The sequence below is a fragment of the Ruditapes philippinarum genome, unplaced genomic scaffold, assembly GCF_026571515.1.
Source record: "Ruditapes philippinarum isolate M1 unplaced genomic scaffold, ASM2657151v2 ctg1631_1_1_1_1, whole genome shotgun sequence".
Classification (NCBI taxonomy): domain Eukaryota; kingdom Metazoa; phylum Mollusca; class Bivalvia; order Venerida; family Veneridae; genus Ruditapes; species Ruditapes philippinarum.
Window position 1 is genome coordinate 526,488 of NW_026860481.1, and position 72,089 is coordinate 598,576.

The 72,089-nt window shown below is 30.0% G+C and overlaps 1 protein-coding gene across 7 annotated transcripts; it reads right to left on the reverse strand.

Moving 5' to 3' along the window:
• Positions 1–19,023: 19,023 nt before the first annotated feature.
• Positions 19,024–52,713, reverse strand: LOC132760260 (collagen alpha-1(IV) chain-like). Of its 7 annotated transcripts, XM_060752204.1 has the most exons (13): positions 52,573–52,713; positions 51,903–52,380; positions 30,358–30,415; positions 28,016–28,120; positions 25,844–25,939; positions 24,900–25,015; positions 24,521–24,584; positions 23,528–23,596; positions 22,674–22,700; positions 22,313–22,393; positions 21,927–22,001; positions 21,603–21,692; positions 19,024–20,679 (listed from the first exon to the last, which is right to left on the reverse strand). In XM_060752204.1, exons 2-13 carry the CDS (start codon positions 52,305–52,307, stop codon positions 19,907–19,909), a joined length of 1,959 nt encoding a protein of 652 aa, XP_060608187.1. In that variant the 5' UTR covers positions 52,308–52,380; positions 52,573–52,713; the 3' UTR covers positions 19,024–19,906. The 7 variants fall into 7 exon arrangements, with proteins under 7 accessions (XP_060608187.1, XP_060608186.1, XP_060608190.1 ...); XM_060752203.1 differs by having other exon boundaries at positions 51,903–52,645; XM_060752207.1 differs by having other exon boundaries at positions 25,859–25,939; positions 51,903–52,644.
• Positions 52,714–72,089: the final 19,376 nt, after the last annotated feature.

The window sequence follows — 72,089 nt, forward strand, 5'->3', positions numbered from 1 at the left end:
GACTTCTCAAAAAAAATAAAAAAGGACATGACAATGTTTCAAACGATAATATTGTAAAATTTCTTTACAAGATTTTAATATTATGCCATAATTTGTAGCATTAAGATGAGCCCCTCCTTGTGAGCATGTTAAACCGGTACAATCTAACTTTTTTAAGTTATACGTTTCAATCTACTATTCGTTAAAAACAACGTATTTTTATAACCTTGTTAAAATATATATTTTGAATTGATATTTAAAGGACTTCTCTAATATTTATGGATATGCAATGTGCCTCACATGTTTGAAATAATACAATTGTATTAAAGTGACATTATGACCAAGTGTCAATGGTGAGTGCACAGTCATGTAAAAGTCATAATAACTTTGTTTAATTATATATTTATACGTTACTATTCAAAAATAATAATCTACAAGACCGACTAAAATTCCTATATTTTTTATATCGTTCAAAATGCCTCGATAGCAGTCAGTTATTTAAAAAATAGTATCATTTAGGCAGTTTGTATATTTCATCCAAAACATTTTTCATTATCAATTGTACGGCAGTCACTATTTTCAAAGTCAATCTTTTGAAGTATAGTACAAATTAAATCCAACTTGAATTTATTTGGAAAACCTATTAACAGAAACGGCATGATGTGTCTACAAAGTATTATACTATCAGCATGCACTAATTAATTTACAGAATATCTAGATTATATAATAGTTTAACATTTTACTTGATTTGCTTTAAAATTACATATTGATTTTAAGGACATCAATAAACGTTGCATAATTGAGATTATTAGATCAGTTCAAGTGTTATGCACTGACAATATCAGTTGGTATCATATTTACTGTCATAAATTGATTATAATATCAAAAAAACATGTTTACGTTTAAACTTGACAATTGTAGGCACTACAAACAACCACTTAATTCTCAAAATCAAAACAAAACGTATACATTTATAAACTTGGTAAAATTTCATCAGCTTTTGACATAAATTTCACCCTTCAAAATGATATGTTTAAAAGTTTCCATTTAATGACAACTTCAACAAGTGATACAATTTACAATATTACAGGTGTGTAAATATGTCTTATCAATGATCCCTGCTGGCTCTATGTCACAAAAACTAGTTTTTTTGCATTTTGTTTTACCATAGATTGTCATAGGGCTCCGGAGGACTAACGGCCGGAGCATCTATCATAATAGTACAAAAAGAGCAAGTCTTAGAGTTAAAACGTTCAAATATTATCAGTGAATATATTTTACAAATATCATAGCCTTATTTTCAAACCAAAAATAACAATAACTCAACTTACAATTCAAATTTTAAGAAATAATTGTGCCCAACTTTGATTCGGTAACTTCTTAAGCATTAGTGCTGATTTATCGTTTACTGTAAATAGTTTGAAATTTATGAAGAAAGAAGTATCAGATTCATTTCTATTGAAAATAATCATCAGATAATATTAAATTGTTTTCCGCAAATCATCAACAGATGAAAAGAGTTTATGTATACGAATAGAAATTAAATGCCCAAAAAATGCCAGACAGTGTAGTGAGAGATCTGTCAGATCTGACAATAAAATAGCACAAGTAATATATTATCTCATTTGATGATTTCACGCAACAGTTCTGATACAGTTCTAACAATTAAGATCAGAAGTAAGTTTCAAATACATTGTTTATGCAGAACTTCTAAAGTGCTTAGAATGAAATGATTGTTTTTGCTTCATATCGTTTTTCGTGTATTGATGAATTGCATTTTTAGACACCATTTTCAATTACATCTACTACTCTGATAATCACTGCAAATAGAAATTACTGTGCCTGTGGTACCCAGGTTTCATAACTTCAGATCCCAGTTCAATGTTACATTGTGATTATTGTTGTCACGAGTTTTATTAAAATATATATGAAACACGATTTTATTGCTATTCCTGGCTGTTTCACATGTTTCTGTATAAGTTTTAATGAAACTCCCTATATATTTCTTTATTGGTACTGTTGTGGGAACATCTGTATTGTGACAAATTAATGGTCACACTAGACACGTTATAAACATTTAATCCAACGTAACATCAATTTTATATTCTTTCCTATGTCTGTCATCACACATTCAATGCTAATTATCACGTTCTTTAGTCATATGTTTCCCAGAAATATTGTTTTAACTGCAATAAGGAACAAAATTCAGACAATTTTCTAGGGAAAGTAGTTTTGCATTATTCAAAATAATCAACGCATATTGAAAATTATAGCTGGATTCATCGTACGTTATCATGGCACATTGGTGATATTTACTGATATAATTGTATTAACCTTATAGAACCATTGTTATTTTTTATAATATTTAACTCTGTAGCTACCGAACAGCGATCATAGCCAATTGCTAAACAAATTTTTATCAATTTAAACAAACTTCAGGGTAAGATCTTTTTTTATTTATTTGACAATAACTTTTTGCTGAGTTTAAACAACGTCTCCCCAAAAGAGATATGCGCATTAACAATCTCTTTTTATTGCTAGGAGATCATAATATTAATATTTATTATATGACAATGATATGACAAGAAATATAAATAATGGTTAACTTTGAAAAAGCATTTGGAAAAAAAATAAAAGTATTGCGATAACGCATATCGCTAAGACTTTTTGATTCCGATTCAAAACGCTGTTTAAATAATTCAGTTCTAGATGTTTTTAAACTGACTTATGTTCAAATTATCCCAAAGTACAATCTTATATTAAGTGTTTCTTAATGTATATGAATTGAATAATTCACAATGACGTAAACTAATGTGAAGTGAAAACGTAGTTAAGATTGCCTGTAATATTCAAGTTAAAGAAACAACGTCCAGAGAAATCATAAAGAATAAACTGGCCATTCACTTAACTTTTTACCGTGTGTACGAGTATGCCTTGTTTTGCTTGGTTTTAATGGCGACACTGTCACATTTCTTGTCATACCGCGACGAACACTGTCTACTAATTAAATTAGTAGACCTGCAATAAATTGGTATACGTGAGTAGGTTACATCTTAGAATAAACGTTACTTTATTAGCAACCGAAAAGTTAATTTAACTGCAAAGGAATAATTAAGGACAACCAACACAACCGTACTTATAATGTATCTTAATATTTCAAAATGATAAAACGCTTGAAAAAGGAAGTAATTCGGTTTTGACTTAAACATTAAAATTTTAAGTAACAATGTAAAGGTCAATAAAATCAAATTTTATTGGTAAGAGGCATTTATTTTGAGCTCATTTGTTTTTCTAGTGTTATTATTTCTCGCCTTTCTTTCAACAAATTAGGTTCACCTCACGCTTGCAGCATTTGGTTTTATTATAGGGGAATGTTACATTTAAATTTATTACTATAAAAGTGGTATCAACCATGCTATAACTGAATACTAAAAGGGATAAAAACGTTTAAATGTTTTACACAAATGAACTATATGATTAGTACTGTGTTGTTTGAAAATCTAACGATTCCATAAAATGCTACTGTCATGTATTTGAATAACATTTTTCATCTGTGTTAGTTTTTGATTTTTTTCTCCAAAATATCTATATTCCCGAAATGAAATATTTTTGATATAGTACAAAACTCGACTATTGATTATAAAATTCAGTAAAAAGGAGAAGAATTTTATAAGACTTAGTCTTCCGTTCTAATCCTGTACTTGAATATAAAATGTTTGATTTGTATTGTAAATGTAGATATCTATATATTTGGGAAATAAGTATATTTACTTAAACGTTTGTTTAAAATAAGAAAAGTGATTCCACGTTCAGTCTTTAATCAAGATATATCGTAAAACAATATTCTTAATTTTCTTTAAGAAAGAAATATTGATATTGTGACAATAAAACCGCGAATCTTTCAAAGATTGTATTAATTATAATGTGCAATCATTTTGTTGAGAATATTGCAGCTATATTAAATTAACAGAAAAGTCAAAATTAAATCAATCTATATTGTATTAAATAAATTTGTCTATGAAAGTTTGTCTGTGCTAGCAAATTCATTTTACGTTTTAAAAGTCGGATTCTAACTATCACCTTTAATATCATTTTACTAATCGGTTATACTTTGCTATGTCATAATATTTCCAGACGCTAATTAATACTCTTTTAACCCTTTAGACGTTGTTTGGTTCCGAAAAAGCTATGTGTGTCATATTGAGACGTACCGTTCTTGTGCAAGAACAATCAAGGGGGACTGTTATTACAACAAAAGTAAAACAAATAATGTCTTAAGTTATGCTATCATAAAAGTCATCATGTGAAACAAATGCAAAGAGGAGAGTTTTATTACTGTTTTATTATTTGAATATCAATGTTTAATCAGTTGGCTGCATTTGCCTTTGATCGGTGTACCTTATGTATTGAAACCTTCAACAACTAATAATTAACATTAGACAAAATCAATCATTCGTTTTTACAGTCAGTCATTTACGCCACTCATACAAGTTCAAACAATTACAAAATGTAGTTTTATTGCGAATTCGTGCATGTTCTCATACAGTTTGCCGCTTATAAAACTTGATGAAACAAGTAAATATCTGATATTGAATACAAAACTTTTCCAGGAACCTATTATTAAGACTCTTTGCTTACACGAAAACGTTCTCTGTAATAAATAATGGTTTTGAATATGTAAGTTTCATGACGTTTAAGGGAAAATAGGGAAAATAGAAATCCACTGTCTAAATATTTTACAAACTCTTTACTTTAAATTCTAGTAAAATATGCATTATAATAATAATTATGCTGACTATGCATTCTTTACATTTCCAGGTTCAGAAAATGATATTTTTAGATTTATACTATTTTTAATTCAATTTTTGAGAGGCAAACCACACAAAACGTTTTAAGAAGAAAACACCGGAAAGTGCTTATGATTATTAAAAGATGTATTGGTAATATAAGTTGGAGCCAAATGAAAGTCAACAAGCTTTAAACTTTGACAGCACCAACTACGCAATGGTCACATGGCGGCTTTCCGGCTTCATTGGTGAAGAAAGACCTCCATGTATTATTTCAGGCACAAACTGGTACTTGATTACAATCACCGACGTTCCGTGAGCGAGTTGGATAGCTACCTCACACGAATGAATCCCGCCCAGTTCTGGGTTACCATTTACAGAGACGCAACATATCATCTCACACCATATATTGGTATAACACTTTCAGAAACATTATAAACTATTTCCCTTGGACGTAATTTTTATAACACTTTATTAGTTAAATTAAAGCCTCGCATCACTATATTGTTATTCATTGTTATGCAAATCTAAATTTTGTGTTAAGTATTAAAACGTTTTTAAGTACTTTAAAATAACATAATAATATGATAAACAATATCAACAAGGAAAGGCGGCGTTCAATGATCCAGCAACAAGAGCCAGCGGCAAGGAGTCCAGGAGGACCCCAAAGATTCAGGTTTGAAATATTCAGTTTCACAGCAGCAACAGCAAACGTGGTATTTGTACTTTAATTTGTATGTTTAACGTTATTAAAGGTCATGGAAAAATGTTTAAAAAAATGTAAAATAAAAAAAACAAATAAAGACACAATATGTGTGTATAAAGGACAGCATAGAACTTTTTAGTACCAAAATAGCAAATTTATTACATGTTTAGAACAATTTCAGAAATTGACTTTATGATGTTGACATGGCTTCTGTTTCCATATGCAATATGGATTGAAACATACTGTTTGGGACAATAATATAACCAAACACTTTAATTGGTTTAATACATTTTGTTTCACTGAAACTAAGTTATAATAAGTATATTTTGCATTACATACGATTTACTTAAAATTTGATTATGTTACTTATTGTGAAATATCATTTTATTATAAACACATATTTCATAAATATTTTGTTTGTCTTCATAACAACTTGTGCGCAATTAATATAAATAACGATTTGTTATTTTTAACAAAGAAGGCAATAAATTGTTTCCATTGCGATAGGCGACAAATTGCATTTCACTCAGAATGTCAATAAACAAACAAAGCGGAACGTTGATAGTGACAATTAATCGATTATATATTCTTGTTATTAAAGAAGTCAACCTAAAGTAGGCTTCAAATACCACTTATATGAAAACAATGTGAGAATTTGTTGCTTGATATTGTAACTTGGTGTTACGACTGTTTGATAAACACGGATACATTAATCGAAATTCAATGTATATTGTTCTAATTAAAGAAGTCGTAAGTTTGGTTTCAAATAGCACTTGTATGAGTTATGAATTTTTATTGACTTGTCATTTGATACAACGACTGTTGGATACTTGTTGAAATATATCATCAAATCATTCATATTAATCACTGATTCATTTACCCTAGATTATAGTCTCGTCAAGAGATGCCGTGACATTGCTCGTGTCATTGTATACATCCCCGCTGTGGATTTGAATCCCGACAGAGACCGTCATGTGAGGAAGTTATCCAGCTAGCTTACGGACGTCGATGGTTCTGCTCAGGTGTCCGTTTGAGCCTTAAAAAAGGCACGGTAGGGTACCTGAGGTCATCCTCCATCAGTAAATCTGGGCAATCGTCATATGACGTTTTGCTGTGTTTGTAGGACGTAGAATCCAACCATAAAAATGAATACCTCTAAATATTTATAATACAGTTAGATATATGTTTTTATTTGTTTTGTACTTTCTTTCAATTTCGTTATTTTTTGTTAATTAATTAGCAACAGCAAAAAAAAAATTTCGGAGATTGGGTAATCGTGACATAAGAATGTCCAACAAAAAACATTAACAAGTGCAAAAGCAGTGTCGGAATTAGAATTCCTTTATCATATTATACAACAGCATCTTTGGAACCCGTCAAACAAAACATGATTTGTTAATTTAAATAGATTGAGCAAGATTGACAGCGTTTTCTTGCATATCAGACTGGCGTTTCCGTTAGTTTTACCCATGCCGGAAATTTCATCTGGCATGGGGGTTCCAGATGAGTCGCGTGCTGGACAATGGCACGATGAAGATGACGTCATTTTACCGTTATGAATGATTTTGTAATTCATACGCTGTTGAATGAAAGTAGTTACGGTTGTAATGATATAAATTTTCATTGAACGTGAAGATAAAGAATTTAAAATATAATGGAATATGGTAGAATATGCAAGAAAAAATATATGACATATGTTTGCGGTTCGGATCGGAATATCCGTCCCTCGGTCACCCGCCCATGGGCGGTAACTCGGCAAGCCTCGTAACCGCCCAACGGGCGGGTCACCTTGGGACGGATATTCCGATCCGAACCACAAAATATGACAGATATTATTAGTCTTTTACCGGTTGTCAGCATTTAAGCAAAATTTGATCATTGTTGTTTTTGCAACGTTGCACATTTAATTCTAAAATATAAACAAATATTATAAAAGCATACTATTTGCTTTTTTCGATGGCTTCGAAATTACACTCTACTTCGGCTTATTGCATCTTGTTTGAATAAAAATCAACAATCAGTACCATTTTTGTAAATCTGTTCACAATCTGTGCCTTTTTTCACAATGTATGAGACATTCCAACGTTTTCCATATTTGACGCTTCTTTCAGATATTCAGAAGATGTTTTGTCTGCGTTCGCTTAAAATGAAATATAAATCACAAAATGAGTGAAACCTTGTGACAGACATACATATCGATATCAAGTTATATTGCTCTATTTTTCTAAACATATTTCATTAACTGGATATGAATGTTTAACAACTGGCCTAAGTTTATATCAATCGATTAACTGATATCTGTCTCGGAACTAAGGACTTTTCATTGGTCACTGTTATCCGTTCTGCTTTCTTATCAATTAAATACCTGAGATTAAGGTACTATTTAAACAAGTAAGAGCATCGAACCACGAGGCTATCTGATTTTTACGAGGGGGCATAGCCCCCGAGTATTAATCAGATTGCCGAGTGTTTTAATGTTCTTTCTCTTTTGTATCATATTCAAACATAAAAACACGTTCCCTGTTGTCACAATTTGAAACCCCAGAAAAAAAAAACGAACCAATGAACGAGCATCTGAATATACTATTTCAACCGCTTTCCCTTTCTCTGCCGTCACAATAAGTAAACCCTAGCAAAAATGAGCCAATCAATGGGCATGCTTTGGAGTGCGGCACCAGTTAACGCACTGTGCATGTATATATATATATACTATTAACTCGGACACATTTTCAGCAAAAAGGTTCCCAAATTATGATACAATATATCTATTACCTTGACCCTGGATTGGAAATTGTGCTTTGGTAATTAGTTAACAGTTTGTTTACGTTTTCAATAGAGTACTATGTCTTGTTTGTTCAGTTAAGAAACATGAATGCATATACATAAGACGGCCATTTTAGACAATATGTTTACTTATTATTTCCAATGTGATATAAACTATATATAAAACGAGAACACACATCTACACGTACCAACTTTACCTAATAAACTGGGCCACTTAAGTATTTGTTTCCAGCGAAGGGAAAAATAAAGTATGATGCATTATATCAAACAATTCGGAAATAAACAACAAACTCTGATTTGAAAAACAAACATGACTGTATTTCAAACTTTAATAACGATTTTAAAATTCTGACAGAGACAGTAAGACTAGTCTTTTCATTTACACGAGAATACGCTGGAATTTAATCTGATGTATAGAATTTCTTTAAAAGGGTAATTAAAGTTTTGTAATTTATATGCTACCGTAATTTGTAAAATTTAGAAGAGCCCTCATAGTGTGTATTTGTTATTTATAAAATTTCGTTTTCGTTAAAGAAACTTATACGTCTTGATCCAGTATTCGTTAATCTAATGAGTATATTTAATTGCAGAAATACGGTTTTTAGTTTGATGTTTTATAATCATTAAATGTGCATATTAAAGTAATATTGGATGTCTTGGGAAATAAGGATTTATGACCTCATTTATTATGTTCAAATATATAGAGATAATAGGAGATTAAGCAGAACTAATTCTCAAACACATTTAATGTTTGTGTTAAATTATATACAGGTTTTAGATAGATTCTTCGTGTAGGTTCTTTTTGCATTAAATTTTAAATATAAAAATGTTTGATTTGTATTGTATATATATATGTATATATTTTTGGGAAATAAGTATGTTTAAACAAACGTTTGTTTGTAATAAGTATATGTGATTCCTCGTTCAGTCTTTAATCAAGATATATCGTATAACAATATTCTTTATTTTATTTAAGAAAAAAATCACTTTGTGACAATAAAGGCTCGAATCTTGCAAAGATTTTTAATTAAAATGTGCATTCATTTTGTTGAGAATATTGCTATGTTAAAATTACGGGTAAGTCAAAATTAAGCCAATATTATATATTGCGTTAAATGAATTTGACTAGCTAAGGATTTTTTTCTGCTAGCAAATTCATTTTACGTTTAAAAGTCGTATTCTAACAGTCACCTTCATTAGCATCTAACCAGTATGTTATGCCGTGGTATGTTATTGTACTTCCAGATTATTATAATATTATTCTTCCCTAGTTAATATCCTTTTAACCCTTTAGAAGTTGTTTGTGTCCGGAAAAGTTATATATGGCATATTCTGACATATATTTATTGTTAAGGGGGTGTTATCGCATTAAAAGAGAAACAAACGATGTCATCATGTTATGTTATCATAAAAGTCATCTTGTGAAACAAATGCAAAGTAAAGAACTCTTTATTACTGTATTATTCTTTGAATATCAATAATGTTTGATCATTTGGCTGCATTTGCCTTTTGATCGATGTTCCATATGTATTGAAACCTTCAACAACTAATAAATAACATCAGACAAAATCAATTATTTGTTTTTACAGTCAGTAATTTACGCTGCTCAGACAATTTCAGACAATAGTTTTATTATGAAATAGTGCATGTTCTCATACAGCTTGCCGCTTATAAACCTTGATTAAACAAGTAAATATGTGATACTAAAAAACAAAACTTTCTCCAAGGAACCTATCATTACGGCTCTTTGCTTACACCTAAACGCTCTCTGTAATACAAAATGGCTCCGAATTAAAAGCCTCATGACGTTTAGCGGAGAAATGGAAATCCACTGTCTAAATATTTTAAAAATTATGAATTTAAATTCTAGTAAAATATGCATTATAATAATAATTATGCTGACTATGAATTCTTTACATTTCCAGGTTCAGAAAATGATATTTTTAGATTTATACTATTTTTCAATTCAATTTTTAAGAGGCAAACAACACAAAACGTTTTGAGAAGAAAGCACCGGAAAGTGCTTATGATTATTAAAAGATATATCGGTCTTATGTTTGAGCCAAATGAAAGTCAACGTTGTTTAAAGCATTAAACTTTGACAGCAACAACTATGCAATGGTCACATTTTTAGAGCAATTTCAGAAATTGACTTTATGGTGTTGACATGATTTGTTTTCATATGCAGTATGGATTGAACCAGAAAGTAATAACATAATTCTCCGGTAAATTTATCTTAGATTTATTGTTTTTGATTGTTTTGGGGTTTAACGTCACATTGACACAAAATCGGCTATACTGAACAGAACACAATAATTGTAAGCGTAAGATTATTAAACCTAAAATGGTTATAAAATGAGTTTTTTAAATTTTAGAATACAGGTTTATTTGTTTTTAAATAGTCGATCAATGTTTTAGAATGCGAAAGTTAAATGATATTTATTTTCTCATTAAAGTGATATAAGATAATCTCTTGAAAATCTCTTGAGAACGACATTTTGGAAGTAAGTACGCAACTATAGAAAAGTCATTACCACTAGCAGCATGTGACGCTTATATAAAGCTGATGAAACAAGTAAACTTTAATCCTACATAATTTCAGTATGCATATTAAGCCTAATAATATCCACATTTGTACAAAAAATAACAATGTGCAATTAGCTTTTAACTCCCTGGTATTTCAATATAATCCGCATTTGCATTTGCACATTCTTATTGCATAGATTCTATAGCCATTTTATTATCCCGAAGTTTTGAGATTATCTTAAGTATTTTTATTGATTGAAGTGTTGCAGGTAACACAAATTTGAATTGGACATAAATAAATACAAGATATTTACAATAATGTTCTAGATTTAGAAATTTAAAGTTATGTAAGGAATCTCGTCTATAGTATATATTTGAAAAGAATACTAGTAATATGTCAAATTTTAGGAGCATAACTTAGAACCCTTCAATTGTTTCATCCTCTTAAAGATCAAATTGTTAAATATCATGCTATCACAGCAGTTAAACATAATGATGAACTATGTTTTCCACATTTATCCAATTCAACGTGTATCATATCTGGTGTTTACAGGCACCTGTATCTTCCGATAGTTGTTACTTTCTTTGAAGTCTATATATATATTGCAGGTACCTTTCTCGTGCTAACAGGAAGTAGATCCGATTATTTAACTGCTGCTTTAAAGGTTGAACAGTATAATAATGTCTTGTGATAAAGTTATTCAAATTCATTAAACAAGTACTAAATGATTTATCTTTGATGAAAACTAACACGTGTTGTCTGCAACTGTTGGTTTCGGACGTATTTCTGTTGTTGTTGTTTTTTTTCCCCATTCGTAAATTTGCTATAATCATTACCACAATGTAAACAAATCTATTAAAATATGAAAGAATGTATTCCTTCTCGCAAGAATGTGTGAAGAGAAACGGGAAAAGAACAACTATTAGTATTACTTGAAAATGTGAACATTTATTTGCGTTTTGTACAGGTTTTTCTGAGTCGTTTCGAGCAATAATATAACCAAACACTTATTTTAATTGGTGCAGTACATTTTTTTCACTGAATTTAAATTATAAAGAATTTACATTATATATGATTTACTTAAAACTTAATTATGTTTCTTATTGTGAAATTTTATTATAAACACATATTTCATAAATATTTGGTTTGTTTTCATAACAACTTGTGCGTAATTAATATCTTTAACATTTTTTTTTATTTTAACAAAGAAGGCAATAAATTGTTTCCATTGCGATAGGCGACAAATTGCATTTCAATCTGAATGTCAATAAACCAACAAAGCAGAACGTTGATAGTGACAATTCAAACACTGATGAATTAATCGGTTATATATTGTTGTTATTGAAGAAGTCAACGTAAAGTAGGCTTCAAATACCACCAATATGATATAATACAAGACATTTTTATTTGACATTGTTACTTGATGTTACAATTTTAGGATAAACACGAATGTATATTGTTGTAATTTAAGAAGTAAACGTAAAGTAGGTTTCGAATCACTTGTAAAAAATGAGTTGAGATGAATTGTTATTTGATCTTGCTATTTAATGTAACGACAATATGATAATTGTAGAAATATATCATCAAATCATTCATATTAATCACTGAGTCATTTTACAATGCAGTTATAGTGTCGTCAAAAATGCAGTGACATTACTCATGTCATTGTATACCTCTAAATATGTATGTTTATGTTTTTATTTGTTCTGTACTTTCCTTGTTTAATTTGTCAACAACAAAACCAAATTACCGGTAATTGAGCAATCATGACATTAGTATGTCCAACAAAACATTTACAAGTGCAAAAGTAGTGTCGAAATAATAACAGAAACTGCGAATCAAAATACTTTTATCATATTATACAACAAAAATTTCTCAAACTCGTTAAACAAAATATTATTTGTTCGTTTAAATAGATTTAACAGGATTGGCAGCATTGTCTAATACTGGTGTGTCAACAGTGTCAATTTTCGTTTTTTCAACGTTGCACAATTTATGCTAAAATATAAAAACAGATATTACAAAAGCACTTTTTCCATTGAATTTGAAATTACACTGTACTCCGACTTATTCATTCAATCTTGTTTAAATAACAACATCAATCAGTACCGTTTTTGTAAATCTGTTCAGAATCTGTGATTTTTATGGTGCGCATTTCACCGTTGTCCGTATTTGACGCTTCTTTCAAAAATTCAAAAGGTGTAATGTCTAAGCTCATTTAAAATGAGCGATCAATCAAAATTTGTTTAAATTTAGCAACTGAAAAAGAATATTAATTTATTTCCCTTATTTGCTCACTTTACATATTTCATTAACTCAATCAGAGTGTTTAACAACTGGCATAGAGTTAATATTTATCGATTAACTGATATCTGTCTCAGATCTAAAGAATTTCTTCGGTCACTGTGCAAACTGTGCCTCCTATTAACAATTTAATATCTGAGTTGAGGGTATGACTTAAACAATTTTTGTATAACAATGACTCTGAGTGGGAAATTGTACTTAAGTAATCAGTAAATAGTTTTTTTACATTTTCCAACTGATAAATTTTGTTTGTTCAGTTAAAAACATAAATGCATGACCATTTTAGACAATACGATTATTTCCGATGTGGAAAAACTATATATAAAACGAGAAACACAGCTTTTTGGTACTTACTTTACCTAATAAAATCGGCCACTTAAGTAGTTGTTTCCAGCAAAGGGAAAGATAAAATATGATGCATTATATTAAATGATTCAGAAATAAACAACAAACTTTGATTTGATAAACAGACATGACTGTATTTCAAACTGTAATTTCGACTTTAAAATTCTGATAGAGATATTAAGGCTAGACGTTTCATTTACACGAGAATACGCTGGAATTTAATCTGATGTATAGAACTTCTTTAAAAGGGTAATTAAAGTTTTGTAATTTAGATGCTGCCGTAATTTGTAAAATTTAGAAGAGCCCCCATAGTGTGTATTTGTAATTTATGAAATTTTGTTTTTATTAAAGAAACTAATACGTCTTTATCTGGTTTTCGTTCCAAACTCTAATTAGTATATTCAATTGCAGGAATACAGTTTAAGTTGTATGTTTTTATATCATTAAATGTGCATACTATAGTGATATTTGGGTGTCTCGGAAAATATGGAGTTATGACCTCATTCATTATGCTCAAATATATAGAGATTAAAAGGAGACTAAGCAGAATTAATTCTCAAATACGTTTTATTTTTACTTTTTGTTTTTGTTTAAAGTTATTTATACGAAAAACCTAATAAATTATTATTTAATCGATTCAACATTTTGAGTTCGACACAAAAACATAATAATGTTGTTTTTGTTTTGTTTTGTTTTTACTACAAAACGTCCAGTTTAACACAAACTTGAATTTTCGTTAAACATGTAATTGATTTTTAATTATTCTTGCGTTTATTCATAATATTTATTATAACATTATGCATAAGTAATGCAGTTAATCTGAAGTTGCGCATCCTCTAAAATTTTAGAATTGTACATAAATAAGAAATAAACAATTTACGTTAAAACAGAAATAAACAACGCGTCTTAGAGCACCTATCAGCGCTTAAGTCACAAGAGCGACAAAAATGTCAGTCTAGGACAACTCACTGTGAAATAGCAAATGCCGAACAATTATCAGGATCGTGCTTTCACCAGCCATCTTAAAGATATGCCATGCTCAAACTTAATATTACAAAATATTGATTAATGCTACACAGTCTCTTTTGTGAATATAAAATAAACATGTTTTGACTTCACACGAAGTAGATAAGTAATGTTCAAATCTCTGCACACTACAGATCGTCACAATATGAATATATAGTTTCATTAAAAATCTCTTAGTATTTTACACAAACACACAAACTTTACATGAACTGAATACGGAATGCAGCTTTCCATACATAGTTTATTCATTCTTTTATTAAACTGAGACATATTCAGTAAGAATTATATAGATTTCAATTAATTTTTGTGAATTAAATATTTTACCTAAGGATGAGCAAAGTATATCTTTAATATACCTGGAGTAAGACAATATATGTATAACACCGAGACGATAAATAAGTCAATTTTTTCCCAGGCAATGTAAATTTGGATTTCATTTGCAAAAGTTATACTAGGATGACAACCTATTTTTGTTTTGTTTTTGTTTTATTTGAAATTTTAATTTTTTATATAACAAATTCTAATATTTGAGTGTAAATAACGAAATATCATCAAATTAAACACTTACAATCACGTTGAAACAACTATCGTGTAATCAGTTAAATTTCTTATTAAAGTGTGATTATAATATTGCTTTTGTCCGAGGACATTAAAACACTGTAAAGTTCTTTTTTATATCACGTGTTAGAGTTGCATGAAAACATGCTTCTTTTTCCAAACTTCTTTTATTTTTATATTCAAATCCTTTGACTCGTCTGTAAAGAAGTCATAAGTGTAGTATATCTCTGTTTCCGTCTGTTCGGGCTCTAAATCTCTTATCAGATACAGAATCCAACACGCAATGAAGCCATTTCTATATACACCGATCGTCTTTAGAAGTGTCCAAACTGTTATTTATTCCATATCAGTAGGGTCGACTTTCACATGAATATGCCCTCGTCCGTCGACCATATACGATCCATAACCCGTTTGCATGGCCGTTATGTCATTATAGATTTTGCTGTTCTTGCATTATAATTGGTCTATGAAATATAAGGTGTATTTATTTTGTTTGCTGTTGTTTATTTATTTTCCAGAAAATGTAAAGTCGTTCGTAGCTAAATCATATAAAGCTATATACCAAATTGCAGCTAAATGACATCACTAGACGTTGACAATAGACATGTTTGTGCCAACTTAAATCGTGTTTGAACAAAGAACCGACATTTCGGATGAAATATTTTGGCTAGGTCGGACAAAACCGTGCAACGCGACTCAACCCGATTTTCTACGTATCAAAACGTATTTCCAAATCATGCCTGTGTAACAACCAGCAATAAATCGATAAAACACATTCAAACAAACAACTTAAAATAAGGCGAATTTTAAAAAAATCGAGAGGTCTAAATAATTAAGATTTAATTGTTCTAATTTAAATCATTCTGAATTAACTCTTCCACGATATAATCTTATTTGTGTTTTAAAATGTATTATAATTGAATAATTCACAACGACATCTTCTCTCGGCTGTTAAAATAAACATATTAAGACAGGAACACAAGGAATACAAAAATAGCCACACATTCTTCGGGAAAGTTTAAATGGTTTCTAGGTGTTTTTGGTCCTCTTGTGTGAGTTGCACATATGTGTGAGTTGCACATATTCATTATTTTTATAATATTGAAGAGGCAATGTTTAAAGAAATTAAACAGGCAATTTAAAAACAACGTATATTTACTGGCCACTTATTCATATTTTGTTTTACATTGCAACCTTACAAATCATGGTTATTTAATTGTAAACTTTTTATATCTACTAAGCTACGTAATTTAATAGGGGGACATCGGATTTATAACCCTAGGAACGTTCTTTCGATCAGCATTTTGAACCCATTTGAGATTAGTGGCTGGTCACCTTTTTTGGATAAAGTTTAACTGATTTGTTTTCAAAAAAGCCGGTTAGGTAGACCGACGCCGTCATACAACCAACAATGTGTTTAAATGAAAACAACCCAGAAAAACATTAAACTGCAACAAAAGACCAGTTTAGTGCTTATAATACAAACTGAAACGATACAAAGCTTAATAATAAGGTTTAAACTTCGTTAACATTCGTATGATCTAATTGTAAGGAGTAACACACTAGCCTAGCTTTGAACCGTATATCAGTATTATTGGGACATTCAATAGAATAAACAAATGTCAGTTTGATCCATGAATCGAATTTGATCATCTCATACCTTTTGTGTACCTCCATAATAAGTGAACATTTGTTATTTCAAGCTATTCCATCAATAATATCTCCTTATACTCAGCATATTTCTTTTTCTAGTTCAATTACTGCGTTGAATTTTTACAATAAATTAGATTTTATCTCGAGCTTACTGATTTGTTTCTTTAACAATGTTACTTTAAATTGTTTTAACCGCTGAAGCTGGTATCATCAGAGGATTTTGTTAAAATATCACTTTAAAAGTAATATCATTCACATTATAATTGAATTACAAAAGAACCAGGTCATATTCGCGAGTCTTTTTGTGGATTTACAGAAAATCTTATATTTTAAGAAAGAAAAACGGTGATTGATTATACACTTTTATTGGCCTGTTAATGTAATACGTTATGTCTAATGAAATAGAGAAAAACGGAATCACTAAAGAACGCCCAAAACGACAAATGTGAAGATAATGCAGGCTCGGTTTGATTGAGCTTCTTCATGGACGGTACTGGAATCACTGCTGTACTTTTTAATGCCTATCCAAACAACCTTTGTTTTTCAAACATGGTATTGTCCACATAGCCTACAGGTGAACAGGCCAAAACAATCTTGCCCATTCAAAATCGACACTATTTTTTCAAGTAATTAGTTCAAACATATTTTTAATAAAAATAAACAGTTTGTTTAACTTTCAAATATAACGGTATTTTGATACTTCTTCTAATGCCTACGTAAAAACCGGTTTTTTGGCATAGCTAAAAAATAGCATTCTCGAGAAATCCGAATTATAAAGAAGGCGAAACATATACGGTCGTCTTCAGATCTACATAAAAGAAATAAGTAGACCTGAACTTTAGTTAGATTGGCATCGGCTGAACTTGAGTTTAGAATTTTAAACATCCACATAAAATCATACATGATTCTTAAGGACATCGTGAAACCTTCAACAGTTACTGACACTCGTAATACTTGATGAATCGATCCACAAGAGCCCAAGTAAAAATAAAATTGTAATAAACCTAAAGGAAGTTTGGAGAGGGGAAAATATTGATAAAAATCGAAAAAAAGTCACAAACGCACAAAGTGACGGAGAAATCACAGTTTGCTATGCCTTCGTTTATTCGTTTTTTTTTATGAAAAAAAATGAAGTAATAATACAACAAGGCGTTAATCGGCCAATATATATTATTATTCATATAATTAAATTTATTGAATTCACACAATTAAGCAGGTCACATTACGGAATTGTAATCAGTTTTATCATAAACATCAAATTATATCAATTTATTTCACTGACATTATTCATTTCGTAATGTATCAACAAGCTATTTGATTCGAGAAGTCAATCAAGACTCCGTGTACGTCTGGTGATCATGTTTGAAAAAGATTCTGATGCAATCGTAAAACAAAATTAAAAGAATAATGCCTTTAGGAATGTTATCATTATAGTAATGCTGTTGTAAAATAAATGGAAAGAGGAAAGCTTAAGTACTTTTTTATTTTTTGAATATCAATAATGTTTGATCATTTGGCTGCATTTGCCTTTGATCTGCGTACCATATGTATTGAAACATTCAACAGCTAATAATAAACATCAGACAAAATCAATCATTTGTTTTAACAGTCAGCTATTCTCTCTACACAAACTCTTTTATTGTAGGTTGTGCATGTTCTCATGAATTTCACACCTCATAAAACGCGAAGAAACAATAGAAACAAAAATACTAATCAAGGAACCTTTCAATAATGTTATCGTCTAACCTGAAAACATTATCTATATGAATACTCGGTCTGTATATTAGAACAATTTCGTTGCGTTCGGGGAAACAAGAAACAAGCCCATTTTCTAAATATGTTTTAGTATTTTTATTTTAAATTGTAATCAAATAATTATTTAGTTTATCATGTTGCTAATGAATTCTTAATTTGTCGAGATATGGGACAAGCTTTCAGCAAGATACATACCAGCCGCATCATGACAAAACCAACATAATGGGTTTGCGACCAGCATGGATCCAGACCAGCCTGCGCATCCGTGCAGTCTGATCAGGATCCATGCTGTTCGCTTACAAACCCTATTACAAGTAGAGAAACTGATAGCGAACAGCATGGATCCTGATCAGACTGCGCGGATGCACAGGATGTGATAGTCAACTCATATTCCAATGCATTATCCTGAAAAATACGCTGTTACATGTGCGATTCTTTTCGAGAGAAAAACACCTGCTTGTTATTAAGTTACCAAGGCTTGCTCGTCAGGTAACAGACCATCGAGGAAATTTGAAAATCTTTTCCCAAATATATCGCACAACTGAATGGCGCTCTTTATAATACATAATTTATATGATCTAAATGATAACACAACACTCTTAAAATGATAATTTGAATTTTTAATATACCTTGATTTTCTTATACATTTATAAATATGAAAATGGTAACCTATTGTTTTTCTATGTTAACTTATAACAAATATTGGTTCTTGCAAAAAGTAAATAAATATATTTACAATCTTTACACTCCACAATACAAGCTAGCAAATATGTTTGTTACTATAACCCGATGTGCCATTAAGTATGAAAAATATGAAAATCACTCCTGCTAACATACATTATCATATACTAGTATTCTTTATAAATGCTTTTAAAATATAACCCAAACACGCCATGCCTAATGTGAAACAGTGATATTTCTATAAAAAAAAACGAAAATAATCTGACAAAAAGAAACTGTTAAAACCAGCACTTGTTTGTATTCGGGTATTTCAGATATTAAACTTTGATTTGCCACACATACATTATACATGTATCATTTACTTACACAGAAATTCACTAATCTAAAATTAGAACCACATGTACATTATTTATAAATGAAATACTAATGACATATAAAAAATCTGAATTGATCAACCGTGCCGTGAATTAAATAGAGACAAAAATGTCAAACTTTAGTAAAACAACAATTGACGTTCATCAATGGTGTTTATTTACTTAATAATACATGACTTAAGAGAACAACAACAAACATAAATAAATATTACAAACTTAAACATAGCAATGCGTCCTGTATGCGCATAGGTTCAACATCCGTTTCAAAAAAACGCTTATTATTTTATATTAAATAATTTACAATGATATTAATATTTTCATCATCTACAAGCAATATTCAATTTATCAAAACACCCGTGCGTACTTTACTACTGACACGACTCACAACACAAAATCATTACATATGCTTGAATTTACAATTGCTTATCTAAAACAGCAATGGATATTTGATTATGTTGCCTTTGTCCCAGGCCATTAAAACACTGTCCCTTTTATCTGACGTGTTAGTATAAAATGTAAACATATTGCTTTCTCCAAACGGTAATTTTATTTTTATATTCACATCCTTTGACTCGTCTGTAAAGAAGTCATAAGTGTAGTCTATCTCTGTTTCCGTCTTGCCGGGCTCTAAATCTCTTATCAAATACAGAATCCCACACGCAATAAAGCTATTTCTATAGACACCGATCTTTTTCGGAAGTGTCCAAACTCTTATGAATTCCATATTGGATGGATCGACTTTCACGACATGAATATATGATTCATTCCCTCTACGTCGTCCATATACGATCCATAGCCCGTTTTCATCAGCCGTTATGTCGTAATAGATTTTGCTGTTTTTGTATAGATAATTAGTGTCATTATAATGACTCTTTGGAATATGAGGTGTAGCGCTTACAACATCATTGATAGTTAAATCATATCGAAGCACAACTTGCTCCCCACCGTATTGGTAATAAAATTGATTGTTATATATAGCATGCTGTGTTCCATAGAAACGATTGTGTTTAATGTTGTACTTAGTATCAACAATTCGTTTCTTAAGCCTCAGCATTGAGTTGTACTGCTCAAGAGAATTTCCATAGTATCCCCTTGTGACCCAGAATTTTCCTGGGTTTAACTGATCGTTTAGAATTGAGCCGTATAAAGAACGTTCACGCATGATGAAAATCGGGGTTGCAATTCTTTTTATTCTACATACTGAAAATGTAATAGTAATAATGATATCATTTGCAATGACATTACTATGTTAAACATGTTATATGTTATATCAAGAATAGAACATGTATTGCCTTAAAGATTTCAATTCAACAGTTCGCCTTCACTTTGTTTTTACAGCCGTATTTTGGAGTTGAGAGAAAGATTTATTACTAATTATTCTAATTCAGAAAAGTACAAAGTCATTATATAATTTTATATTTGTTTCTTTTCTTGAAATCTATTTATCAAAATTTGTAAACATATAATGTATGTGATTATATAAATTATTAAATATTAATCTAGTATTTATTGTTTTTGTTGTTATTAAACACTATTTAGAGTACACCTTCAAATGGTTTCTTACTTTACAATGTTGGTTATCATTAGAAGTACTCTATGTTAGTGAAGAACATGCACAAACGGTAGAAAGATTAGAAGCACAGCGAAAACAGAAGAAGACATTCTTGAAGATGTAGCAGTGTCTGAGCGCGTGGCTTCAATTGGTAGCTTATGCGACCCGCCTGAAAAGTTATTTTGTTAGTGTTCAATGGAATGTTATGTGTTATATCCATTGATATACATGCTTTCTCATTTGTTCATATCTAGATAAGATACACGAGTACCCGAGTAGTAGTAACAAAGACAACGGTTGAACGCACACATCTAAAGTATGTGTTTCACGTAAACTATAACAGACATATTCTATATGTTTACAGACCAAATCTATTTAAACAATGGGTACACAACTTATAACACTACCTAATATACTGAGACATGCCAATATGGTAGGAAGTATTAATCAAATATAAATTAAAATCGACATTTTAATCAAACTGCCTAAAGAGGAAAGAAGATTGCCAAGCGTATTGTTAAGGTATTCATTCAATACATGCAATGCTTCTAAGCCATTTTCTCATCTATACCTGTAGATCTAGGTTCTATACTTGGCGGTATAGTAGGTGTAGTCGATGGAGTTGTAGGTGTAGTTTTTGTTGTCGGTATTGTCGAAGTTTCTGAGTCATATATTTTAATATATAATAAACGTTTAACTGTATCACATTAATGCAATTATTATAGTGCAATATTTCTTTTTTCATTTTGAAACATAATATGTGTATTTAATTTTATGAAACAGGGCCTTATATGTAAAGACAAAATTGAAACTGAGTTTCTTAGCTTTATATAATAAACAAAACGTAAAACCGCTAAAATCAAATGAAATAATTATTATCCTTTTTCTCTTTTACCTGATTTAACAGTGTAACTGTCCAGAGCTGATTCTGTTGACTTTCTTCTCACGTATTTGTCACCACAATGAGACGCTAGGTTGTAAACAAACAAAAATATGATTGTATTATACTGTCATAAATTTCTATCAACAACAATAAAAAAACAACAACGCAAACATAATAAAATGCTTATAAGTTTGTTGTAAAACCAGTTATTATACAGTCATGTATATACCCAATAACTGTACAAAGTATATGTTCAACTAAAATAATATTGTTTGAATATGTTAGTTAAGAAGTGTATTTATTAATAAAGCAATTACCAGCTTACAATTTTATTTTATAAGTACGTTTACGAAGTAAACCAGAGTTTTGAATCAAACATAACACTCATTCGTGTTTACCTATACAATAGCCCGGATCGCCTTTTTCTCCCTTAGGTCCTTGTGGACCCGTTGGTCCTGAAAACCCTTGCATTCCATAGCCTAAATAATAGAAACATACAGTCACTCAAACGAGTCCCTCAAACGTAAGAACTTTTAACTTGTTAATAAACATTCAACGTTTAATATACATGCAAATACGTGTATATATTCACTGTTAAGAAACAAAGAATAGCTGAATAAATATTTGACACATTGTTTAGCTTTTTATTTTCCAGGTTGTATCACAATGTACATTTTACAAATATGGACATCAAGCTAAATGTTTAGTTTTTTTAAAATATTTTATGACAATCAATAACGAAATCAAAGTTGTACATACCTTTGTCTCCTTTTTGACCAGTTTCTCCTTTTTTGAAAGCATGCATTAAATAAAGATAATGACAGGTTCGTACACGTGATAAAGACATGTGCGCATGTAAATAAGTTATAACTACTGGGTAACCAAACTTTTGCAATAACTTTTATTAGAGAATAAAAGGTGGATTACTGTTATTTGATTATTTACGAGTATCTCATTCAATGGTAGGTGGGGTTCTAGTTTGTATATGATTCAGATAGTTACATAAATTGTGAAAATATTTAAGTAGCAAGCAATGTTTTACTTTAATTACTTTAAAACATTTAAGAAAAATCATAATTAATTATTAATATATATTATACATATGGGGAAAAGGTATTAATAACGTAAACTTTAACGGTTGTTTGCATTACTTTTTAACAATAACTAGAACATACACAACATCAACAAAAAGGCCTGATATTATTATTTGTTTAACAGTAGCAGTATCCTTTTTGATTGAGAGAATTGATTATGAAACATACAAGTTTCTATCTGATTTTTTAAGCTATCATCTTGAGAAATATTTGATTGATTGGTTATTTAACTGTATTGAAACTTATTACGTCCTAATCGAACAATACAATAACTGCACATGCACAGCTACAACTTTCAATCAGGGCAAAAGGTATGGTGTTTTTATCTATTTATTCATTTTTTAAGACTAATGTACGAAATCTGTATTTTTACAAATATTTGCTTATCTGTTAGTTATCCTCAATTTAGCTTGTAATACATATCGAGAGGAAATTAAATCCAAGTTATTGGACAGCATATATCAAAAAATATGGTTTAATCAGATATATCTGTTTGTTGTCTTCCATAGTCTTTCTTACCTTTATCGCCTTTCCATCCCGTGAAACCTACCAGACCCCTCTGACCCTTTTCTCCTTTTATGCCAGTGCCTACATACGCGGCATGCAAAACAGGAAAATAATGACGTTAACATGCAATTTCTGGAGCATGCACAATAACGTTTGATTGGTGCAATTTGCTCGTTCACATGTGAAGTTTTAAAGAAGCATTCAAGTATTCAAAATATATACAAATTTAAATTCCTCTGGATATGCACTGATTTATAAGAAAGTTACGATAACAGCCTACGAGAACAAATTGCACCAATACGTAGGGATGTGCTCTTCAATACAATACCGAATGCCTTTTGAATAGGTGTGTACCTTTATTTCCCTTAAAGCCATAAAACCCAATGTGACCCCTCTCTCCTTTTTGTCCTTTAGAATTAATGCCTGTACATTTAAGCATACAAAGTCGTAAAATTTTTGGTTTATCCTAAATAAAAAAAAGATTCAATTCTCGATTGATATTCAACAAAGAGTTTGATACATTTCTGTTACATTATGAACCAAAATTATCGAGCATATGTGTATCGTAGGGCTTAAAGTGGGATTATACAAATTTGTCGGTATAATATATCGTATAGTTATATGTCTACATCAAAGTTGATAGAAATTGCATATGACAAACTTTATAGAGTATTATGTTAACGTTTCTTCCCCTTTTTAAAATAAACATTAAACATCGGAACTAATTTTTTCTCTGTAAATTATAAATATCAATATGATTTTCTGATATCCAATTACAAGGTAAAAAAACTGATGTTAATACAAATATTTCCACTGACCTAGTCTTTTGCTTATATTGGAAAGAAAACAGGTTAACATTTATAAGCATTTCAGTATATTAGCAAGGTACATACTAACGGTAAACTATTATGTTGAAATTAGTTATATTATTATTTGAAAGACAATGTCACAGTGTTAGTTTTCTGATAATTATAGGTAGTGAATTACAATGTGAAACAAACTTACACGAGCAATTATTTCCATTCATCTTAAATGTTCCACCCGGATCTCCTGGCTCACCCTTTGATCCCTGAAAATAAACGTTAAAAGAATATTGAATTTCAATCAAAGGAGTTTGTCAGGAAAGGGTATGGAATTATTATATAAAACGATGCCGTGCATGAAATGTACGAGAATGCAAAATATTTCACGCCTACTAAGAACCGGTTTAAGCAGTATTTAATTTTTAGTAATGAAGATGAAGGCATCGGATAAAAGAATAAATTAATGTTTTTTAAAGTTGCTGCGAAATTTCATCAAGTTTAGGGGTTTACAATAGAAATTTCATCCATAAAAAATGCCAGGTTTAAAATCATCTTTTAGTCGGTATATTTTTTACACACACCTTTATACCCGGTATGCCCGGTATACCATCCTCACCTGGCCGTCCAGCCCGACCAGGCAATCCACGTTTGCCACGGCGTCCACTTGATCCCTGAATGCCATTAACGCCCGGAAAACCTAAATGATTAACAACAACTTAACGATATAAGCTATATCTTTTAATCCGACCAATACGTAAGAAAGTACTCGTTTAAAAAATGTTGCCTTTACAGGTTTTGATATTAAACAACAAAATATGAGGAAAAAGAGTGAAAAAATCAACTATCAATTGTTTTAAAATGAACATGATACTATTTTAATAGTTCGGTTTCCTGCCTAGTCATTATATTTTATTTTTTATATTTTTAACGTGATTGGGTTTAAAATGTATTTAGTTTAAACATATTTATTTTAATATTTTGCATAATATTACATTTTGTATGTATATAATTGTTACATAAAATTGAAAGGGATTAGAACGAAGGAAAACTTATAAAATTCCTCTCCCAAGATAACATATGATATTTACACAAACATACATGGCAAGATATGTTATTTATTATAAAGTTAGAATATTGCAAGATTTATCATAAAATACATTTCCAATATTGTGATAAATATACATGTATATTGTAAAACCTTTGACCGAGTGTACTCTAATAGATATACTTTATCAAAGAAATACTCGTTTTGATAAATCATCCTAAAAAGAGTTTTTCAACTGAAATGAAAAAAGTCCAGTAGTTTAATCATTTACAGAAACAAAACAATTGTATAGTTTTACTTAAAATACATTTTCAATAAAATAAACGTTTTTAGAATAATACAGTGTGCCCCATAATCAGGTTTCTTTAAGTAAGATACACTGAAATATTAGTATAACTATTTATAAAAAATATCGAATCACGAAAAAAGGTTACCACCCACTACATCGCGTGTTCATCGAAGTACTAAAACCAAACTTACTACGCTTGAACCCACCTGGTGGGCCTTTTGGCCCATCAGCACCTGGTTCCCCGACTCTTCCCGTTTCTCCGTTATCGCCCTTCTGTCCTTTTTGCCCTGATAAATATCAAATTTAATTTGTGTATTTATTTCACGGAGAATAAAGTCAAGCTTCTATACAGTCAAGTAAAATGTTTGATAATTAGTAAATACCTGACATATTCATAATTGTATGTTACAACAATTTTGATTGCTAAAATTAGTTTTGTTTACAGAATTATCATAAGATTTGCGTTTTGTGAGATATACAAATGAAGAGCTAATGAATGTTATACAAGGTTCAATTTGTGAACAAATGCTATGTCACCGCATTAATACAGCGCTATAGTAGGAATAGAAGTAGATATTCTTGTTTCTTTACAATTGAACTTCATCCTTATGCTGGAATGTCTAGTGAATATTTCAGCGTTTCAAATGAAAGACAATAAGCAGATGTGTGTAATGTTCAAATACAAAGGCCATAGTATAAAAAATGACTCAATGTTTGTTATTTACTTATTACATAGATGTAGCTGTATTGAACTTTGAAATACTGTTATTTTTCTTAAATACTGTTATTTTTCAATTGAACATTACCTATTTCTGAAAACATAATCAGTAAATGGTTGTCACCGGTTGCTTTGGGAAGTCACTGGTTGCTATGGAAATATATGGATGCTTTGGAAATTATCTGGTTACTATAGAAGTCAATGGTTGCTATGGAAAGTCAATAGTTGCTATGGAAGTCACTGGTTCCTATAAGTAAGTGGTTGCAATTGTTGCTATGAGTCGGTTGTTGCAATACTGGTTCCTTTGCTATCTAATGTAAATGGTTGGGATAAAAAGGCACTGGTTGTTATTGAAAACTACTTATTGCAAAAGAGGTCTTTAGTTGCCATGTAATGTCAATGGAAGCTATGTAAGTCACTGGTTACTATGAGAAGTCAGTGGTTGCTATGGAAGTCAATTGTCGCTATTGAAAGTCACTAGCTGCTATAGATGACATTGTATGCTATGATAAGTCACTGGTTGCTATGGAAATGTATGTTACTGTGGAAAGTTGATGGTTACTATGTGAGTCAATGGTAACCTTGGAAAGTAACTGAATGCTTTATAAGTCATGTTTAAGCAAAATCTGTGTCCCTCCGGGGTAGGACAAATTTGACTTCTGGGCCGTAATTTGTATAATTTTGTTCAGGTCCTCAAAACCCTGTTTTATGTTAAATATCTTAAGATATAGCACTGTAAGTTCAAAAAAGAGATTGTTTATGTTTTTACTGAATTAGAAAAAGCCATGATCCTCCTGGAGCGGGGCCAGTTGTTGTAACCCAAGGGTTATAATTGAATTAAACTAAGGAGAAGCCTACTAGATAATATTTAAGGTACAAAAACTAAGCTGTAGCTCCTATAGTTTTAGATAAGACATTTTTTAGTTTTTGCTATATAAATATAAGGAAAATCTATGTTCTCCCGGACCGGGGCCAACTTTGACCTAAGGACTATAATCTGAACATTTCTTGCAGTTACCCAAGAAAATGTTCCATACCAAAATACTTAAGCTAAAGCTGCTATTACATAATACAAATTTTTGTGTTTTTACTATATAAGAAAATCAATTAACCCCTGGGGCAGGACTAATTTTAACCCCAAAGCTATAATTCGAATAATGTTAATAGAGGTTCACTAGCATTTTTCATGCTAAATATCTGAGCCCTAGCCCTTATAGTGTTGAAGCATCTTTACCTAAATCTTGACAACATATATATTCGAAAAACACAATACCCCCGGGACAGGGCTAATTTTGATCCCGGGGCTTTAATTTAAACACCTTTGGTAGAGGTATACCAGACAACCAGACAATGGCTTATGCAAGATATCGTTGCGTCTTAAGAAGTAATATTTTTATATTTTGTTCTCATAATTCCTTTTATTTGCACTGTCAACCAGATTTCTGCATGGAATCAAATTCTTTAAAAAGCTTTGAAAGCCCTTTAAGCAAGGAAAAATCATGGTTGAAATCGTACTTGTTGTGTTTTACAAGAAGATGTTTTTAGTTCACTATATACAAGTAATCTACATAACACACAAACATACACAGGTGAATCGCTAGATGCCACCACACCGCATTATAATACAGTACTTAAATTGTTATACCATTGATCCCTGGTGGCCCCATATGACCCATAACACCAGGCCTTCCTTGTTCTCCTCTATCCCCAGGCGGTCCCGGGGGCCCAGGGGGACCAACAGCCGGAGCACCTTTACAAAAAAGAAAATGTATCAGGGTTTAAAGATATTAAATATATATATCTTTAGCTGTATGTTAACGAAAACTACAATAACATTATTTCTAAATCTATTTACAAATAGAAACATATGAAAATTTCTCCACCTTGTAAAGTTTTACCATGGTGACATTTTTTACAGTTTTTATAGAAAATATTGATGTCATATCTATGTTAAACATATTATATTATTATATTATTTGATAATGCAAATATTTTCTTCCACCCTTCCAATATAACGGAATTACCTCAAACAAGATATGTTAATTGATAGAACATAAATACCTCATAATTTAAAATGTCTGACAATATAATGGACTCGTTTGTCTAACCGACAAAACAATGACTCCTATAATAAATCTATTTATTTTGATAAATTCACGCAGTAGTTCCGACTTTTTTCTTCGAAAATTCGATCAAGTTGCATTATGTGGTTTAAGCAATACTGCATGATGACAAATGATTAAAACAAAATTTAAAAGTGCTGAAATATAAAAAGACTGCCACACTACTTCTATCAAGTGAACGTTACTAATAACTTTTGAATGATATTTATAGAATTTCTCTCTGTCAAGTTACTGGTAATTTATGAGTACCGATATAATAAATTGTATGCAGTTACTCGTATTTCAAAATTTTAAGTTATTTTGTCGTTTTTTTTTCCAGTAAACTCAACATTTTCACAAGAATGTGCGTCATAATATAACTTTTATTAATCAAAGCAGATAAGGCGCTGAATTTGTTTGGGTCTCAGAATGTCAGAAAGGTGAAGGTTGTGAGATTATAAACCAATTTGTTTGTAAAGTGTCACCAAATTCTGTTTCCTGTGTTATAACTATAGTAAATTAGCTATAAGACTAATTGCAACACTGATATTCAATTCAATGTTTGTTTGGCTTAATCAGTTAAAAAACAAAAAAACAAAAAAAACAACAAGAGTTGCCTGAACTGGGATTTCAACTCCGGACCTCTCGCTTCTAAAGCGAGCGTGTAAAACCCTCGACCACGGGGAGTTATTAGATAACAGCCTGAAGAATACCATATTATTCTTAATTAGAGTTTGTAACCCTTATTAATTTCAATATATTTTGTTTATGGTAAACCCGTTGTTAAACAATGAAGCTGAATATAAGCATGTATATCTATAAGAATTACACAATATTAGAAATCTTCGACCAATCGGGAACTATTTTTTGTTACGAAAATTAATGCGCCTGTCATTTGACAATCTTTTACGCAGTGATCTCCCCTTAATGTTTCGGTGTTAATGTACATATGAAGGGAAGTAACCGTTTCGAAGAGTTTGGACTACTTTCGGCATTTGCAAATAAGAACATCAAGGTCTGAAATTTCGCTACCATTATTTGTTTGGTCTGACGACCCAAACAAATAAAATCGTATCACGAACTTATCTCAAGGTAAGATATTTGAAGGCAAAGGGAAACAAAACAGATAACTAGAATGATTGAAAATAAAAAAAAAAAACATCACATCCTAATCAACAAACTTTAAGACAACTATAAATAAAAATATATATCCTGATTTAAAATTCATGTTTGTATCATTACGTATAATCTTGGAAGAAGAATACCGTCTTCTTCAAATAGACCTTAAAAGTAATACAGAAAAAGAAATTTGCGAAAAACGATGTCATATGTAAAAATGTACAATTAGTTTTCTTCGCATAATTTAAACCTCTCTAAGCTACTCTACTCAGATGTAACCATTACCCAGTTGTAGCTATTAAGTCAAAAATATGTTTCCATAAACAAAGTAGCACTTGTAAAACATATGGTTTTCCTTAAACAAAACAAAACTATCTTTGTGAAGATTTCAAACACAAATTCGATTAAATTAGAATTGAAATGTTGTTTTTAAAAATATTTTTGTTTGAGTTTGAAAAACAAACCGTTTAAAACCATTACCGCACTTAGCACGAAAGTTACCTGTGTTTCGTAATAAGTACAGTAATTTGTAAAAAAGCATACAAGTCTAATCCGAAAATGAAGGATTTAAAAAGCATAAGTCATATAGAAGGGCCAATACGTATTCACATCAATATTTGTCTCTTTAACTCGAACCAGGATGATATATGTAATAATAGGTAATTTTTACAAACATTATTGGACATTGCATTCTTTTAAAAATTTAAACATCATATTAAAAAAACAAGAGCAAGGCAAAAGGTTTTTTAATTCGTAATCTACTTACCAGGTATTGCTGAACCGCATTTCTGAGATAACAATGTCACACAGTACTCTGTTAAATCCTGGAAAAGTGTCAAAACCATATTACTACTAACAAATACAAATAAGTACGTAAGAAAAAATTGTCGATAAATGTTTCAGGTCACCGGGGCCACGTGTTAGATATGTGCTTTAGACTTTTAAGGAAACCACATTTCAGTTTAGTTTTATTTTAAAACATATTCAGATGTACACATATTTTTATAGTTGTCAGGTTTATAAAAAAATGTGTAAATTAGTAACTTTCGATTGAATTTGATAAAATGTAAGGAATTTTTATATGTTACGACAAACCCTGAATGTTTCGCATTGCATAAGTTTGTTTATTAAATTTAAACTGAATCTAGAACAAAGTTGAATGCCCTTTCTCGATTATTATTGTTTTTTCATATTTTCTTAACAACACATAATGTTGTTGTATGATTTAAAGAAGAAATTTCTTCTCGTTTTACTTTTTAAAATTTACCACCACCGAAAATTTAACAAAGCAGCACGTGATCAGATTTTCAGGATTCTTGAACGTTCCTATTTCATAACGTGCGCGAAGAATGTAATTGTATAGTACAAGGCGTAAGACGATGTGACACTACATTGCATTCTTGGAAATTCACATTTCACTTCGGTTATGAACTTAAGTAGTTGAATTTTTGTTTTGTTTTTGTTTTCATTGTCTTTAATTATGTTGTGGGAAAAGGCGGTTTTATATTTCGTCCTTTGCATTTCTGTTGTAGGAAATGATAGTCTGTTCATAAGGCTCGTTCTAGTTTATAAATTTTTCACCCTTGTCTTCATATTATGTCAATTCCCACATTCAGAAAAATAACACATATATTATTCATAAATGTATAAACATTATGTAATTGCTATGGTATCTTTAGTTTAAATCTAATTTACATAATATTATAATGTAAATGGTTGATTGGTCTAGTACTTTAATTATCCTTATTATATGTTGCATGCTTTTTAACTTTATACTTTAACGGCTTTTAGTAAAACCTTTCAAAACTTATATTTATTACTTTTGAAAATAACATCGTTTTTGTCTTTTGCGTTATTAAAACCTTCTTCATATCACATTGCTTTCATCAGACTTTCTAAGATAATTCAATTGTTTTCCTATATATTTCCTTATTGCCTTTTTAGTGTGTACATCTGTGTAACAACAAATAATGACCACACCAGACACATTATAACATGAGATCAAATGTATCATCTATAATAAAAGGTCCTTTAATGTGCTTTTAATATCTGTTGTGACAAATTTTAAGCTCACAATTATGTAACTTCGTCATATTTGTCAATGCATATTGCTTTAACTGCATTAAGGAAATATCCCCAGACTATGATCTAGAGGTATAACTTTACAAAATACAAAACTATAAACGAAAAATATCCAAAATATATTCCGCGCCAAGTTATAACGAAATCTCTTGGTGTTATGTACGGAGCTATATAGCCAGCATTCGGAAGGGCGGTTGTTCTACTCAGGTGCAAGCTCGTACATTAAAAGTGTATATAGAGGTACCAGAAGTCTTAACAATATCACTTATAAAGATTAGGAAACAATAAAGGTCCTAATATAGGTCCCTGCGGGACTTTAAAGTGGTTAGATCTGGTTTATATTCCAAGCATAATTATCATCGCATTGGTTTCTGGGGGGTAACTTGTAAAAAAAGGTCTTCTTATTCTTGCATGCCAAAGTTAAGAAGGCAAAATCCTGTGTGCCCCACCTTATTTAAGATATACTATGCTCAACCTTGATTAAAATGTTTTTATCACATAAATTTATTGAAATCTTCATAATTCTAACTGAATATTTCAAATTTGAATAAAAGAATGAATAAACTATGAATGGAAAACTGCGTTCCCTATTAAAGATCAAGTAAAATTGGTATTTTCTTATAAAAAACTGCCAGTTTTTAATGACACTATATATTCATATTGTGACCACCTAAAGTGTGTAGAATTTTAAACATGACATATCTACTTTGTGTGATGTCAAAACATGTTTATTTTACATTTACAAGGAAACTGTGAATCAATTAACAATATTCTTTAATATCAAATTTCAGCATTGTATATCTTTAAAACCTTTACTACATATATGTACATATATGTACAAAAAAACAACTCTTTTTTGACATTTATCTAAAGCTTGAATAACAAGACAAATTGTTTTACAATGTAATCCCTTGAATGAAACCATATTGAAAAGATGATAAAAATTTAAACGATGAAAAAAAGTACACTCATTTAAACAAAATTCGTTCATCTGTTGTTTATAAGACCTAATTTGTGTTATATTTACGTTCGTATCTTAACGAGAACGGACAAAACAAAGGAATTCACAAGGAAAGTATCACAAAGTTAGCGTTTTGTTAAGGCTGAAAGGCAATGAAAAGCCGCAAAAAATTATTATGATAATGTCAATGTATAACCTGATGAGCATATTAACGTCGTAAAAGAATTTCGCTGAATTAAAGATAGAAAGGAACTAATTTCAACTCCGAAGTCCCTGGCTCGGTGTATACAATAAGGCGATTATAGTGTACTTAACAATTTCTCTCTGAAATGCGAGCGATCTAAATAATTTAGGTTTAATTGTTCTAATTTGAATTATTCTTGCCGAAATTATCCCAAGTTACAATCTTGTTTGTGTTAATTAATGTATTATAATTGAATAATTCGAAACGACGGCACCTCTTCTCTGATAAAATAATCATATTAACACAGAAACAGACGACATACAAAAACCGGATAATGGAAAAGTTAAAACGGTTTCAAGTTGTTTATGATCCCCATGTGTAAATTGCACAGATTGACTTTTTCAATCTAAAGACATAAAACAGGCAATTTAGAAGACAAATGAGAATAAAGTAACCATTTATTCTTTTATTCAACTTTATTTACATTGTGTCTTTACAAATCTTGTCCATATAAATGTGTAAATACTTTGAAATTTATTAAGCTGCTTATCTCGGATTTGTTATCTTGCGTCGCTGGTTGATGAAATGTCTCCTTGACACTTAATCTCGGAAATTCAATGTCATGGTCATTTATCTTTTATAGCTTTTCAGAAAATATGTGGGTTTTGTATTTTTCTGGTCCTTCGGGATCATTAATTACTTCCGGACGTTTTGATTGTTGAGAATTGAGTACCGCTCCAGTCGGTGCTAGGGGGCGTGAGGGATGTTGCATATATCATGTACAGATTCACTTAAATCAAGTCTGCAATTGTCATGTGATTTTGCAATTTTCAATGCTTCCGAGGGATCACTTAATTTATTTGTACACGGTCACCTTTAGATAAATTAAAATAAAGACTTCGGTTTGTGTATACCAACCGCCATGATATGACCGAAAACGTGTTAGAATCGAACAAACCAAACACTTCGAATAAGGACAATAAAATGACGATTTTAATTCATATTTCTTTCGACCAATAAATAAAGATAAGACTGAAACTTGAAGATTTAAATAGCGGTTTTTTTTAGCTAACCTTAGTGTGAAAGTAACACTCAAGCTTTACCAGCTTTGAATTATATATCAGTAACAAGGAATCACGCATTTGAATTAAAATGTCAATATCCGAAATATAAAAACGGAATTTTGTCTATGGCATACATTTTGTGTACTTCTCAAATTATTTATGGAACTTTTGTTGCGACAATTAATTTCAATCACTAATATCTATTTATTTTGGCTTCTTTCTTTTCTGGTTCAATTATTTCTCGCCGTCTGTTTCAATAACGGCGTTGAGTCTCTTTCAACAAATTAGGTTTTATCTCGCGCTCAATGGCTTGTTTTAAATTAAATTGTTTTAACCGCAGTAGCGTAATTTATCAAAGGGAATTGATAAAACATAATCGAAAAAGTGGGAACAATCATGTTAAAATTTGATAAAAGAAGACACAGGGTTTATACGTAATTAAAATCTTGGATAGATTTTGTAACAATTACATTTTTCCTAGTTACGCATCTCCTTCTATAAATTTGTGATATTAAGAGATCTAAAAATAACATATTTCCCACAAAGTAAGCTAATTAGCTTAAACTATATATTACTAATAACATTGACAACTGAGAGTGTTCTACCGTAAATATAAACGTGAATACACTAGGAATAGGTTATCAAGATTGAAATTTGTATAAGAACTATCGCAGATCGCAAATGTTGCGAACAAAAAATAAAAAAGACGATCATTTTTTTTATCTATATCTTTAATGTGAAACATAAGCGAAACTTTTTTTCTAAATGTGACCGGTGTCTCATTTTTAGTCAATTGATTGAGTGTCAAGCGACCCCTCTTAAAATCTCTGTGTTTTTTTTAGAACTGAGCTCCTCCTAGTGACAACTTTAATCACACAATGCATGTGTAAGCAAACTTTTAACATTTCGAAACCGGTAGATATGCAAGTTAAGTTAATGTGATTACTGTGTTAAACAATTTAATCAATAAAACGTAAGAAGGTCGCCTCCTATTTAAAAAAAATTGTTGCATTTTCTAAAATACAAGCTTTTATTCGGAAAAAAGTGTACATATCTCGTAAACAATAAAGTAAATTTGTTTAAATTTTCGATACATATCTCCTGTTAGGTGTATAACTGACCTATGTTGTCATATTAAGTTCCTTACCGTACATTTATTAGGGGCATATCTTAATATATTTCAATTCAATTAATACACTGTTTAGCAAGATGTTTTTGAAGGTGACATTGCGGGAGTTTACCTTTGCTACAGTTATCATATTGAATCTATCATAAATTGAATCTATCATAAATTGAATCTATTACAAATTGAATCTATCATAAATTGAATCTTTGATCATAAAATGGATCTATCATAAACTGTCAAAGTGTCGTAAATGTATTGTTGTTATTTTCTCCCTTAACATGGTCTTTGATTCGATTTATCAAGACAGGCGTCTGGTGATCAATTTCGAAAAAACAACAAATCATTTTCTTAAACAATTTGTATCAAAGTTGAAAGACAAAATGTCTTAAGCAATGTTAACATTAAAGTTATGCCGTTGTTAAATAAATGGAAAAAGGAGGGTTTTATTACTGTTTTATTCTTTGAATAACAATAATATTTGATCATTTGGCTGTATTTTCTTTTGATCAGTGTAGCATATGTATTGAAACTTTCAGCAGATAATTATTAACATCAGACAAAATCAATCATTTGTTTTAACAGTAATTTACGCTACACAGACAAGTTCCAACAATAGTTCTTTTCTCTGTTTTAATGTGTGTTCGTGCATGTTCTCTTAACATTTGCACCTAATAAAACGCGAAGAAACAAACACATAACTGCAGATAAGTACCTGCCAAAAACAAACAACATTACCATACTTTGCTTAAATGAAATAAATGTTCTCTGTATGTGATAAATGCTAGCTTTGTATATATCAAACAGTTTTATGATATGCGTCATTTTAATACAAGCACGTCTTGTTATTTCAGGATAGGACTTTCATAATGATTAAGGATATGTTGATAACACCAATCAATCTAAATGTTCTACACCTTGCAAGTGTCCACTTATTTTAGAGGTCTTCGGACAACATATTGTTCTTTGAAGATTCATCTTTTTGTTCGATGAATCTTCAGGACGAAAAACAATCCCTGGAAACAGAAAACAAACGAAAACATTGGTCACCGTAGATGCAGTTATATCAAGTGAGGAAATAAGATATTTTGAAAAGTTTTACTTCGTTTTTACCCTGATAAACTTAAGTATTCCAATGAGGTTCAATTCTCAACACAAACAAAAAACAAAAAAAAAACAACAGAAATATACCACCATATGATCCACCCCTTGTTCCTGATGGGTTGGTAATAAGGATTGAGAGATAAGAATTACAGTCACCGCTTATCCCTGCATGATCGTAAGAGACGACTAATGTGTTCGAATTATTTGAGTCTTCTCATCTCTTATCTTCAGCAGGAGAGGTCGCTCTGACCCCATTGTGTTGCTTAAGCTATGTGACACTCGAGGTTAGTCAAAACAATTTTATGTGTTTAGGAGCCATATGACATTACTTGTGTTGGTGCGCAATAATGCCGAACACGCAAAAAACTAACACACTAAATATTTCAAAAGGACAGTAAACATATTAAGAACGCTAAGGTGAAGTGATGAAGAACAATGTAACATCTTTACAGCTGCCACACATAAAATGACACCTGTCTGCTGTTATGAGTATAACCATTTTAGAAAGGGGGAACCCCTTGAGAACCATAAAAGCAAAAACAACACGTTAACAATCGCAGACGTTCTTTATAGCCAAATAAAACAGAAATTTCATCAATAACAAAATAGGAAATCGGTCTGATGTTTTATTAGTGTTGAAGATATTTTTTTTGAAAAGTATCATTAATAATTGTCAAGTTTTCATAAGTGACATTTCTTTTTAAAATTGTTATAAATTAAGAAAATATTGTATGATATTAGATAATTTACAGTAATAATTCAGTAATGGTTTGTTGCATAACAACTGCTTGCAAAGAGATTTGTAAATAAAATTATTGTCTGAAACAGATTGGTATGATGAGTTTATATACACCCCTCTAGAGAGGTTCTTTTAGAGGTTCTATATGTTCTTTAGGAGACAAAGAGTTTATTTGTTAATTGGATGTGGTTAAAATTGTTACTTTTTGAAAAAATAACTTAATTATAAATAGGTTAATGCGCTACAGAGTAACACTGGAACCAATGGGTCATATCAGTTATTGTTGCATGGACACCAACACTGTTAAAAGATTCAAACTTTAGCAGCATTACTTGAAGGAATATGTTTTCAGAACAACAGTTTAAATCTTGATATTAATAAACAACTTTCACTATTTACGAGGTGTAATCAAAAGTTCTCGGCCCGATATACTTCTAGCCACTGCAACGATACGTCAATACCGATGTCTTATTGAAGATTACTGACAGAGTTATACGCAGTTTTACACAGGCTAAGTAACATAAAACACACTTTGATCAATAGATTTGGGGTGTGTCATTTAGACCAAATGGAGAAAGTTGAAATAAAAGCCGTCATTAATTACCTCTGTAAGAAAGGGATGTCCTCCAAGGAAATGTATGAAGACTTCATGGATACACTTCAGAAGGAGTCCCCTTTTTATAGCACTGTGAAAAAAATGGGCTGCTGAAATTAAGAGGGGCAGGGAGATCATTGGAAATGATGAGCGGCCTAGGCGGCCAACAGAGGCCACCAACGATGAATCTGCCGAAGCTGTGCACGATCTGGTCATATGCGACAGAAGTCGAGACCCGCGAAGGAAGTGGGTATAAGCTTCGGTTCAGTTCAGGCAATTCTGACATGTCAAAGTTGTGGATGAAACATGGGTCCATCACTTCGAACCAGAATTCAAAAAAGAGAGCATGCAGTGGAAGCACACTGGCTCACCCCCTCCAAAGAAATTCAAGAGGGTGCCATCAGCAGGGATGGCTTCAATTTTTTGGGATAGACAGGAGAAAACCATGATTGACTATCTTGAGCAAGGTCGTACTATAAACGGTACGTACTACGCAAACGAATTGAGACGTCTGTGTCAAGAAATCACGCGTAAAAGATGGGACAAACTGACTCGAGGCGTTCTTCTCCTGCACGACAATGCGCCAGAGATTTCTATTTTGAAGGGTTAAACAAGTTGGAGCAGAGGTTGGCAAAGTTCATTGATGTAGAGGGCGATTATATTGAACGAAAGACTATTAGTTGGGTCCTCTGACTACCGGAAGTACATCGGGCCAAGAACTTTTTGATCAATCCTCGTATCTAACAGATTGACGCATATGTCGAGGCTGACGGGGCGTGAAATTAGATTTAGTCCATTAACATATATTGATAATACCGTCTCATATAATTTAGGTAACATAACTCTAAAATCTATTTTGAGCGATCTGCATCTACAATGAACAATTATAGCAAAATAAAAACACTATGATAGCTGCATCAATATTCATAGTTATCATTGTGAAAATAAATGAAAAGAAGTATCAAATATTGTCTTTGCAAAATGTTAGGTGAAAAAGAATGTGATTGGGTTTATCTTGTTTATTTATTTAATATTGTTATCTATTGCCAATGATTACTATATGCCTTATTATGATTCAAATATTTCTGCTTAGAATGTAATTGAAATGGTAAGTAAATAAAGTAATTACATATTTTGAACATGGTTGAATAAACATAATATTCATACGTGTTATTAAGTTAGAAGTAAACCAACTTGTGCTGCTATATACAATTAGATAAAGAGTGAGAATTATAGTTAATAAGCTTCAGTGCTAACAAAGATAATTTAAAAGTGATATTTTGTTATCTTTCACAAAATTATTAGCTTTATTACAGGTCAACAACCTGCAGATCTATCACAATAAAATATCATAAAATGTCATATTCATTATATTAATGCAATTTTCTTTAATCAACTGTTATAATTATCTTTTTTTTCCAACAAAATTAAACGACGATCAATTGTATCAGTATGAAATGCACGCAATATTTCATTATATTTTAATCAGGATTACTTTACACATAGATGTGATCGACCAAAGGATTGGCCACATGCTTCTTTTCCGAATGTTAATCCTATCATCCCAAATAAATTGGCAAATAAACTATTTATATTATATTTATATATTATGTGGCATATGTCCATTGTTTTAGAGGAAGCACCCCACAGATTCGTTATGAAAAACGAAATGGATAAATTTATGACAACATGGTGCTTCAGTTAGAAATCAAGCAATGACTGCCTCTACTTCAAACATTAAAAATAAATTTTGATAAACATATGTGACTTTCGTCCAATTTTTTTTTTATATTAAATTGTTCAATATTTTTTTCTTTGTTTTAATCTGTCCTTCCTTTATTTTTGTGTTTACATTATGGCATCGACAACTTTGAATGATAATAAACGTTAAGGCTGCATGCCTCCAGATGATCCAAAAATTCAAGCAAATCAATCTTAAGAAAATGTACGAAAAGGTTACAGTATTACAAAATGCAAGTAATAATTTACTTGTTACATGCAAAGAATGACTGATTAAGCCGTATTTATCACCATATTTCTACTTCGTGACTTACGCAATTAGGCTGTAATTGTATTTTGAAATTTATTTGACATTTATTTGATAATTTACGTGGATTGAAAGTGCACTTTGCAAGGTGTTAATAACTATTTTTGTATTTGAAAATACTTTACTTTTTGAAACATTTTCAAAATGGTCAGGAAAATTGGTGTGATCTGGAAGCTTCTTTAAAGATAATTCTAATCATAAGCAAAGAAAACAACAATATCCATTGAAAATTGCATACACGGTTTAATTTAGTCTATTAATGGCTGATGATGAAAAAGTGCAACATCTCTATCGCCGTCCTTACACTAACTTATAAACGGTATTAAATCTTAAACACTAAAGTGCTTGAATTAATGACCCCGAAGGACCAGAAAAAATATAACAACACTCCAGTGAAGTACGGGTTACTTTTTAAAGCTGCCAACACCGACCTTGACACATGTTGTTAAATATACAATATTAGCGATTTGGTTCGGACGATTTCTGTATGTATTGCACATTTCATTTCTGATATTGTAAAACGTTATTAAAATTTAGCAATATTTCAGGCACTCTCACAGTACTTCCCTACCCAATTATAACTTTAAATGCATTTGTTATGACAATCCTTTACTCATTGTGTTACAAAACAAAAATATATCGTATACGCATAGTTCATGCTATTTGAAACATGTTCGACCAACGACTTTTCCATTCAAAACGTGTACAAAATTATGATTTAGAAACCGTTAACCTTTTTCTGTGTACGATAAATTGAACTTTGTAACAAGCGTTTTTATATGTTTTCTGTACGAAATCTGCTGTGGTCATAGTATTATTTTTACAATAGGTTTATCTCTTAGATTTGGTTTGCTTTATTGCTAATCATGGTCATGCAACTACATAGTTCGGTGAAGAAGCAGGCGCTTGTTTTGGTTGAGTCTATTATGTTTTGTTTAGGGGGTTGAGTTGTCATACACAAATTTACAATTTATATGCATTTATTTTTTTCCAATGATTGTTATTATCTTAAATGCTTCTGGGATAGTTATTTTATCAATTCATTTGTAAATAAGATTGTTATATGTCTATTAACGGAATCATTTTAATGAACACGAAATTAGTTCACACCTACATGTGTATTGGTAACGTGATGGTTTAAGCCAATGAAAACACGTCAATATTATTATACTCAGGCAGAGAAAAAGTGTGCAAAGAGTAAATCGATAATCTTTATGTAGCCAGCAAACTTTGAATTGCAAGTATTTTTTCGGCAGGATAAACTGTCCGAGGATTCGTATCGTAAAATGGCTGCCATTTTACAGTATCAAGTGATTATCCCAAGCACCACCGCGACTTAGCGCGGAATTTTAATTATAGCTAACCTCGGCGCGTTATACCTTTTTCATATTTTTATTGTAATAAATATTTACAAACTGTGTCTTTCGGGGTTTTTTTTTATCAATATATAACAATAATGATGTTAATATGAATAAATAATCATATCTCAAATCGTTGACTATGATTTACAATGAAATTCTACCTTAAGTGTATTAAAAAGGTTTTTAATTTCCTGTAATTTTATTTTGTGATTATGCTTCAAAGCAGTCAATTGACCGTGAATTTTCTTTTCATATTTTGATTTCCTTGAAATCATTTTTCTCATCTGAAGGCATGCAACTTTAATATGGTGATACATTAATTACATTCCATGAAAATGTTTAAAGATATAAAATATCTCATGACATGTTTGTTCATTTTACATTACACCTTTAATTCAGCAAACACAAAGTCTTCACAAAAAATAGTATGCAATCGTACCTATATTACATACGAATGTATGTAATATTTTTCTTGTTTAAACTTTCACAGCGTCTGCTTTATTACCGGTTTATTTCATAAAATTAAGAAATGATGGGGTTTTTTTTACAAACTCCAGCTGCCGGATTCCCTGTTAACATTTCGCTTTTTGGTTGTTTAGTTGATTTTTACGTCGATTGTAACACATTTTGTGTAATACCATGGCAGCCAGTCCACCTGACCGTGTTTCCTGAAAAAACTAACCAGTACTTACCTTTTTCCGGTAGATGAGTAAACTAAACATTCAAGCAGGAAGGAAATTATTTACTTAATGTTTTATCTATTCGATACGTTAGTGTTATTTGATTCATGAATAAAGAGATAAACTTAAAATTATCGCTGTTTATATTCTTGCTGCAATATTAGCACTACGTTTCGCCCTACACACCGGAGCATTTGCCAATAAAATATCTAGTTTATCTTAGATTATTCTCATTACGTTTGAGTATTATTTGATTACCTAGAAAACGACGGATCAATAACTGAAATTCGCAACTTTTGCGAAGAATATTTTAGATGTACATAAAAAAAATATTTACAATTCTTCAATACAGATACATTTCTTGAGGATTTTTTTCTAGTTTATGCAGTGGATATTATGGCATCATATAATTGTAACTCGTTCGTTATCTAGGATATAAAACCAAACATTCCTACGAGTATGTGGATACAAAAAAATGATATACATTGAATATGTTTATGCACGTGTTAACATTTCATTACCGGTAAACAACATTACTTTTATTTTTTACAAGCATATTCAATGTAATGCATAAAAATAAATAACAAGTCACTGCTTTAGAAAGGGCAAACGTGCAGGTCATCAGGTTTAGAACAATGGCTTATGTGCATGTTAGAATGCTTTTCACCTGAAGAATATAGCACTAAATATCACATTTTGTTTCGTCATAAAAGGGCAAGATCTTGTGAAAGTAGTACTTGTTCCATATAATAATACTAAATCACTACAACTATACTTATTTCAAAAGAAGCGAAAGACGCAAGAGACGGTTCTTGTATGCAGCTAATGAGTAACTTTATGAAACTATAACAGTACACAGAAAATTAAAAACAATTTAGCTATTAAAATAAAAGTAATTCTTTGGCATAGAGAGCTTTTATATCAGTGGGAATATTATAATTTTCTAATACCAATGGTTTTGACAAAGAAAATGTATACTATATATACATCATTAAATTTTACTAACTAAAATAATAATTTTGTTTTCTTGCACACAAAAAAATCAATTTCTTGCTTGCTTCCAAATCAATTATGCAACTCCTTAACATAACATCGAGACATCGATACTATATGCTTCAATGTATTTCATCCTTTTTACGTGTCATTAGATGAAATTTTAATCAAATAAAGGGCTGACATAAAGAATTTTGCAATAAATTTCATTGTATTTTTATTTATAGTTAGACATAATTTGTCTGCATATTTCGTTCGTTTATCTGAGCATATCGGATTGTCTCAGATCTTATTAACACATTAAACGTAATAGCATTTTCACTTTCGTATATATCAACAGTTCACAGTGTTCTTAAAATTTCAGTATAAACTTCAAGTCTATAATATGTTAAAAGAGCCTGGTTTATTTTGTTTCTCTCATTCACAGTCAGCTCACTTATTTTCTTTTTATATATAAACACTTACATTGTTTAAGGTGGCTTACCAAATTATTTAAAATTCTTTTTTTATGTTTTATATGCTAAAATTTTAAATGAAATATTGTACAGACCTATTAATTTCCGATGCTTTCTAACATAATATTTACATGATTTATTTATTAAATGTAAAATGTTACAAGCATACAAACAAACTATTGGTTCATATGAAAGACTGTTAAAACTTTTAAGGTCTCTGTCCGGTTTAATTTATTTGAAGAAATGTCATTAAGCTGTCACTGTGATAAGTATTTATGGAGAAAAATGAAATATCAATTTTGGAATATTTGAATGTGCACATGCATATACAGTTTTTGATTTGGTATTTGTTCCACAATAATAAGATTGCAGGTCTCTTATTGCAACCATTAACTCCCATATCTAAAATATTGTTCTGTCGTAGTCGACGCGCCGTGAAATTAAAATGCGATCAATGACTGATATAAAATATTATCTCTCACAATGTTTATCTAACAACACCAAAGTTGATATGCTTATCGGTAGCACAGGTTTCAAGTGATATTGTATAGTGTTTTGTACTGTCAGAGCTGCCATTTAATAAGCAAACGAAGCAAGCTATATCAAACATTTGACGTATACCAAAGTGCTGAAATAAAACTTTTCAAAGAAAAAATACCTACGCAGTTGAAAAATGAATTAAAAGAATAATCAATAAAATAACAAGTGCACAATGTTAATATGATAATGATAACAAACACATCCGCGCAGTCTGATCAGGATCCATGCTGTTCCCTATCAGTTTCTCTATTTGTTATAGGGTTTGTAAGCGAACAGCATGGATCCTGATCAGACTGCGCGGATGCACAGGCTGGTCTGGATCCATGCTGGTCGCAAACCCATTATGTTGGTTTTGTCATTGCGCGGCTCAATTATTTATTGAAGAAATATTTACAAAACATTTAAAAAAGACCAGATCAGATGATTTGAAAATGCATTGTTTAAACATTTACAAGATGATTTGAAAATGCATTGTTTAAACATTTACATCTTAGTTAACTTATATTATTAATGATCTATAATTCATATAGAAATGGTCATTTAATACTATGATTAAAACACAGCAAATGTTCAATTTTCATAAATATTGTTTTTGATAATAAGTTTGTATACCGTATATTGGTTTATTTCCAAACGCGATTTTGAAAAAAGAAGAAAAATTCACAAAATTTATAAGTTAAATATATAAATAAGATGATTTACACGTAAGTCGCCATATAACTTATTTATGTTGCTGCGACTGAAAACAAGAAGAAAAAAAAACATTTAAACGTTATGGATGTTAATAGTCAAGTATTTAAAGAGGGGACCGAAATGTTTTAAAAAGTTACAAAACCCTCCTTCTTGATAAAAAATGGTTTTAAAGGTTTCAAACTACTGATGCAAAAATTAGCTATTGACGTCAATAAACAAATACATATACACTACTTACCGTTTGAGGTGCTGGTGAAAGTGGATCATACGCCATTCCCACGGGAACAGCTTCGCGTTTACTAACACTTTTATCATTTGTTTCACTTGATTTTAAAACGTATTTAATATCATTGCGTTTATTTATATTCTTCCTGTCGTGTTTCTTATAACTTCTATTTAGTTTTGAAATATGATCGTAATATGAATCATCTTTAATAGCTGCAATAGTGTCAACTAATGAATTCGTAGATTGTTTTAATTTACTTATTTCCATTAAACACACCCATAAACCGATCGATGTCAATAAAAAGAATACTATGAAAAGGGTATTGATAATATTTTGAAAATTCAATATTGTTCCTTTTGGTTTGCATGGTGCAAGGCTGTTGCCTCCCTTAAATTCCAATGCCATTATGTCTGAATTTACTCAAGTGAAATTTTTAAAAAATGCCTAAATGTTCAAGCAAAAGAAATGTTTATTTCATTTTCACTCGCTCATGTCACTCAAGTTGTTTTATAATATATAAATAGATACAAAATGTAATGTTAGATAATTAATTGTATACATTTATCACCTAGCGCATCATATTTCCACAAGTACCTGTAGCACGTTACCTGTCCACAGATAATTAAAGTAAAATCAGCCAACTTAAGACAAATCCCTTGTCATCCATAAATTACTTATTTTCCGAATACTAATCCAAGTCACCTATATATCCTTTGGTATGTTTGTGGGATTTATTTTCTTTATTGGTTTAAATTTTCTTTCGCGTTCTGTAATATATCCTTACGCGTTCCTACTGTTTCCTTCACCTACCATGTGCTCACTGCTAGTTATCGGCAAAAGTGATGAAACGGTTTTCTTTCGCATCAACTTATTCACTATCAGATTTGCAGACAGAACCGATTGATTGCGTCTCAATATCCTCTATACTAGTACGTTATCGTATACAAATCACGAGAAAAACCTTTATGTAACCAATGCGTGTTTACTAATAAAACTCGTTCATGCTTTATCAATCTATATCATCATTTATAGTGCCAAACAGATGGTTAACAAGATAAAGATGTTTCGCGTAAAATATCTGGTATCGTATTTAACCTTGAAATTTTACGGAAAATATTAACCTGTTTGATAGGCATCTAGAAATCTTACAGGTTTCACATTGCTCCCATTTTGATTATAAAAACTAAACTGTTCTTAATGTTTTATATTAAATTAATAATTAGAATGGATCATTTTGAAATTTCGCAATACTGAATAATTAGATTTTTGCTGTTACATGTACATTTTGTTTTTGTGTGTGTTTTTGTGTGCTTTTCCCCCTTGTAATTGTTTATCGTATACAGTGTATGTTTTTTTTTCTATGTTTTTGAGTAATGAACGGTGTTTATAAGTTAGTTAGTTTTTTCTGAGATCAATGTTTGAAACATTTTATAAATGAAAGTCCTTATAGCTTTCATAAATGAATTATTATGTGTAGCAATGTTCCCGTATTTTTTTTCGTTTTAACAAATTCTAAAAAAATAGGAACATCGCCTCTGTGCGAGAGAAAGAATAATTGTTCTTAAATTCAATAGTGCAATGTCTTATTATAAAATAACTTTAATACAAAAACTAATTGTCCCCAGTTTGTTGTTAATTTAGATGTTCTTTATTTTATTTCAATAAGCTCTTTTTAGGAAACATACTTATAATTTCAACAAAACTGAAATAAAAGTTATTTATGTAAATTATCGTATGACGTATTATGTCTCCGACTAGCAGGTTTGTGAGAATTACATTATCTAATGTTATTTGATAAGTTCATAATTCCTTTTGACATCATTTCTTTTATTTATAATTTGCGAAATATAAAAACAATCGCGCCTCAGCATAAATGATTGGTCTTTTCCTGAAGTGTCATATGTGTTAAAATCTAAAAAAAATGTAAATATAATGAAAATTCAAGTACCAAAAAGGACATGTCTTTATTTTGTAATGATTTTGCGTATAATCTAAATTAGTGACGGCACCGCGAAATTATTTTTTTTTAATTTGAAATGTTTCTTTGAAAGATGAGACAAATATGTTTTGATACCTTATTTAAACAATATCACACATAAAAACAGAATTTGCACTACTATATCTTAAATGATAAACCGCCCGGTTAGATATAAATATTTAGAACATTGGAAAGATAATCGGGCGACCCGGGTTCGATCCCGGAAAATGAATGTTAGTTTCGTTGTGATTGATCAAGAAATCCGTCCTACGGTCATTCGCAATGTGCCTCTGGTCTGGCACATGTATGTACACAAGTTGCCAGTCCCTTGCAAAAGTGATATACACTTGTACTGGTAAACTGCTTGAAAGCATGGCCAGGGACAATGCAGTGGCTGAACTTTGCTTATGTTCATTTTGAAAATGTAATAATTTAACTAGTGACCTTAGCCATATTATTTATAGGTTCATTATGCCCCAGAAATGCTATCATGTTTTTTTCCTCATAAACTTTATTTTTATTTTTGGTATCTAATACAATTTTAAAAAAAAAACTAATTTGCTTTGTTGACAGTTGGAATAATTATAGTGAATAAGCATTTTAAATGAAAGTCTAAATATTACTTTGTTAGTCGCCGGTAGAAACCGGCGACTATATTTGTAATAGTTTATATATTATACCTATGGTAGGAGAAGTCCTTAAAATCTGAAAACAAAAGCATATCAATCATTGAACAATTAAAGACAACAATTATTTTTCAGTAATCACAAAAAATCAAACATATGATAACTTTGCTCAGTGGAATGAAATATGCACATATTGACGTCTTAAAAAGCAACATTACAATTTTCATAAAATGAATCAATAACGTATCCCCAAGGATCAGTCATTGAATATTAGAGATACTATTACTTTTTTCTATGTGTCAAGCATTGCTATTTTATAATAAAAAAATCATGAATGATATTTGAAATGACTCTTTAGAATTATTTGGTTTTTTATTTTTATGAGACCTTTTATATTACATTATTTTATCTAATTATAAACAAATGCTCCCTGGTCTTTCGTAAGAATCACGTGACTACATGTTTATAATTGTTGTATATCGTTATAAAATCTATTAATAGTAACAGATTGCTGATAAGACAGGTAATTTGTACGTTAATGGTGGTAACTGATAAGATGTAAATCATTGTAATTTTGTACAGATAATTACATAAGTTATTTTTCATTAATCAGGTTCAATTAGAGAAACCTGTTTACTTTAAAAATACATTTTCAAAACCTTTTCCTTTCTTCTTGGTAAAGGGTTTAACTTGGCCCTTTCTGTCAAACATTCGACAAAAAAGTTCAATTGTTTAGTTTATGTTGAACATCCCAAAATATTGTTATGCTTAAGAGGCACATTATTGAAATATATAATACATTGTAATAGTAATCGTTGATTTCGGTATATTCCGTCGGTTTTCGTCACGCAGGTTTCCAAAACGGTATGACGTCAGGGGTCCGGAATCGTATTAGATACATAGAAAAAAATAATAAACTATTTTTGTGTTGATAGTTTATCGCACTGAAAGGCAATTAAACGTTAATTTTATATATCGTATGTAACGATTGGAATACGTGCATTGATTTCAACTAAATTATATATTTTTTCTATAGCACATAATAATGATGTACAACACTTTTACAGTAAAATTGTATTGTTTCATGTAATAATTAAACATATATATTTTCATAGTCACTTTGCAAATATTCGATGATCGGTAATTATTTGTCGGTAATTATCTGAATCTGAACTAGTAACCTATACGGATTTCAATGTATGGTACAACTTGTACCATACATTGTACTACAACAGTATATGTATAAAGTATAATTACAAGAAGAATTGCCAGCATAGCACTTGCCTTACAAGCCTCAGTGGCAAACATTACTCAACTCATTGTTCCTCTTATTTTTATACTTGAACCATTAAACTTATATTTTCTTATATTTATGATAATACAATCATTTTTCTATCCGGCGACTTGATGCTTTAGCATCAAAATCTCTACTTGTTTCCATTTTGCTACCTTAACTATATATAACTGCACAATAAGCGCCACTTTCCTCAACTGTGTAACATCCAACATGCTCTAATTCTACTATCGAGAATTACTTAACACATGTTTGACAATTATGTATGGATTTCTGAGGCATGGTGTGTGTGCCTTTAACAGAGATAATTTTAAAGAATTACATCAAATGTATTCAAATTTATTCAATTAACATTAAAATCTATGAAATACTTGAGTTTTAAGCACAAACAATGCGGTATCAAAAATTGGTTCTTCTGTAAAATAAAATGTAAATCTTTTGTTTTCGTTTGTTAATATCACGGAGAACTCAGAAATGACGTGAAATGAAATAACAATAATTTGGTATCAGAAATAATTACACTTCCTTTATCATAGCCGACGTGCCGTAAAATAAACTTGCTGTGATGGAAATAATAAATAAAATCCCTTGAGATAACACATTTTCAATTACCAACTTGGTGTCTAGACTTTAGACTTATAGGACATATTATAACACGGTTATATAAGTCAACATTGTGTTTTAATGCGATTATTTTTTTTGTTGTTGCCGTTTTCTATTTGCTGTTTTTGTGGGTTTTTTTTGTTGTTGTTTTTGTTGTTTGCTCGTTCCATTTAAACTATGGTGTGCTCTTTTATAACCAGTCTGGTCATAAGTGAAACATATTTTTAAATCACAAAGTATCGGAACAACTTTAATGTTAAAATAAATTTTATCACTTTTAGTTAAAATTTTTCTTAAATCATACAACGACTTCTTCCTGCTATAAACACAGAAAAAGCATGTAACATTCTTATATTTAGTACAGCATGTACTTACATAATAATTATTTTATTATCTAGAAAGAGATTGATTTTTAATATTTATAAGCGCTCTTTAGTACTATCATTTAAGTAGCTTTTGATTCACAATTTTATTCATTATTGTTATTTTAAGCTTTATAATAGTACTTTTAAAACCTAAAATTTTAGTTAGATTTGTTTCAGATAAATGAGGCAACTCACAAAGCAATTTACTATACGAGAATAGTGCAGAATTATTGCCTTTTATGTTTCTGCTCGGATTCGCCTACTGGAGCGATAGCTAATGACAATTAAGGAACATCTTATTCCTCATATTTTTTTTCCTTATCAAAAAATCTTAGAAAAGGTATTGGTCAACGACGCAAGAATAAATTACCGAAATAGTGCGATTACATGGTACAAAGTGGAATTTATGACCGTCGTTTGTATACGATATAAAAAAAGATATACGACACACTGTACGAATGTTACTTTTATCATTTTGTATACATTTTTAAAATACCCATTTACCCAGTGTTCAATAAATGTTACTTAACTAAAATCTTAGGGGTACCAATTTTTTTTTTTTTTTGGATTCATACATAAATATCCTATTCTACATACTGTTAATCTATGTTCAAAACTTGATGTTGGACATATATTCCTAATAGTGACAAAACAAGCATGAAAAATGTCCTATTGACATTTATGTGCTTTTTAAAATATCTTTTAATATTAAGAAATGTTAGATCGCATATAAAAATTCTATTTTTTGGATTATTTTTATAAGAAACTATTTTATGGAGGAAAAGAACTTTAACTTTTTTAGTTATTTAATGAACACGTCTATTATAAAATATATCTGCATAAAATGTTCTTCTATATGATCAAAACATCAAAATTTAGTTTTAATTATTCTGGATTTCTAAAATACTGCTGTTTATAATTATTGGAAAACGATAGATGAGGTACATTTTCACTATTAATACTAAATTTGCATGAGAAATCTCCTTCTGTGTCACATTTAAATCTATTTTTAGATTTTAACGGCCATACAGAACATTTTAATGACTGAGATATTATAATTTACGTCATGCAAACATCGACATTCTCAATTAGTTTACAAAAAGAAAAGTGTTTTATATCTGCTTTTCAAAGTAGTTTGAAGGTTGATCAAAGCACCGAATATACGCTCTTCAATATAACGTCGTTAATTATAAATATATTATTAGTTTTAAAGATTTTTGACATATTATATGGCCCTATATAAATGCTTGTTTTGAAATATTAACCTAGCCGCTGCAACCGTTTATATAGTTAATATAAATAGTAATATTTAAAACGAATTTATAATACATATGACTATATAAACGTCATGATTATCCAATGAAAAGCGACGTAACAAACGTACAGTATGATAAATGTTTTGATATTACCACATATGATGCTTATTAGTTATCTCTTCAAATAATCATCTGATTGTTTAGCGTTCATTCACGTCTGTTTCATACGTCGAATTTCTTTAAAACTGATTTAAACAAACTTCTGTTTTATTACAATACTGCGTTATCAATACATTTGTATTCAACGATATCGGTCTTGATATGTATATATTAAATGCAGGTGTATCTTTGCATGAAAATAAATGTATGTTAAAAATTTATCACACATTAACATACATAATATTATTTATACTAACATATAATAATTTGTTTTCATTATCAAGAAGAAATTCAATTGAAAGTAAAAAGGATGAAGCGAAATGCATTTATGTCAAGTTCAGATCCACCTTTTTAATAAAACACCTCATTTTAAATCGAAATATAACTTTGCAGCACGGTAACAATAATTATTTATTAGAAACAACTCACACGATTTTGTTTTAAATTTTTCTTACATTTTCCCATCAACAACACGTCAACAAAAGACAAAAGGCCAGCATATGTCTGTCCGATATAAATATAAGATATTTTGTAGACTAAATTGCAGATACGCATTACGACATGCCAGTTTTTAACACTGCAAACTGCCAAAATCTTGTCACTTGTTTTTATTCTTTTAACAATGTAAAACAGTGTCCTTGACAAAATTTCTCTAAAATGTATTACATGTTTGATTCATGTAATGTCAAAATCGACGCGCCATGAAATTAAAATGTTACGGTAGATTCAATTATGATGTTCCATGGTACACAGTTATCTTCAAACAATTCTATTTTTCTCGTATGAACATGATTATATTAAAATTGATACCTGACATATGATTCAGTATTGACATTTGTTTAAAATACGTTAAGCTTAGTCTAAACTTTTTTCTTTATATCAAAGAGGTAAAAAGATATTAGTTTTACCATGTAGTCAGAAAAAAAATATGTATACATTAAAACGCTGAGAAAAAGATAATCTATTAAGCAAAACTTTATAGTATGAACACATCTATTTTTGTACTTTTTAAGAAATAAACTTTGCTTTTCTACTGCATAGTAATATTAGCAAAACAGTTTTTACCCGTTATGTGACTATGTTTAAGAATGCTTAATAATTATTATGTTAAAATATGCAGTTTTACTTGACAATCATATTATAATTTTACTGAGTTCCTTCCCAAGAAACTGCTTTTACTTACCGTTTTAGGTGCCGGCGATAATGGATCGTATGCCATTCCAACAGGAATACCTGATCGTTTACTCCTACTTTTGTCTTCCATATGTATTGTGTCGAAATTTACATTAATATTTGTTCTCTTATTTTCACTGTTTTCTCCATTTTCAATCTCACTATCTTGTGAATATTTTAAATCGTACCACTGATTATATTTTGGACCACCACCTTTCAAAATAGCTATTGTTTCGACTAGTGAATTCGTAGAACGTTTTAATCTATTTATTTCCATTAAACACATCCATATTCCAACTGATGACAATATAAATAAAAGTATGAAAACAGTGTTAAAAATATTTTGAGAACTCCATATCGTTCTTTGTGAATCGCAATGTCCATGTTTGCCCGTATCTCTTATCTCTACGCCCATTATGTAATACTTTGTTGTTGTTTTTTTTTCGTCTGTACGTATGTAAGCTTAAGCTAGTTATATAGGATGGTACCTAGTGGAAAAGAAATTAAATAAATTCTCATATTTTGAAAAAAATGTCAGATAAATTTTAAAACAAAAGTGACATAGCTTTCCTTTTTTATTTAAATATTTCAATGCCAGTTTCTCCCATTTATCAAAATTCCATTTTATTTATATCCATTTTTTTTTATCGAAATCCTTCTAATAAGACCGAGGCGATCACCTGATCTATTTAACTTATCCGATGCTCTAAGACCCGCTTGCGTGTGGATACTGCTAGTTATCGGCAAAAGTGATGAACATTTTCGTAGTTGTAACATTTTACTATCAAATAGGCAGACGGAGCCGCGATATCGCATTTCAATATCCACACATCTAGCAGCGTTAAATTCGATAGAAAGCCAATTAGTTCAAGAAAGGTTTACTCACATATCTTAAATTCACCTAATCATCTTACAGCATTACACTATGTAGTGCATTTGTTTTTGTTTTTGTTTTGTTGTTTTTTGTTTTTTTTGTTGTTTTTTTTTTGGGGGGGGGGGGGGCGTTTGTTTTGATTTTTTAAAGGTAAGAAATGTTTGCTATAAAAAATCAACAACAAAACAATTCTATGTAGAGCTCAATATAAATCTCTGGTATACAGCTATGTAAATAACGAACAGATATTTTGAGAGTGTAACTGTCTATTTATTATACATTTAGTATCACATCACGCATAGTTTTCCTGCTGTTCTGCCGAAATAAACTATAAAAATAAGCAATGCTGCATCATAACGCAGCAAACAATAAACATGTCTTTTCAATGAACACTTTGTGGCTGTTACAATAAACATTATGTAGTTGTTTTTTTTTTCAATAAACATTATGTGGCTTTTTCAATACACATTATTTGACTTTTTCATATTATGTGGCTTTTTCAAATTGAATGAACATTGTGTGTTTTATTCCAATGAAATTTTGTGGCTTTTTTTAATGAACATTATGTGACTTAATTGAACATAATGTGATATACAGATATAATGATTATATTTATATTACTTAAAACCTATCCCATTGTCAATACTTTAGACTTATCTTCAATTGTTTAATTAAATGTTAGCGTATTAATTCAATAAAATAACATAATATCAAGAAGATATTCTGCATGCCCGATTTATTAACATTATTTTCGTACACTCTGTATCTGAAGGAATAAAAATAAAGTAGTGGTAAATGTTATCAAAGGAATATTGTTTAATGTTCCTGTACTTTACAAGAACACATTCTATAAATATATGACACCAATTGTTGTTTTTATAATTCAACATTACATTTTGACTTCATTATCACATATAAAATAATGTTTGGATTATGTTTGTTAAATACATAAAAAGTAAGTTTTTTTAAGTCTCATTTTTGAAATTTATTTTCAGCATATTGCAAGTAAAAATACAAGAAGATTATTTCCCGGATGTTTCTTTGTTTCGTTACCATGTTGACTTTGTTTCATTAGAGGTTGTACCAACCTGAAATGTAAATAAAATGTAAATTTCATTAAATGCGATAATTTAATTTGTTATTTTTTAACTAATTGTTATGATCCATTACTTGATATTTAGTCAAAAATATGGCTCAAATATTTGCAATACAAAACATAAACCGTTTCATAAATAGAATTAAAAACATACAGTATCTTTCACTTAATCTGCAATCTATTATCGCCTTGTAAAAGTGAATTATCGGAAAAGACATGCCAAATCCCGATTTCTTTATTTCTCGCATTAGTCTAAGATAAACTATTTTTATGACAAATGTGTATTCATGAGCGATGACAGAATGAAGAAAGTATTTAACATAAGGAAACAACGTCTAAAATCATAAATGAATACTTCTAATGTATATACGTCATATAGAGTTTGCTTGGTCAGGAAATATCTAAAAATTGTCTTTGTGATAATGGCTTTTGATAAAGGTTTAAACTCAGACATTTATTATCAAATCCGTAACAGAAATGTGCAAATAAATGTTGCGTTTCTCTTATTGCTCATGTCGGTGCGTGCAGGTTCACATTGCTTCCGCACTTAATTAAAAAAAAACAGAATTGCCCTTAAACAATGGGAGAGTAATGACCATTTATTGCTAACTTTCTAGTACAAAAACATTTCTTCACGCTAGACGTTATGTAGTGTTTGAAACTATTTTTGTCACGATGGATTGAATTATTTGGAAAAAAAGATAACTCATTTATTTTGGTATATCTGCTTTAATAAATCAGACTAGAAATAGACTGTTCTTTACAATTCAATTGTGCAAATGCTGAGTAAGCAACCTACATACTTTTTTACGAAAGGAAACGGAAGAAGCCTTTCGCGCACGCGCTTTTTGCATAGGGCAAAAATGCAATAACGAATGAACACATTTTTATCAGTATTCAACACTTTGATTTTATCCAATTTTTAACCAATACACGGCGGAGAAACTGTTTTATCAAGGATGGAGTACTTATGATAAGTTGTCAGGAATTCTTGTGATAGTTGTCACGGAGTTTGTCGGGAAACCTTTGTATATACTACAAAAATCTGGAAACAAAGTGATCCCTCGGAAGCATTAATCACAACAAAATTACATAAGATTGCAGACTCGGTTTGATCGATTCTAAAACACTCGCCAAAAATGGTAATTTTCATCTCTGAAAAGTGAGTTTAAGGTGCTTAATTAAACTTTAATGAATAAGCTAGTCTTACATCTTGTATTATGTGTCAAAAACTAAGTTATAGGCTATTTTTGTTTGTCTTTTGCATAAAATCTGGTAGTTTTTAGTAAACTTTCCAAATTATTTGCCAATTTGCAAGTATTTACCTGTTTAGTTCTTGTCTTCATCCTTGCCATACATAATTGTCTAATGATAATGCTAAATTACCATTTTTGACGAGTGTGTTTGTAGTATATACAAATGTTTTCATACGAACTCCGCCACAGTTATCTCAAGAACTCCTGACAAGTTATCATAAGAACTCCATCCCTCGTGTAATAGTCCTCCCCCATGCAATAGTTAGATTGTTTATTTGATAAACAAAGAAAAGATGCAAAGTTGAACATAAGTATTAGCCATCACAATTCTGCATTCAGAGTCTTTCAAATTTGAAAGACCCGGCATGATGGGTTCGAGTCTGACATCAGAACCTTTGTATTATAGCATTTGAATAAAACCATCTCTTTTGTGTGCTTGAAAAGTGTCACTTGGATATATCTTCAATTAAAAATATTCGGTAAAAGGTACAAAAGTTTGCCCGTGTCATTATTGAAGCAGAGGTCTTTAATTCGAATTCAAAGGCAATATTCTCTTTTTATTCCCATACCATACTAAAGGACTTAAATGAACATGATTTAAAGTAATATCACCCTAATAAAAAGGTAACTTGGCATGACTTAGAGCGGGAAGTCTTAGTATGCAAAAATATGATCTGTATTTATTACAGATACAAGTAAATACGCGGGTTTTTATTTGAACCAACAATTCAATAGAAGCGCATACATAAGTCCTCATCTACGACTTTTTTAATCAATATTAAAAATTGAAACAACGGGATGTTAATGATAAAATTCTTTACTTGTGTATTACATAATATAATATAATTAAAATTGTGCAATTCCTTTAATTATGTGGATTGGCAAGGTGGGACGACTCAGTGTAAAACAGATTGACACGTGACCGGTTGTTAACAATATCATTCAACTGGGACGTTTTAGTACCTTGTCATAGTTAATAATGTAAATCATGATAATCGTTATTTCAATAATTTTTACATAAACATATCTTATTAATGTTTAAAATTAATTTTGTGTAGTGGCAAAAAGTGACGGGTGCTTTTGCGTAGATTTTGACAATATATTACGATAAACTGCATACAAGTGTGTGTGTTATTTTGCTACCATCTTTAGTTTTTACATATACTATTCCAAGAAGAAACAAGTAGACCTCATTTATTCTACAATTACAATTATCTCATTGATTTTTATGTCCGACAAGGTGGCAAGGGGATATTCTTAAAAAGATTAAAAATAATCTATTCTAAATCTGTTTATAGTAATCTTGGCAAAAAAGCTATAAAGGCACACTTTCCTCTTTTCTTAAAAGCTGTTTTATATAATTACATACTTTGTACCGTTAACCTTATCGTTATTGTCTATGTATGTCTACTACATTTCTTTGGAGGGCGATGATCTTTTGCTCTATGCTTATTGTGCCTTTATTTAATATTTGACTAGATAAACAAATTCACTTCGAACAAAATTTAGGTAAACTTTTAAACAGCTCCTAATTTTTGTAGGTTAAAAGATTTGAAGTCTCTGTAAGTAAATGGTTAAGCAAAATTTTAAAATGGGTTGGGTAACATTTTCTTAACATTGCCAAACAATTTTAATATAAATAATCATTTGTTAGCTGAATTTGTTTCTTTTAAATGCTCAGTAAGATAGCATTTTTTCAAACGAAAGATATTTTAGATTATTTAGAGTTTCTTTATTTCTGAGAAAGAGCCCTTCTTGTAATTATCGAAGTTATAATTAATTCAGACGAGTTTGCATAACTCATAAACGTTAATTACTGTTTACATTTTGCATACAGGTGCCTGTCATAGTATACTATTGACATATGTTGTTAATTTGTAGTGACTTATTCTACCCGTTGGGGGCATATCTTGAATGATCATTTATAAAGTAAATTTATATTCGGCTATGCTATCAGAAACTGGATTCATTTGTTTATTGTGTTCACTTTTTAATGGAAAGAATATGATTTTGGGGCTTGCATAACCTTTGAATTATGCGTATTTGTATCAAATGCTTCATAAGAAGATATTCACGATTTAGTTTAAATTCTCGCTCTTTGAATATTTCTATCAGATAACAATATTGATCTTTGAGATTTCACTTTTTTATCGTCAATCATAAAACAGTCGACGGAGAGTCTTTTTATTTCAATTTGCAATTCTCGTGCAATACCGTGATAATGGAACAGAGTGCACACTGTTCCACATCAATCAGCAATGTCATTTCTTCAAGCTTTTTCAGAAATTCCCTTTTTCTTCTTCTTCGTAGAAATAAGATTTCAAAAGAATAACATCGTCCTTAAAATGACACAAATATTTTTTTGGCAATTTAAAAAAGATTTATTATCTTCCTGACCATTTCCTGATCAATTTTTATCTTGAAATTGTTTGCTTTTAGGAGGATTCAAAGAAGGAAAATTTGTTGTTTCGGCGCACAGGCGTGTGATATATAAGCAGAACACAGAACGCTGAAAGAAGTAAAATCAAAGTGTTGATAATATAAAACTACGAGTAATAAGGCAATGTGAATTTCTTTATTGCAAGTATTGTAAATAATGCGGCCACAGCTCTGCAATGAATGTTGTTAATTAAATTGTTTGTTAATGCCAGTAAACTGTCAACAAATTTTATATCAATCACATTAATTCTTAGAACGTTGTTTAATATAGTGTTAAACGGTGAACAAAAAAGCAACACTTTAAAGTAAAGAATAAAATATGTAAATAACACCAAGTATATATTTAGGTTTTGGTTATTATAAGATACGTTCATTTTATTATATTATCTAGAATAAGCTAACTATTATAATTATATTTGTATAATTGGCCAAAAGAATGAACATTATACACTGCATTTTAAATGCAATGTTCAACTCTGAATTATGATAACCTGTAATTCGTGGATTATATAAATCTCTGTAGCAAGAAAAATGATTGGGAAAACTAAATATGTTAAAAAGATGCTCGTATTGAGAACGATGTCTCTTTTTAAATTAACCAGCACCATTTAAAACATACCTAATGAGATAAATCAAAACTCTTGTATCAAGCAAGGCATAGAATCGTTTAGTTGCCCTTAAAGGATTGTTTGATGAATTGGATATTGAATCATTGAATACTGCAAGATTTAAGTAATACGAGACATTTATAAAATGGCATATATACGAACTATTTTAGTATACATTATTGGAACACACACACACTATGGGGAATTTATTTCTTTTCTTCTGTGCTTGGGTAGATGCTAATGTCAATGTCATAAAACATTACAACATTCTCAAAGTATCTGAGACTTCCTTTTAAAGAGACAATTTTTATCTTTTAGCAATAATTCATTTTTTGCCGATTGCAGTTTTAATGAGACAATGGACTAATTATTGTAACTTATAAAAAGTTGATTGCAAAAGACAATGTTTATCTAGCTTCTTTTTTGTACGAATATACTAAAACAATTTGTATAAATAGTTTTCCTTTATATTAAGTACAAAATATTTGAAAATTAAAACTTAGAGTAATAGCAAAATGTACAGGAAGAATGATACATGTACTTGCACTATTTTAGTATATAAATGTGTATTTTCCTGTAAAAGGTGTACTCAGCTTTATATATTTTGTTTTTGAATTGGTATAAACCGCCGACATGTTGTGAATGTAAGTGCGCATAATTGTCCAGATTAGGCTTGAAATTGAAATATAGCAAGTAAATGGTAAATACAGACTTAATATAAGATCTAAGGAAACCAAATAGAAATGGGCAAATAAACTCAACTATGAAATACATATAAAACAAAAAATAATGCGACAGAGGTTTCATTTGAAGTTATGACAGTAAGTTTTGCTTCCGTTTACAATTATGTTTGAAATAAAGATCAGTATACAGTAATGTAAGCCAGATCATAACGGTTTCAATCCTAAGTGATGAGATTAATATTCCATGATTACTTGGATGCGGATTACCAAAAAAAGCATTTAAAAGCTTATTATAAATCCACCGAGGACAACGGATCAGTTTTTAAAATCATTTATTAATTCTATGAACTAATAAATAGCATACTAGATAATGCTTTATATGAGACACAGCCAAACAATACAATAGCTCACAGCGAATAAACAACATGTGTGTGCAGCAATCCATGAAAGCCAACATATTCTTACTACAGTATTAGGAATTGTATAACTGCATTTATTGATATAATACATGCATGTACAATTTTAACTGTTACTCTAAAACCTAAATCATACACCCATGAGAATGCATGTGAATGCATTTATATAATGTATTTCAATGATGACGTCCTTTTTTGACGTTTGATGACAACGATGTGTGGAGCATAGTTCCTATACAATCATTTTATACGAAATTATGTTTCAAATATCTCGACGTATAAATTAGTGTTTATCTAATGCGACATTCTGCCCACTTGGGAGATAGTTGGTGAGACCTTGTGAGAAACATCTTAAATCTTGTTTGTCTTTAATTGTATTCATTGCATAGGGGTATTGTTTAATTACTAGAAACTGATAAATCAATAAAGGAGTTTCACAAATGTCGCAAAATGTCTGTATCAATATAATGGGAAATAGTTTTACAATATGCCATCTCGGTGAAGCCTTTCTCTTTTAAACAAGAACATTTTTAAGAAGTATGTTTGTTTCTTCAGGTACAGAAATTTAGACAATAGGTGAAGGGATATGGCATTTTTATTGAATATGGTAAGTTTAATAAGGTGACCCGGATCTTAAGGATAACCCCCACATATTTAACTGCAGATGATATTATGTATTTTGATTAAAATTCGTGGGAGTTTATAATAGCATTCAACTTTACATAAAATAAGATTTACAAAATCAATTTAACTGTTAATGCTCAGATTTGACTTAAAGTTTTATTTTTCCAAAACAGCCTAAGTCATTTTCAAAGGAACATGCTGAATAAACTTGCATCCTCAACGTTAGTCCTATAATGTGTAATTTTTTATAACTATTATGCTATCGGACAAATTCTTTCTATTTTCTATTCAGATATATGCGTATTTCCGATACATTAACCTCTGACTACCCAAAACAAACTATAAAAATATACAGCATAAAATAAGAGACGCAATTTATTGCAATAGCTTTGAACTTTCAATTTTTATCACATAAAGTAGCCTATATACTTGTACTTTTTATCTGTAGTATGTATATATCATTTTATTCATTCATTACATATATTTTTGAATTATCAATCTTAATCACGAGTTTATATGCCTTGACTGAATAAACTAAGTTGACACATATTTTGTCATATCTCGGTCTTCTTAACCTGCTTTCTCCGATAACTGACAATTTTTCTACAAGTAAATGACTACTTATTGCTTAAAATACATTATTCTTAGTCTTATGTTAATTTGCAGCGCTATTTGAAATGTGAAATTTCAATATTCATTGCCGCTTTCATCTAGCTATAACGTTAACAAACATTTATGAAATTAACAAACGCATAAATGCTAAATTCCTGCCGGTATTTTTCCAACTGAATGTTTTCATAGTCTTAAAGAATTGAAGTATATAATTATATTTATAAACATATATCTAAAGATAAACTGTGGTCAATATTACCAAGATATGTTGTTTTGTTTTTCAAAATCTTTAAATTAAAAAATATTCTGATCATATATCGATTAAGCTAACAAGCTTTCCTAGATAACCATAATCTGATTTCCTAGCATGCCACCGACCTCTAGACAAATATGACCTCTGAAACAGTGGTGAGAAACAGAAAGATAAGGAAACAAGTTGTATGTCTGGATTGCTACAGACATTGTACGGGGACAATTGTTTCATTTCTTAACTCCGAACATATCTTCTTTTGTCATGTCTCATACTGGTGCAGTGTGGTGTCTCCGTTTCGTTTTCTGCCTTCCCATTCCATCAAAAAAATATCCGTTCACTTTTGTGCTGAATGATTACATTTAATATATCAAAATTTAGTTTGAAGTTTTGTTTGGACTTTGTACTATTATAACCAACATTGTTATACTTTCTGCAATAATCAAATACAAAATTACAAAACTGTCAACAAGAGATATTTAAATACACTAAATACGAAAATTGAAAACTGCTCTTATTTGGTTTTTAGAGACAACTTTTTAACATATTACAGAAATATTTGGAGGAATTAGAGTACTCTTAAAAGGCCTTTGATGCCATGAAGACTGTAAAAATGCTTTCATTATGAAGACTTTATGTTTTCCAATCCCTTTTTTACTGCGACCTTAAAACATCAACAAGATGATGATTTTTGTCCATACCAATTCGACATTGTTTTTAAAGCAGTATCATGGAGCAGAGAATATTTTGTTCTCTAAAATCGTTATCATCCATTAAAAAGGAATTTAGCAGACTTGCATTTTTCATTGACAGCAGAATTGCATTTTCTTGCATTTAAATGTACAAAAAGAGCGAGGATTGCTTTAAATTATCATAAAAACTACGTTGCCGTTAAAATGTTATATATGTTGCATTATTTACTTTTCTGTTTCATGTCAACGGTCGTAAATTAATTTCAAGGCAGTTCCGTCTAAGAATAAATTAAGGAAACATTACCCTTCTTTTAATCATTTCCCCTTTTCTTGTTTATAAAATGATATTTAAAAAATTCAATTTTCCTACACTGTTATGCTCAGGATAAGAATATATCTGTGACAATTACATTTACACTAAATATATTATATACATGTATAAAAATCTGTTGCAGCATTACACTTCAACTACTTTGAAATCTTAATTCTTGCTACTCTAAAACGACAATCCGCCCACTTTGACAGTAGCTGGTGAAAGCTGATGAAAGTTATCATAAATCTTGTTTGTCTTAAATTATATTTATCACACAAGAGTATTTCATAATTACAAAGTAAGGATAAATCAAAATGTGAAATGCACAAAACGACTGTATAAATAGAAGATAATGTATTTGTAGTAAAATACAATCTGTTTACACAATTTCTCTTTTATCTAAATGAAGGAAAAAGAGAAGGACTTTTAGTACATCTGCTACGTTGGTTTTACTTATGATACGACATTTCTATCATCTAAAAAGTCCAAATTGCAAGGCTAATTAGCACTAGGAATATGCCTTATTCAAATACAAAACTGTATTGTTGTTGCAATGTTTTCTTTTGAAATACATTGTTGTCAAAGAAAACGTGGGAGTTTATATCACATTTAGACACAGAAAACACAGAAGAATATTTGTAAGTATTTCTTTAAATCGATTCCAGCGTCTGTGATCCGACTTGTTTAATTCAATATTGTATTGTGCCTATATGTAACTGGACACTTCACAAGAATTGTGGAATTGTTAATTTTAATAAAAGTATTTTACGTTTACGTGTACGTTTAATTGTCTCTACACTATTCATAGTGCTTTAGAAATGTTGTTTGACACATCTCAATGAAACTTAATAAATAAATTTATAGTGACACGACAATAAATTACTAAATGAATAAATTATCTTAATTACTGGATAAAATGATTTGGATATGAAACGCAGTATTTATATCTGTTTAAATATTTTCTAAGGTTTCTGTCTACTAGATTTTACATCCTAAATTAACATTTGGAACAACAAACAACTTGCTAAGATATACTGCATAACTCATTAATAACAGAGTTGTTCAACGATTAATATCTTAGTAATTTTAGAGAGCTCAATTTCCATCACGGTGATATATCTTTTACCGGCTTATTTTTAGTGTATAGTGCGTTTAGTGCGTTTTCATATATATCGGAAAGGGCTAAAATTTTCATAAATAAGTGACGTTTAATTTGATACTAGTACTTTCAAAAAAGGTCAGGTAATTGGCCAGAGAGTAACTTATTTACTTTTCTATTCAAGTATACAGAAAAAGCTTTTAAGAAATAAATGGTGCATTACTGGTCTGTAAAACTGTACAACGTATCGCCCACATAAGCGATTAATGATGAGAACAGTCGAAAATCTTGTCAGTTCTGAAATTGTTTCAGACATTGAAAAGTTTCTCTGAGGAAATTGATAAATTTCGTGAGAAAGGTCTGTGATTCTTTTATATTAAAGTATTAACTAAATAAGTGTCCACCGTACACTTACGCTACCCCTTTGTATCTTTCCTGTCATATTGGAAAATTTACATATGAGGGATGGTCCATAAATACTTGAAATAGAGCCATAGATTTAATAACACGTACAATACAGTATTATGTTTTACATGCCTATTTTAATAGTGTAGATCAACCTAATATCGAATAGCGAAAAAATAACATGTTCAGCTACAGCTTAAGCAAAATATATTACGTCTAATTAACATATATTGTCATGAAAACTTTAAATATTAACTCGGTAGAATGCATGAGGTATTTCAACGATGACGTCCTTTATTGTCGTTTTATGACAACGATGTGTGGGAAATAGTTCCTATACAACTTGTTTTTGTACACAATTTTGCGTATAAATTATTGTTCATCTAATGCGACATTTCACCTACTTAAGAGATGGTTGATAAGATCTTGTGAGAATTATCTGAAATCTTATTTGTCTTAAATCGAATTCATTGCATACGGGGTATTGTTTAATTACCAGGAAATGATGCATCGATAGAGGACTTTCGAAAATATCACAAAATGTCTGTATCAATAGAGGAAACAATAGTCTTACAACGTGTCATCTCTTTAAACAGGAATAACTTTTTTAACAGTTTGTTTACTCTGTGTTTTTAAACAGGAATAACTTTTTAAGAAGTATATTCGCTAGTTTACACTGTGTTACATAGTAAACTTTATAAAATTTTAATCAATTTTACTGTTTATGCTCAAACTTTACTTTAAAGTTTCATTTCTCCTGCTTTAACCAACCAGTAATATTCGCATGAACATGCACATAAAAGTTGCGACCTCAATGTTATTGTTATAATAATAATAATTATCTTCTTAATTAAAAATGGCATCATGCTACATGTATCAGACAACATTGTTCGATAATTCTATTTATATATATGCCGACCATTTTGTTTGGAGTAAGTAAAATTATTCATTTTGCATACAGATATGCTTTTTCCACAAGTGATCGATTACTTAATGTTTAAATTCATTAATATAAGCCGTAAAATACAAATATCTTACAGAGCTATTTGACAAGTAAAAATCTCAAATATTCATTGCCGCTTCCATCCAGTTCAGAGAAAACATTACTTCATGTGAGCAATAAACACATCAACTTTAATGCTACATTCCTTCTGGCATTTATCCAAGCAAAAATAATTAATAATCTTTATAAAGATGTACTAGATGATAGAATGTGGTCCATTTTACCAAGATAGGGTTTGTTTTTAACGTTAATATAATTATATATATTTACATATGATCATATTTCAGCGATCATTCGACATAACCGGCTTTCCTGGATAACTAAACAGTAATAACTAATTTCCCTGCCCGTAACCGACCACTTGTCTTTTATGACTTCTGATCCAGTGATGAGGGGCAGAAAGATAAGGAGACACGTCGTATGACTGGATCATTACATTGCATACTACAGGTGAAAATAATAATTCCGAACTTGACGTCCTTTGGCATGTCTCGGACAGATTCATCGCGGTATGACCGTCTTGTTTACTGTCTGTCTTGTCTGTCTATCAATCAGCCAGCTCACTTTGTGCTGTTTGATTAAATTCAGATTTAAAATCAAATACAGTTTAATTGAATTTGTGTTTTGACTCGCTAAAGCCCACGGTATTGGAAAAAACAATGATTTACTGTTACAGTTGTAAATTGTCAATGTCTTAAGTACCTTTACCATTAACAAGTAGTTTTCAAATCTTGCTACTAATCATAATCAAAATTAGGCTATGTACTCATGTGTTATGTTCTGTTTATTACAATAATCAAATCAAAAACACAAAACTGATGACGAGAGATATATAAATATACTTAATACTAACATACTAACTAACAATCCCTGCAATGTTTTGTTTTCAGAGACACCTTTAATCGTTTTAAAGAAACATTTGGAGAAATTGATGTGCTCTGAAAAGTCTCTGATGCCATTAAGACTGTAATAATGCTTTCAATATGGAGACTTTATTTTTTCCACTCCCTTTTTAACAGCGGTCTTAAAACATCAACAGATTTTTTTTGTCCATATCAAATCGGCTTTGTCTTTCAAGCAGTATCACAAAGGAGAGAATATTATTTTCTCATAAATAATCATCATTCTTAAAAATGTAATTTACTAGAGCTTCTCTTTTCATTGACAGAAGAACTGCATTTGCGGGTATTTAAATATGCAACAAAGGGCAATGATTTCTTCAATCATAATTAAATCAATTTTTACGTTACACGTATATAGTTTATTTTTTGTTGTTGTTGTTGTTGTTGTTCTTATTTATTTCTAACATTAATTAGTCAAATTATTTGAAATACTCTTGAATGCAAGATTTACAGCTAAACATATCTGATGTCATACTATAAAACATGGCCCTTTTCATCCCAGTTCACAAGGTTAAGAATAATAATGAATTAATAAACAAGAAAAGGGGAATGGTTTTAAAGAATGAACATATTTTCTAGACTTCATAACTTTTATGACAGATCTCCAAAAGTAGACGCGCCGTTATTCGCAACCGTTGCCTGAAATTCATTTTTACCTCTAACAATTAAAACAGCCCTGTAGTCATGAATGAAATGCTTAAAATTCTTCAGAATTGTTTTGATTACTTCATTTACACAATGGAATTCAAAAGCGATTGTTGTATGGTATAAATAATGAGGAGTGATTGACATCATTTAAGTAACTTCCACATAAAAGTTTCAGATCCTGTCAATAGTAATTTGATTATATTTGTTCATTTAATAATATTTACAGAAGCAACATGTAACATAAGATAATTAAAGATATATTTTCAAAAGTGAAAACTGCAGTCAAAACAATTGTTATGTATAAGGTACGACCAATACTGTAAAAGTTTTGAGTACAATAGAATAGGTTATATTATTTTTCATTAAAACCGCAATACATAAAAGTTGCCAAATATTGACCTTGAGAATTTTAAAAGACTCAAAGGAATTTGGCTTATAGGTCTAAATACATACATTTTCAAATTATTAGATTTTTGAACTTAAGGCAATTAATACGTAAAATATACACACTATATTGAACATATATATACTCACGCTTGAATTGCAATTTATAGCACGATTACCGTTTATAGCGATATTTTAACAAGGTAATTTTATTGACAGTCGATGGTACTGGTGAAATGACGATTTAATATCAGTCACTCTATAAGTAACGGCTCTGCGTTTCATCACATTTTTTCATCACTTTATTGTTTCGGATACAGCCTTATATTTCCATCATTATATAGAATATGTCTTAAATAATTTTCAAATGATGCAGCTAAATGTTATACTTTTTATCTTCCAAATCAGCTTTAGATAGTGTCGAAATATAAATTCGAGAGTACAAGATTTAACACGTTTCTAAACCAAAATCATGCCAGAAAAAAAAGAATATTTTTGAATAAAAGTAGTTTGAAGAATTCATTTTAATTTTTCTTTTAATATTGTTTGAAAATACATATATTTTCATTAGATATATTCGTTTTTATTGATAACATTTTTATTTAAAAGTGACACACGTTTAGCAAGTTGCCTAATTCTTTTTCACCAGTGTGTTTAAAAAAACAATGCAAAAAATAAAGAACATTAAATCAGTCATTTCATGATATCACGCAGACTTTATAAAATTGAATTTCATGTTGTTCACCTTTAATTATCATCAAGCATAAAAACCGTCAACAGGGGTATTTTTATTCAATTTTGCTATTCCATGCAGAACAGAAAATAAACTGTTCTTTTTCAATCTGCATTGGCATGTCTTAAAGCGTCTTAAGAATACTTGAATGTTTGTTCTTTGCAGTAATTTTTTAAATAAACTTAAGGCAATTTTTAAGGGAAACAAATAATTTCAGACTATTTCGAAAAAGATTTATAAATCGTTTAATTTGAAAATAAAATCGATTAAATTTAAAACAGAAGTGTAAATATTATCAGGAATTAGGAAAAGAGAATTTCGTGTTGTAATTTTATATTGCATTTTTGTATATTATATTATAGAAAATTGTGTGAATATTTTATCAATACTGTCTGTAAATCAATATCATATTCATTTTCAGTTTTTATGCATATGATAATAGTGTAAAACTGTTTCTTTTCACTAGGTACATGTATATCGCATATTCAAATACTGTACTGTTGTTATTGGTTTTCATTTCGAAAAACATTGCGGTTTAAGACAATGTGGGTTTTTTTATTATCATTCACACTTAGAAACGAAAGAACATTTATAAGATTTTTGTATTTAAATCGATTCTACTGTCTGTGATCAGACTTCTTTTAAACTTGTATTGTTCCAATATCTAACAACTAGAGAAATTGCACAAGATTTGTGAAAAAAACACAAGTTGTCTTCTTCAATGTAGTGTACGTTTATGTGTACGATTTTATTGTCTCTACACTTTTCATGGATATTTATATCTTGTTTTCTTGTTTCTCAACTTAAATTCAATTCGACGTGCACTTCAGTTTATGTACAACAAACTCATGGTTTTATGTAACTGCTGTTACAACAAAATAAAGATTTCTTATTATTATCATAAAGGTTATAAATGTGATAACAATATTATTCTGTCTTTTATATTGCAATCATTTAATAATGTATTTCCTCAGTAGCAAATATTAATATTAAACATATTATTACGAATAAATTGTTAACATGATTCCCTTTGCTTTAAATCTGTTTAATACATATTTCTTATAATCTGGCTTAGCTCTCAGGTTATAGTGAATGCTAAATCAACACAAGAAAATGAGCAATACTAAGTTGTTTTACGAGGGTCATCCAATATTAAATATGTCTGTCTGAATATTTTCAAAATCTGTATGAGATATTTCGATGGAACGTTGCACAAATGTTAAATAATTCGATAGCAACACGACAATAAAGTATGTAAGTAAATACTTTTAATGACCGGATACAATGATTTAGAACTGAAACGAAATAGTTTTATCTTTTCAAATATTTCAAACAATTATGTTTACTCAATTTTACACAATTCTCAGATCAGCAAAATACCTGCTAAGAGATACTGAATAATAGAATCATAGTTAAATATTTAATACTCAATTCTAAAGTGAAATACATAGGAAGCTAATGAGACGGGAGTTTCTATAAGTAAACACTAATTCTTTCACCATGAGGTATAGGGCAAATGATACGATTGCGTTTCAACTACCAATAGCCTTTGAGTTACATAAACCGTTTACCGGTGTCATAAATAAGAGATGTGTTAACGATCAATATCTAAGTAATCTTAGAGAGATAAATTTCCGTGGAATATCTTATTCTAGCCTCTTTTCTACATGTGGAGACACCTTTTTTGCCAGCTTAAAATGAAAAATTTACAACTCATTGGTATAGTGCGTTTTCATATATGCTATTTGCTAGCATACAATGATTACTTAACAACTCATTGGTATAGTGCGCTTTCATAAATTGTCGGAATAGATAAATATTTCATAAATTGAAATAAATAAATGACGTTTAATTTGTTACTAGTTCTTTATCGGTAATTTCTGCTTAAGCCATATGCTGACAATTATTTTGTTTTCTTAGTTTGAGTGAATTTATTAAAGGTTTTTTTTTTACTCTTTTGCCGCTTATAACATAATCATAATGACAGCATATTTTATGTTAAGTTATATGTATAGTACATTTATTTTGATATCGTATGATTTATGTCTATGATATAATCATCACGAATGTATAAAAACAGCCTTAATTTTGATATATTATGAAAAAATCAACAGCTCTATAACGTTAAATATGTTTTTGTTACAAAAATGATACAATATATAATGTCAATATCGTTCCAATAGGAAACAATGAGGAATAAATGTCATGGTTGAATTTTGGCTTCATTCTGCAGAGCATTTCGCCCACTTAAGCGATGAATCATGAGAATAGTCGAAAATCTTGTTCGCCTTATATTGTTTTAGACATTGATAAGTTTCTGTGAGAGAATTTACTTATGTTGTCACGAAGGTCAGTGTGTTCTTTTATAATTAAAATATAAAGTAGAAATGTGTCCAAAGGGCACTAATGCTACAACTGAATATCCATATCACAGTGACAAATTTACATACTCCCCGAAATAGAGACATAGATTTTACGATTTTTAAAGATTATGTGAGACATTTTTCATCGTTTCATATAAAAAACATTGATGCTCTCATTAAGATTTATCAAAATTGTAAATTCCAAAAGCATTATTCATGAAGATATTACCGAATTTAATAGTTTATGTAAATAAAGGGAGGGAATTAGAAATGTGTAAGTCAAATTTTCCAATAAGAAATGAATGCATATAATTTAATGATTACATTTAATATGACTTTGTACAAATATTTGCAGTACATATTTAACAAATTCTTCGATGTTTGAAAATTGTTGTATAAGCATACTTATATACATATATAATTTCACGTAAGGGTGGTATACAACCTCAATTACAAAACATACAGTATCTTTAAAAGTTACTTTTAAATTTAATAATAACAATATTAAGCGTAACATATTCTTTAAGTTTTTAGTCTATATCAGTTTATTTTAGTTCGCTAATAGCTTATTAAACCGCTCTCGAATCCGTTCCTGGAATCAATCAGTACTAAGGTACAAATATTGAACACAAAATGACTAAAGATATAATTAATCAATTGCAGGTTTTGACAACGACAAAAGCAGTGACGTCAAAATTATACTCAAATATTTAAAAAAAAACGTATTTAAATTATGTTTCCGCTGTCTAGACGTTTTTCTAAGTTGTCTTTCTTTAAACTAATCAATTCAGCTTAAGTTTTCCAGAATGAATCAATTCAAAAACTAATTAAATTTGATGCAAACGAGTTATTTAATAAACAGTTTAGTTAAATTATTTGCCTATGTTACTGAAACCAATCTGTTCCTATTCTATACACCATTCAATACATTGAGGGATAAACCAACTACGATTGGACAATTTAGACACCTGGAATACATTTTAATACCCTGAAAAGACAAGTATTGTGTTTTCATAATACTTATATAACGTTCGCTCTACTTTTATACCCAACAGAGGTCTATTGTCCATTCCAATCTGACATTATCTTGCAAGCACAATCACAAAACAAAAAAGCGTTTTGTTCTTTACAATAATAACCGTTAATTAGACGAATTTCGGAAGAAATTCGAGTTTTTATGGAATTGAAATTTCATGTGATTATCGTACAAAAAAGCGAATGATTTTTTTAAAAGTTCATTATGAAAACTTCATTTCGTTTAAAATTGCTATATTCAGTATTTTAATTGGTACAAAGCTGTCATTTACGAAATGTATTAAATGTTAGAATTGGAAAACTGTACTGTCATGTAAATTTCATTTTTATAAAGATTGTGGCAATCTCTTTTTGACACACATTTAGACACAAGCTGCATTGATAAAATTAATAATGCTTACATTAATACTGTACGGTTACATGCGAAACACCGTGAAATTAAGATGCGAATTCAGTATTGGCTGACAGTCTTGAAACGTTTTCATGAGGCAAATGTAGGCTTGTTTGTTCGTTTCTTTCTTTTGGGTTTTACGTCACACGAACACAGTATAGACAGATGTAGAAGCGCATACATGGCTTTTATACAAGAGACTTTTCATGATTTTTCGGGGTTTATTTCTCTAAATTACACAGTTACAATTTCTTGGTGTTTTAAAAGTATGTTTGCGTCAGATACAAAATATAAATATTTAATTTCATTTTATAGGGTATAAAATGTTTCGTTTCGTTGTGTTTCGTTTATTGACAATTCATCATCACAATGATGAACAACATGCAATATCTCATAGATAACTTTAATCATGAGATTACACATGGTGAACATAATATAATATAGTAAGTTATATATTACATAAGAAAATGCGTAAAACAAACAGGAGAGAGAAATGATAAGACTGTGTAGATACAAATATATTCAAATCAGTGCTAATTATATTATGTAGTAAATTCTGGAGAAAAAAATGTCCATAACCAAATCGGACCACAGAGAAAGAGGTCTTTGCTGGTCTTCCATAGTTTACCAGTGCTTCGAATTAGTGATTGGTCAATATCTACCGTTCAAATAACGTTATGTGTAAGATTGATATGGGTCACTCCTTGTTTGTCTAGCCAGGTGAAAGTGTGTTATTAGGGCAGACGCTCGTGTTTACATTTAATTAGAAGATGCGTGTGTTTTGTGTTGCAATTACATAATTTTTATTATTCAATATGGATTTACATTGTCAAGCATTAATAATCTTGAGAGGTTGATAGAATGCCATGGACAGATTTTGGAGAAAGGTACGTTTATTCTACATGTATATTTATCATATTGAATACAAAGAAAAGGTGGTTGTGACATTTCTATAGTAATTTCAACGTTATTACATGTATGACATGAGACATTGCATGTTTAATGTATAAAATATTGTGGAACGAACCACAGTATGCATGTGTAATTACAAAATTAACTGAAAAAATGTTCATAATAATTGGAAATTAGTTCAGCTTTGCAATTTTGTCACATTCATTTTCTACACAAAATTATATTCTTTTATGTTTTATTACATGTAGTAGTGATTTACATTACTCATATAAAAATATTATGTAGAAAACAAACATGAAACAAACAAAAAACGTAAATAAATAAATAAAACAACCACTGGAATACCTCATAACTTAAGTGTACTTACTGCCCAACAGAGCATAAGAAAAGGAATGACTAGATCAAGTGCTTTTCTTATTCAAATATTGGCTGTTAACTTATTATCTTTTTTCGTTTGTG

What these genes read in the sequence shown, in the direction of transcription:
- LOC132760260 (XM_060752204.1), bottom strand. Translation starts at nt 52,307, where the DNA reads ATGGGCGTAGAGATAAGAGATACGGGCAAACATGGACATTGCGATTCA. An exon ending in ACCAGGTGGGTTCAAGCGTA is followed by an intron (nt 25,016 to 25,843) that starts GTAAGTTTGGTT and finishes TTAATCATTTAG; the next exon opens with GTTTTCCGGGCGTTAATGGC. An exon ending in CAGTTACACTGTTAAATCAG is followed by an intron (nt 21,693 to 21,926) that starts GTAAAAGAGAAA and finishes TATATGACTCAG; the next exon opens with AAACTTCGACAATACCGACA.